The following is a 67,122-nucleotide window of genomic DNA, read 5'->3' on the forward strand; positions in this document are numbered from 1 at the left end:
CACAAACTGAGGTCCCCCCCAGGTGAAGAAAAGGAAACCATTCTAGAGAGTGTGGAAGGTCTGTGATGCTGAGATGGAGCCTAGTGAGGTGGAAGGAAGACCAACTAAAAAGCCAAGCACCTGATTAGGTCTCTAAGCCCTGTAAACCCAGCTTGTCTATTAATGTCTCAGTGCCCCTCTTTGCCAGTTGGATCATGTAAAATATAAAAATATAGTAAAACCTGTCCTACTATAAATGACATCGGAAAACACAGGCTCCAGGCCAGTATGTGTCTCCCACCTATAGCCAAACTTCCATAGAAATTTGTTTTTGCCTTTTTAGGTTTCATAATGATTTTCTTACCTATATTTCTTTTTTAAAATTAGAACTGTGTAGTTATATATAGTAGTGGGTTCATTTGGTCAAAAAAATACACACATGCAATTTGACTTCAGTTCATGATTGCCCCCTTCCCTCTCTCTTTTTTCTCCCATTCCCCCTAACATTTCCCAAATCTCTTTCATCTACCCTACTAGACTTCTTTTTTGCTCATCTATTAATTTATATTTGATTGCTTCTTTCTACCTATGCATAAAGGTGGCGTCCCCTGTGGTATATTTATATGTCCACCTAACAACTTTTTAAGAATTCATTCTGGGGCTGGGGTTGTGGCTTAGTCGAGAACACTTGCCTCAAATGCCTGAGTCCCTTTGATCAACCCTAAGCACCAGGTAAAAAATTTATATAAATATATTGTGTTCATCTATAACAACAACAAAAAACAATCATCTGCATTGCCTCCCCTTACCCATCTCTGCACTCTGCCTCTCAATCTTCTCCATTACTGCTCTTTCCTTTATCTGTATGATATCCTATCCTGCCCTCCTCATTTCCTTTGTTCTACTCTAGTTTCTGCATGAGAGTAAATATTCAAGTTTTGAGTTTTTGTGTTTGGCTTATTTCACATAGCATGATATTCTCATTGCTATCCATTTACCTGTAAATGCCATTATTTCATTCTTTTATGCCGTTGAAGAACCCTAGTGTGTGTGTGTGTGTGTGTGTGTGTGTGTGTGTGCGTGTGTGCGCGTGTGTGTGTTTACATACATATCATATATATGTGTCAGAATCATAAAATTTATTTATCTATTAAGGTGATTCCACCATTTAGTGAAATGTGCTTCTATAAACATTGAGGTGGCTGTCACTGAAGTATGCTGATTTTAGAAGTTTTGGCAAAATACCAAGGAGTGGGCAGATCCTCACAGGATGCTTACATCTCTAGTTTTTTGATGAATCTCTACAGTGGTTTCTGGACTTGTACTAGTCTGCAGTCCCATTAACAATATACAAGTGTATATTTTCCCCACAACCTTGCCTGCATTTTTTTATGTATATTCTTGAACATTGCAATTCTGGAGTCAGATAAAATTTTAATATTTCTTTCATTTGCTTTCCCTAATTGCTAGTGATATTGAACCTTTTCTCATTTGGCTATTTGTAATTTTTTTCTTAAGAAGTTTCAATTTCATTTTTTCTATTGCCCATTTATTGATTGGGTTATTTGGGATATTTTTGTATGAAGTGCTTTGAGTTATTTATATATTTAGAGTATTAATCCCTTATCAGATGAGTAGTTGGCCAAGATACTTTTACCATTCTGTAGGCTCTCTCTTCACACTCTTATTTCTTTCTTTTGCTGGGAAGAAGTTTTGTAATTTGATGGTGTCCCACTTATTTATTCATAGTTTCAGTTCACGTACTTTTGAGGAAGCTGGTGCCGGCAATTATATGTAGAATGTTGGCCCTACATTCTTTTCTAACAGTTGCAAGGTTTCTGGTCTAATTCCAAAGTGTTTGATCCATTTTCATTTGAGTTTTGTGCAGGGTGAGAAATAGGGTTTTAGTGTTATTTTTCTAGATAGTTATCTAGTTGTCCCAGAACCATTTATTAAAAATCCTCTTTCCTCCAATGTATATTTTTGCACCTTTGTTAAGTATCAGAGGGCTCTAAGTATTGGATTTGTCTCTGTCTTCTATTCTGTCCTATTGGTCTTTGGGTCTATTTTTGTGACAATATCATGCTGTTTTGTTACTAGATCTCTGCAGCATTACTTATTGTCTGGAGTTTTGTATTTAACAGTGGTACCAATAATAAAAAACAAACTGAAATAGAAAACTACTTCAAGAATTAGATAGTAGGAGACAACTATGTAGGCTAATATATTAACATCCCAACTTGAAGTGGTGGGAATTACAATATATATTTAGGAATACAGTATTTTTCTTCTGGCAGAGCTATTTTTGTTTAATACTTTTACTTTATTTATTTTTACCTGGTGCTGAGGATCCAATCAGTGCCTCACACATGCTAGGCAAGTGCTCCGCCACTGAGCTACAATACCAAATCTAGGAATACAGTATTTTTATTGAAAATTCTTTTTAAAAATATTATTATTTTTACATAATAGCATATTTTGGCATATTATACATACATAGAATAAGTATAACTTGTTGAAAATACGATCCCCCATTATTGTGGTTGTACATGAGGAAGAACTTCATTGTTTGTATATTCATACATGAAGATAGGAAAGATGTGTCTTATTCATTCTCCTGTCTTTCCTATTACATGTTCCCCCCTTCTCTTCATTCCCCTTTGTCTAGTCCAATGAACCTCTAATCTTTCACTCTCTAGTTGTAAGTTAGCATCCACATTCTGCCTTTGGGTTTGGGACTGCCTTATTTCACAAAGCATGATAGTCTCCACTTCCATCCATTTACTGGTGAATGATATAATTTCATTCTTTGTTATGGCTGAGTAGTATTCCATTTTGTATGTATACCAAATTCTTTATCTATTCATCTGATGTAGGGCACCTAAGTTGGTTCTATAGCTTAACTATTGTGAATTGAGCTGATATTAAATATTGAAGTGGCTATGTCACTGCGGTATGCTGATTTTAAGTTGTTTGGGTATAAAGTGAGTGGGATAATGGGGTCAAATAGCGGTTCCATTCCAAGTTTTGTAAAAAAGCTCCACACTGCTTTCCAGAATGGTTGCACCAATTTCCAATTCCACCAGCAATGTATTAAGTGAATCTCTTTCCCCACATCCTTGCCATCATTTACTGTTGCTTTTATTTTTAATATTTACCATTCTGAGTGGGGTGAGTGAATTCTCAGTGTAGTTTTGATTTACATCTCTCTAATTGCTAAGATTTTAAATACTGCAACCTCTAAATCAAACAAGTTCAGGCAGCTTCTCTCATTTCAGGTTTTTCTGTACTCAATCTGTGTTTCTCTGTGTTCTCCCCTCCCTTTGTGGGGACTCTTTGCTGCTTTCAGTACCCATGTGGCAGGTGAGTTGGCATCAATATATTCTTATATTTTGTTGTTGTACTCAAATTTCTGATTCCCTAGTCCAACTGAATGTACACTATTATATTTTGTGAAATTACTTTTTTATCAACCTCAGTAGGTGTCTATATTCCTGCTGCTGTGCTCATGATACAAGGTAATGCAGCTTTCCACAATCTCACCATCTTCTGGTCTTGCAATACAGCTTTTTATCCAGGATGATTGCTCATCAATTTTAACACTTTTCAGGTTGATGCCATCCCATTTGTGGATGTTTCATTTTATTTCTTGAACTTTAGGAGTGTACTTAAGGAATTCAGTTCCTGAGCCTCAATGTTAGAGTGTTAGGCCTACATGTTCTTCTGGTAGATGCAGGGTTTCTGGTCTACTTCTCAGGTCTTTGATATGCTTTCAGTTCAGTTTTAAGAGAGAGGGGCTAAATTTCATTTGACTACATATGGATTTCCAGTTTTTCCAGCCCCATTTGTTGAAGAGGCTATCCTCAGCACACTACAGTGATATAATCACATCAATGTTTTTAGCAGCACAATTCACAATAGCTAAGCTATGGAGTCAACACACACACACACACACACACACACACACACACACACACACACATGTATTACTCAGCCATAAAGATGAATAACTTTATAATAGTTGCCATTATATGGATGAATCTGGAGACTACCCTGCTAAGTGAATTAAGTCAGTCTCCCCAAATACAAATATCAAATGTATCAAATGTTTTCTCTGACATTTGGAAGCTAATCTACACTAAGGAGGGAAGAGTGGAAGAATACAAATTCCAGGTATTAGACAAAGGGAAATGAAAAAAAAAGAGTACGGTAAGGAAAGGAAATGAATGGTAAGAAAAGGAATGAAGCTGACATAATTTTGCTATGTACATATAGGAACACAATGCAAAGAATGTCACCTTTATGTACATCAAAAGCCTAGGGTCCTAATTAGATTAAGATATATTCCATGCTTCTATATGATCTCAAAATGGGCTCTACTCTCATGAAAAACTAAAAAGAAGTCATAAAAAACATAATAAAAATGACACTTTAATTTGCATGTCTAAGTTAACAATCCAGGGGGCTGGGTTTGTGGTTCAATGGTAGAGAACTTGCCTCGCATGTACAAGACCCTGGGTTTGATCCTCAGCACCACATAAAAATAAATAGGTGAAATAGAGGCATTATGTCCAACTACAACTAAAAAACAAATATTAAAAAAAGATAACAACCCAGGTTTGAGTTAGACTTGTTCCATATGAAAACCCCCAGAGAGAGATCCATGAGCTACTAACTTAGTAAAGACTCATTCGCAACACAAAGAGGTAATGAAGTCAAGGAATTCAGGTACAGAAGGCAAAAAAGTGTAGAAAGTATACAATTTAAGAGAAGGTAGCATGTGTCTGAAAGATGCTCTTCATAGGGTTGGGACTGGGCTTCCCTGCAGCAGTTATCAAGAATATTAGGAGAGCAGGCATGAGAACAGAGCAGATTTCAGAATGTAAATAGGAAATGTAGATGGAAGGGCAGGTTAGGGCTACAAGGCCATGGGAAGTACAGATAAGACCAAACAGAGGCTCCATCTCCTGTTGGAGACAAGCACAGGTGAAGAGAAATCACTGCAGAAGGAGGAGCTACAATCTTACAGAGTTAAAAGGAGTCAAGTGCATCCCAGAGCCAACATACCTGAAGCCTGAAGGCCAGGGAATCTGCATGCTAGTTTCCTCTTGCTCATCAGAATTTTTCTTGTAATTATCTTCTCTTTGCTGACACCTGTGGCATCATTGAGAACATGCTCTGTAAGTATGTGCAAATAAGACAGGATTTGTAAAATCCAATAGCACCCAGATATATTTGAAAACACTAGAAAATCAGAGTGGAGGTAGGTTGTGCTTTGGGAAAGGAAGAGATAATAAAAATCAAGCAAAATCAAAGGAGAAACACATTATTAAAGAAAGGAAAACTCATCCTAAGGAATTTGAAAATATGCATAATAACGATACACTGCATGTATACCCATTATATATGATAAAGCACATATATAAACAATGTGTAATACACAAGAGGGATCTCTATATTTATCTGATGGATAACTGGTCCTTTGGGCTCTTGACTCCACCTGTGCATGGGAAACTTGCATCTATGATATGTATGGGCTCACATGTCCACTCAAAGGCCCTTGGGCCTTCTCTGAGGAAGTTGAAAGAAGAAGAGGGTTCAGTAACAATCCCAATTCTCCCTTTGCTAACCACTCCTAAAAACCCATTTCTTATGTCCCTGCCAATTGACCCAACCTAGCGACCTAGGCACAGTGACAGAAATCATGTGTCCAATGGACATGTCATTTTTGTACATGTGCCTAGGTATTCTTGGGTGGGTGGTGCCCATACAGAAGTTCCTAAAATAAAGTAATCCAATTGACAAAGAGGGCTTTGAAGTAACTATGACTTCATGTTTTGTATCCAAATAAAATTAATCTTAGTCACTATTTCTGGAGAGAACATTCTACAGAGACACCAGGGCATGGGACAAAAAAAGGAATTTATTGATCTTGATCCACAGGCAGAAAAGATCATGAATAGAAATGGTGGACATCATATTTTTCTTTGGGGGGGGGGACAACAGGGATTTAACTCAGGGGACTTGATCACTGAACTACATCCCAGTCCTATTTTGTGTTTAATTTACAAATTGGGTTTCACTGAGTTTCTCAGCACCCTGCTGTTGCTGAGGCTGGCTTTGAATTCATCATTCTCCTGTCTCAGCCTCCAAAGCCACTGGGATTATAGGCCTGAGCCCCCATGCCAAGCACAGCAGACATACTTTAAAGACAGAATCAGTCAGATCCACCTGACCTCTGTACCTACTCTGAAACAAGATGGGTCTCCTGCCTCTGCATGCACATATCTCAGCCTACACAGTAGAGTTGAGTGCAGAGAATTTTGCTTTCCTAGGGAGAAAAGTGAGATTCATTTGAATTATGATAGGAGTACTCACTGGCTTCATCCATAGCAGAAGTGACTGTAGGCTCAGCTGATGGGAAGACAGAGCTTCTGACAAGTTCTTGTGTGTTAGATGAATTAGGATGATCCAAGGGTAGAAAATAAGTTTTCCCCAGCAGGAGGTCATCCTCTTTCTCCTCCTGCAGTTCACCATTGGGAATGCTGAGACAAGGAAGAATAACCGAAAAAATCAAGGTGGTTTAGAAGCTACAGCCTCCCAGTTGGTTATGATTCAAAGTTGAAGAGTGGAGTCCCCTAACAGGTGCCTCCCTTCAAAAATGATCTAGAAAACCATTTTCAACTCATGGACATAGTTTAGATGCCATAGTATGAGAGAGAGAGTGAGAGCCACCAGTGTCCAGTGTACTGGCCAGATAACAAGCTGATGAGAAAGGAGGCTCAAGTTCATCTATAAAGTACAACTACAGAAGGATCATACAATGAGAAGCAAAGCTGTAGTTGAACCTAGGGCATGACTGATACTGACACTTGCATATAGATGGCCAGCAAATACAGTCTGGTACATGATAGAGTGCCCCAAAAATGTGTGCCTTCTAGAACATTTTCTATCCATTTTTTTGACATAATACTTTTGGGGGGGCGGGGAAGGGGTAGAAAGGGAGCGCATTTCTGTTTTTCTTGCTATGACATACCTGTCTGTGATTATCAGGCCATAGTATAGAAAGATAGTATGCCTCTAATTCTAATTATTCAACTTAAAATAAACAAGTGAATTTGTTAAAAGGAAGAAATGCCCAAGACTGACTGTGCAGTTCTTCTCAGTCACGCCCACTGTACCAGCACCAGGAAGATAAAAGATAACCTTGCTAAAGGGCTCCATCACACTGGGCTTAGTCAACATCACCCCTGCCAACAGTAGTCTTTTTTACATTTGGTCATCAAATGTGTCTACTTTTGACCTCATGGTCTATTCTTTCAGGTTATCCTTAACCCCTTATTTTGCCCTTTCTTACAATCTCCAGATTATTTGTTGTTACCTGGAATTCAGTGAATTTTGGTCTTTTTCATCATCATTTTCATGGTTTTCTACAAACAATTCAAAAACATCCAGGAGTCATTACATAGTGCTATTTCACCCATTTCAACACAGAGCCCAAGTGGGTTCTTCAGTCACCTTGGCTAGACAGGAAAAAGAATCTGCAGGAAATCTTGAAAGTTATTATAATTTCGATCAGGAATGAGCAGAAAAAAAAAAGAGTCATGGAAAATGGAGTGGGCTAAGGGGTGAAGACAAAATGACTTCTGCCACGTATAGCCCAAATAAAGTTCAGTTGTCATAATCTTTCCCATCAGTTTTCACAATTTTTCTTTGTGTGTTGACTTAGTCCTGTTTGCCAAGGAGGGTCCAAGAAGGAGCCATGTGCTAGTGACTTATGAAGGCCATGTTCCCAGAATAAAGAGGCAGCAGAGTCAAGGAAGCAGGGTAGATCAAAAGCCTAGACAGTGTGTGATTCCAGGGAAGGTGGCATGTGTCTGAAAGATGCTCTTCATGGGATTAGGACCCCCAATTAAGCTGGGCTTTCCTGTGTCAGTTACAGGGAATATCAGGACAGCAGATGTAGGAACAGAGCAGATTTCTGAATGCAAACAGGAGGTGGAGATGGAACGGCCTCTCAGGGTGGGAGACCATAAAATAGAGACATAAGACCAGACAGTCTCCATCTGCTGTTGGAAAGAACCAATGGTGAAGAGAAATCACAGCAGAAGGAGCTACATCCTCATAGAGAGAGCTAAAGAGGTAAGTGCATCCCAGAGCCACAGAAGCTGTCACCACTCTACCCGAAGCTTGAAGTCCTGGGAATCTGCATGCCATTCTCCACTTGCAGAAGAGTTGTTTTCTTTTCATGATCTTCTGTTTCATGACACTCATGGTATCAGTGAGGACATGCAGCTCACATCCAGATGTTTTGACAGCCAAGCCTCCAAGGGCATCACCCTCAAGCTTGGGAAGGTTCTGCAGCTCAGTGCAAGTATCCATATTCAATTCTGAAAATAAAACAGGAACTATTATCCTGTGACACAACTATTGACCCCAAAGAGTCACCTAATCAAGAAAGCAGCCTTGCACAAGAAAGTCTAAGGATTGATGTGTAGCTTATAGAGACTGATACTTTCAGGGCTGGGGTTATAGATTGGAGTTAGAGCACTTGCCTCAAATGCATGAGGCCCTGGGTTCTATCCTCAGTACTACATAAAAATAAAGACATTGAGACTGATACTTTCATTTTGTTGATGATTCTGGCATATCCAGTATGATAAACTTGACAGGAGGCAAGTGTGCTTCCAATTCTTGAAAATATTCAAGAAATATGGAAGTTATAGACACCTATAACTCCCCAATATAAAAGGCAATAATACCACTAGAGATCTAGGCAGAGTTTTTAGTCAGGAAGAGATCATCAAAGTTAAGCAAAATCATAGTAGAAGGAAAACTATATGAAAGTAGAGAACTGGGGAAGAATCATCCCTGGAATATTTTAAATCTTACTCTGACTGACTTATTTTATATACAGGCATTATTACTAATAGAACTACTGTATATGCCTAACATATAATGGATATATCTGATGAACAGAAAATTATGAACATTCACATGTGGGATTGTATAATATCAATATTCTGGCCACTAGAAGTCAGAAATAATTTAGAAACCTGAGGGAAAAAAAAGAGATTTTTGAAAAGCAGATGCTCAAAAATTCCCTGTGAGACACCAGAACACAATCACCCAACTGAGCCTGTAGGCTTAGTCTTGACTGGGATTGTGGGAGCACCCAGTAGAGTCCAGCAGGAAGAAAAGATGGTGAACCTCCGCAAGTTTTCACACGTGCTGCTTCAAGAACTACACACCAGTGACACACACTGAGCCCAGGCCAGGGAGTGCTCCACATGAGGCACAGGTGTTTCTCCTCTTGCATGACCCTCAGAGGTTTGTAATGAGTGCAAGGGTGCCCACATATGTCAGATGAGTGTGGCACCTGACATGAGAACCAGAGGCTCCAGAAGCTGATATTGAGGGAGACAGAGAATCAAGATGAACACAACCCAGATTAAGGGGACTAGGAGGGACTGAAACCCAGTCTTCACATCTGAGCAGAATTGAGTCCTTGTGAGGACACTGGCGACATGGCTATGGAGACAGACGAATGGAGAGGATGGACTCAGTGTGGGATCAGCAAGTAGACATTTATGAACTTTCTGTGTGAAGGTGTCCCATTAATTTAAAGAGATGAGGAAAGGTGAAAAGTGAGCTGGATATGTCAGGACACAGAATTGTGGGCCCAGGATTTATACTATTACTGAAAAATTGCTCTATATCAAAAGAAAATATCTTTTGTGAAATTATATTTATCAAATAACCAGAAGTTATCTGAGGATTTGAGATTACAGAGTCAAAGCTTTCATTAAAAAGTTTTTATTTTTATTGAACTGGTACTATGGAAATTATTTTAATAAACCATGAAAGAGATGAAAGCACCTAAGATATGCATCCACTGTTTTCCAGGGTCAGTGTTGGCTACACAGCTATCGATAGCAGAGGAAAGACTCAGCCTGGCTCCACCATCACCACAGATTAACTGGTGATCCAACATTGTCCCCTGACAACTACTCATTTGGGCATTTACATCCAGGTGTGCATCTGAGGCTTGCATCTCTGACACACTGGGGCTCACATGCCCACTCAAAGGCCCATGGAGGCAGGCCTTCTTAGTGACACCTAAAAGGAGAAGAGGGTAACTATTCCAGTTCTTTCTTTCTTTAGTACCCCCACCCAGAATGTCCATTTCTTATGTCCAGGTCTGTTGGGGAAACCAGCTTGTATCTCAGGTACAGTGACAGAGATCATGAGTGTGGTGGATATGTCACCTTTGGTTTCTGTGCCTGGATGCTAAGAAGGCCAGAATCAATAAATGGGATGGCAAACTGCAAAGCGTCTTCAGAGTAAAGGAAACAATAACGTGATGAGAGAGCCTACAGAATGGGAAAAGATTTTTACCACATGCACCTCAGACAAGAGCATTCAATCCTCAGGATGTATTAAGAACTCAAAAAACGAAAAACCCAAAAGAAAAAAAAAACATTAAATAACCCAATAAATAAATGGGCAAAGCACGGAACATGCACCTCACAGCCGAAAAAATACTAATGGCCAAAAGATACATGAACAACTCTTTATTATCTCTAGCAATTAGAGAAATGCAAATTAAAACTATGCAGAGATTCCATCTCACTTGAATTAGAATGGCAATTATAAAGAATTCAAGTAACAATAAATGTTGGTGGGGAATGGGGTGAGAAAGGTACTCTCAAAAATTTGAGTAGGACTGAAAATTAGAGCAGCCACTATGGAAAGCAGTATGAAGATTCCTTAGAAAACTTGGAATGAAACCACCATTGGACATCATCAACAGATGAATGGATAAAGAAAATGTAATGTATATAGAGAATGGAATATTACTCAGCCATAAAGAAAAATAAAACAATGGCATTTGCAGGAAATGGATGGAACTGGAGATATCATGCTAAGTGAAATAAGCCAATCCCAAACACCAAAGGTTATGTGTTCTGACTTCTAGATGCTAACCAGAAACAAGGGAGGTTGAGGAAGGGAATAATAGAAATCTACTGCATTGGACAAAGGAAAATAAAAGGATGGGAGGAGAGGGAGAAACAGGAAAGACAATAGAATTAACTGGACTTAACTAGCCTTAACTAGCCTTGTATTTGAATACATAACCAGGGTAAATTCACATCATAAACAAAAAGAGCGGGATCATCCACAGGATAAGTTATACTCTACTAATGTGTAATTTGCAAAATACATTCTACTGTCATATGTTACTAAACAAGAACAACAACAACAAAGGCAGGTGTCCAGAAAAGAGTGTCCCTGAAGAAAAATCATCCACTTAAGATGGCTTTGAAGAAAATAATGAGTTTAAGGCTATTTTCCCAGGATTATTAAACTCCATCACTGTTTGTAGAGAGGACATTCTATTGAGACTCAGTGACGTGACTGAAATTAAAAGGTTTATTGATCTCTCTCCCCAGGGAGGAAAGATCATGGAAAGAATCTAGGATACCATGGAGAGGGGTGTCCAGTGGTTGTATAACATTCCTAGTTATGGGACCCTCTCTGCATTTCAGAAGCCTATGACTCCTTCTGGCCTATATACCACCTACAATCCATACACATATACAGTCTGTTGCCACCTGGAGGCTGTTAGCAATTATAAGCAATGCAGCAGAGGAGCTGGCTCCTTATTGTAAATCAACTGTATGAAACTGTGAAGAGATATCGGGTTCGTAATCCTTATATTTTCCACATACTACAGAGGCAAATTGGACATTCCTCCTGATATAATTGAGTTCTATGTCCCTAGGGAAATGAATAGATGTCCTCAGAAATTGAGCTGACTGGAGCTTTCCAGCAGCCTCATGTCTATCCAGGTCAGACTCAGGAAGAACTGGGTACAATAGGGCCTGCTGCCCACTACTGTGTTCTCCACACACTCTCCTTGAAAATCCCTCATTCTCACCATGATCTGCTTCAGTTTTCTCAAAATTTCTTCAATCTGACTGTTTGGCTCCATCACCCTGAGAGCACACCTCATCATACTCTCATCACTGGTGTCTAGATTCTTCCACTCTCCTCCTCACTACCTTCTCTTCTTGTGAACTTCCCCAAAGATCAACTGTCTCATCAGGTTAACGTTTGTTAAGATACAGCTGCACAGTGTTACCCATGCTGGCCTCATGCTCCTGGCCATGAGAGAACCTCCTGCTGGGACCACTGAGCCCAGCCTCACTAACCTCTAACTCAATGTCCTGCTCTTACCATGTTCCCACTCTGCTTGGGAAAACTGTATTCCTACATCCCCCTGAATAATTCCAACTCCCTATCCTGCATTTGAAGTCCTCATTCCTGGCCCCACAAGGTTATCCAACGTCACATCCCAACACTCTAATACACCATCCTTCCTTGTCAGGCTGTCTCCTCCCTGACTCTCACTCTGCTTCACTGTCTTCCAGCATTCATGTCTTTGTCTACAGGTGCTGCTCCCTGCCTGTCATGTACTGTGTGTCCCCAAGTCTCAGTTTATCCATTATTAATCATCTGTCATTGAAGACACTCGGTAACCTGCATGAGAGATCCTCTTGACCTGAAGGAGAAAGTATCTTAAACCAATATACCTGTTTGTGAAAGCAATGGTGAAACAGAGAAAAAAAGGAGATTAGACACTGAAGGATTGAAAATGGCCACTGACACAAGAATCTCTTCATGGACTCTTGGCAACGTGGACAGTTTCTTCACAAAGGTCTTGTACAGCATGCTTTCTACCAGCCACTCTGTCGTTACATAATTTTGGTGCGAAGGAGAACTCCTTTTATATGTCCAACCCCTGAAATCCTGGCCCATTCCTTTTCATGAAAACCTATTTAGTATCATTATATCAAATCAAATTTCCTCCCCTTCAATCTACTTCTTTCAGTTCCTTGAGGCTGGATCCCTCAATCATTGGGTACAATATTTATTTCCACTGTGTCTAAACCTCCAGCCCCTCCTACATATAGTATCTATTATGAAAAGTGGCCAAATCTGTGAAGTCCCTTGGGAAAGTCTCACTCTCCCTCAAGAATATTACATTTAAACTACCTTGAACTCAGACTGAAGGGCTTTGGGGTAGTTTGGTCTCAAAGTGGCTGTAATTCAATGTAGACTCACTCTCTCTAACACTTCCTTGAATGACTACAGAGCTACTACTACCCTCTAGGTCATCTGCAATAAATATTTTAAATTGGGTTAGAATTTTCTCCTGTTTTCGGTTGCCTGCTTTTATCAGGGAGGAACCTTGCTGACATTTTTCAAGGCTCACAGTAGAAGATCCTCTGCACCTATTGGAGCCATTTATCAAACTCTAAAAGTATTGTTGCATGCCATTAGTGGGCAAGATGCAAAAGTCCTCAACAAAATATCAAGTTGTCGCTTAGTTATATTCATGTTGTTTCTGCAGGGCTTTCTATGTACACAGAGGATAGGTCCGAGCAGAGAGGTCAGCACCACTACTGTACTTACAGCTGTGTCCTGTTCACAATATACACATTAGGGTCAGTGAACCCACACAGGATGAATATTAGTACAATTAGAATGCTCTTTTTCTTCATTTCAGATTCATGTATAAAGGTGAATGTGTCCATCTCTATTTGGAGGGAATGGATGAGGCACTGGCTCTTCCCAGGGACAAAGTATACTGATTAATAGCTCAAAAACCCATGTGAGAGGCCTTGTGAATTCTTTGTTCCAGAGAATCAATGTCTGTTTCTCTTTGAAATTGTCTCAAAAATATTTGTAACATACAGAATTAGAAATGGGTGAACACCCAACCCAGCCTCCTCTTTGAAAGATCAGGCTGCACAGCAGTAAAAATATGTTGGCTGAGGAGTCAGGCAGACATGGGCCCTGTGTTCCCACCACACACTAGTGGAGATTGGGGGGCAGTGACCATGCTGAATCTCAGTGTCCTCAGCACTACTGTAGAGACACCACCAACTGTGAATAGTGTCTCTTGAGGATTTAATGGAGTAGTCTGTATACAGAGATCCCTTGGTAGTGGTTACAGTTCACACATGTATTTTATTTCTGTTTCTGAAATGTTGTGACACTGAGATTAAACTTTTGCATCACTGCACCTCAGTGGAAATGGGAAAAAGAAAAAGATGGTCACACCTGAAAAGGCACTGACTAAAGCAAGGGTTGGAAAATAAATTTAGTCAGTTAATTTTACTATAAAACATTCTGATACAGTGAGACATCAGACTTCTGCTCTTCCTAAAAACTGATTTAATGAGTAAAGACTCCCAAGAATTTCAAAAGTTTATTTGAGGAAAAGTTGAACTCTACCTTGAGTGAGAGGCAAGAAGAATATATTTTTTTCTCTACATACTCTATAAAGCTTCTACCACTCATGGCTCGTGTTCAACAAGAGTGACATTCCTGGGAATTGTGGAGAGAAATGCTCTCTGCTGTATGAATAACTGGGTCAGTTCCCCATCATGTACACTGGCCATTGACAATTTACATGAGAACATAACTCTCAGATGGAACAGATGATTCAACATGTAATCTATGGAGGAAAGAATCATTTGTGCTCCTTTGGGTTGAAAACTACAGCAATGTATGGTGAAACAGAAACAGGAATGATTAATTGAAGGATAGCCTTCTCAGAGGAAGTTGAGAAAGTGCATGAACACTCAAGAACCATAAAAGACCTCCACAATGATTTTTGAATATTCTATCTCATGAAAAGAAGAGAGGAAATCATTAGAAAATAAATGCAATTTCCAAGGACACTGCAGGAGGAATGATTTAACCCCTTTAAAGACTGAGGTCTGACCAATCCCTCCCGGAAAAAGTTGTAGTGATGTCTGTGAGATGCTTCTAATCCCCTCCTCCTAACTCCAGTCTACCTGAAACTATGACTGGCACCTTGCAGACCAGGATTAAAAAAAAATAACAAAGCTTCAGATCCACCTGACCTCTACACCTGCTGAGAAACAAAATGGTCTCCTGGCTCTTCAGGCATATGTCTCAGCCTAGATAGTGGAGTTGAGTGCAGAGAATTTGTGATTTACCAGGGAGACAAGTTGCATTCATCTGAATTAGGATAAGAGTACTCACTGGTTCCATCCACAGTAGAGCTGACTTTAGGCTCATGTGATGGGAACACAGAGCTTATGACAAGTTCTTGTGTGTCACATGAATTAGGATGACCAGAGTACTGAAAATATTTTTCATCCAGCTGGAGGTCATTCTCTTCCTCTTCCTGAAATTCATTGTTGAGACTGCTGAGACAGCTGAGGCAGGGAAGAACAAAAGATGAAATCACAGTGATTTAGAAGTTACAGTCTCCCAGCTGGTCCTGATTGAAAGTTGAAGGGTGGAATCCAAAACAGGTGCCTCCCTTCAAAAATGATCCAGAAAACCATTTTCATCTCAAGGACATAGTTTAGGTGCCACGGTATGAGAGAGACCAAGGGCCACCAGTGCTCAGTGTAGTGATAACAAGATAACAAGCTAATGAGGAAGGAGGCTTAACTCACCTATAAGACACAGTCACAGAAGGATCACACAATGAGAAGCATAGCAGGGGCCAACCTTGTGCATAAAGCATGGTGAATTTTAGACACAAGTGTCTGATCAATAGTCTCCTGAATGCAAGAGTCTCAGAGACATTTTGCCTTCTTGCACATCCATATTATGACATGATATCATTTTTATTCTATCTATTTTTCTTGCTATGGAATACCTGTTGATGAGTTCAGGCTAACAGTACAGAAATGATTTTTGAGTCTCATCCTGAGTTTGACCTTTACAAAGGGAACATATGAATTATTTAAGATCTAGAAGTGCCCAAGGCTGCTCAGTTATTCTTGAGAAGACTTACTCTTACAATACTATAAAGAAGACAAGGAATTTTCCTAATGGGTTCCATCATCTTGGGTTGAATCAACAACTTCACTGCAATCAGCACTCCTACTGTGCCTTTAAGAAACTTTGACTACATTTGACCTCATGCTCTGTACTTTTAGGATTCCTGCACCCCTTTTATTTTATCCATTTTTTTTCTAGCCCCTGGTCATTCATTGTTACCTGAAATAAAGTGACTCTTCTTTATCATTGTCCTCATTGTCATGGTGTTCTGTAAACATATTCAGAAATGCAGAAGTCATTAAATAACTCCCCTTCACTCATTCCAATACAGACACCTCCCTCAGAAGAAGACATAATTTATGTATATATAATTCAGGGAGCAACTAAGGGACTTAACCTGGGAGAACTCACATGTTGAGTTTAAAGAAATGGTCTGAAATTCTATGCTGATCCATCATGCACAACGTCTTCTGACTGGGTGGATCATTATTATGGAATGCTCTTCATGTAATTGGACAAAGTCAAAATGCAATTTGGTCTCCTGATCCCTGGATACTCATCCAGGTTCTACTGGATTTCACTAACTGCAGCTTCCTTCCTTCCACAAAGCTCATTCCAACACTTAGTGGCTCTGGGCCCCCTCACAATTCTCAAATAGAACCAGTTTCATTCTCTATGAAGAGGATTAAAAGCCCTGAGCCTCATTTTTCTCAATACTAGGGATATTTTTTTTTTTTTTTTTAAAGATCGCAAAGTTAACTTTGGCAGTGTACTAGAAGGAAATTCCTCTTTCAGAACTCTTCTGGTATAAACCAATATTACTACCACCTGATTCTAGCATTTTAATAAAAGCAAAATTAACCATTTCAATGTTCTCTTTTATGTTTTTGGTACCGGCGATTGAAGTTAGCGGCACATGACCACTGCACTACATCCCCAGGCCTATTTTGTATTTTATTTAGTGATAGGGTCTGAGTTGTTAGTTGGCTTTAAACTCAAGATCCTCCTGCCTCAACCTCCTGAGCAGCTGGGATTATAGCCTTGTGCTTGTAATTAAAGAATTAAACTTGAGGAAGAACACAGTAGGAGAGATCAGTTGTCCTAGGTTGTAAGAATAAGGTCATGCAGAGCCCTGATATGCACACACATAAATGATACCTGTGAGTAGGTTACAGTCTCTACAACTTCCCTGATCTTGTTAGTTCTAGGTTTACCATCCTGAATTTGTCACTGGACCCTCTGAAGTATAATTAATAGAAGTGCATTTGTATTTTAATGGGATAGTCATGAGCTGCAGCTAGAGAAAGGGAAACTTCATGCTCACCCAAGAGATCAGCACTGAAGCAGGTGGGCTGGTGGATATCTGATGATTCAGAGTGACTGGGGCAAGTGTTACAGCCCTCATTCAATAAGTCCTGCAGGATTTCTTTCTCCTCTTGTGGGGCTTGTCTCAGACTGGAGGAATAAAGAGTACAATTAAACGAGAGGATTAAATATGAGTCCCAGTTGGTCTAAATAGAGGCCTAAGGGAGTGGTCACAGAAGGGCAAGAGGGTACTCCTTTAAAAGAGAAAGAAAATGATCCTCCTAGGATGTGGGCAGGGTGCACATTTCTTTATGACAGGAGATAGGAAGAGGGGCTCAATCTACTGACTAGAAAAGAGCTGAGGACAGACACTCCACTCTCCCTGTGTGATACAACCATGAGCCACAGCATACACAAAAAATGAACTTTATGTGTGTGTTTTTGAGCACATTTGTATATGTGTGTGTGTGTGTGTGTGTGTGTATTCCCCCCACCCAAGGCTATGACATCCCTGCCAAAAAGTCTTAACAACCAGAAAGAAACCCGATTTATATCTCATACTCAATGGACCCATACAAGACAGGAGATGTAGATTCTGTGAGGTAAAAAAAAAAATTACTTAGTTTGATTATTTCTAGTTGGATACAGACAAGAACCACAGAGAAAAGAAAAACACCTCCTTAAAAGATGGACTTCTTCCATGGTTGAGGAATGCAGTCATACCAGCAGCTTGTGTTTGCCTTTGCATGTGAATAGTGTGGACACTTTGTACCTCTTGGTTTGCTCATCTGGGGACCCTCTTCATATTTAACCCATCCTCTTCCAGACTCTTAACACTCATTGTTACCTGAAAGCCAGTAATTTCTGTTCTTTTCCACTCTCCTCCTCTGCACCACTCCCTGAAATCAAATTCAGAAATGTCCAGTCAGTCAATGAGTAGTTTCTACATCACTCACTACAAACACAGGGGAAGACTGAACTCAATGGAGAATCATTAGTCCCAGACCTTTACCAACACGGCCGTTATATGTCTGTGGATCTGATATGGTACAAACTGGATCCTGATATAAAAGATTTGAGCTATTCTTGAGGATGAAAAGGCATTTTCATGTCTCCAGTAGACATCAGTAACTGGGAAATAACCTATGCCTACCCTACACTTCCCTGTAAACTAGAAGTTGCTATACTTTGTGTTTCATTATTCCACTGTTAGTAAACTGAAGGCAAAATAACAATATCTTTACTTCTAGAAATGATGGATTTCCTTTTGATGAAAGAAAAGAAAAGAAAAAGTTTTGGAGAAGATCTTTTTCTCAGAGGGGAAACAGATAATCATACCTCACTTTAGTGACCATAAACCTATCTGCAACTTACGATATTTCTGGAACTCATTGGCCAGGGTATACACGGTAGATTGACATAAGATGAATTTTTCTTCCAGATCACGGAAATTCAGTTTGTGTTCTTGTAATTCGGCTTGTAGTCCCCGTATAATTTCTTTCAATTTCATCTGAGGCTCTCCGTCAAGGTTCATTTCAGCCCCTCCATCAGGGGAAGGGCTGAAGAATACTGCCATGTTTGTACAGTAAATGTACAGCCAGGCCCTGCAAAGAGGAAACCCAAACATGTTATGGGTTAAAAACAAGTGAATCCAAGAGCTGGATGCAGTGGCAAACGCCTATAATCTCAGAGGCTCAGAAGGTGAGACAGAAGGATCTAGAGTTAGAAGTCAGCTTGAGCAATGACAAGGGGCTAAGCCACTCAGTGAGACCCTGTCGCTTAATAAAATACAAAAAAGGGCTGCATATGTGGCTCAGTGTTTGAGTGCTTCTGACCCAAATATTTTTAAAAAAATAAAATAACCCAAGTAGAATTCATTGGGATTAAGGGAAGACAGCAGCTGTCACGATTCACTTACTGTTGAGAACTAAGTACTCAGCAGTCCACAACACTTCAAACTCCTTCACCTTTCAAACAAGGATTCACACACCTGAGTCTATAGCACGGACTCAAGAGAGAAATGAGGAGGTAGGGCTGAGTGCGCTAGGTAACAGTCTAACAGAATCAGAAGGTGGGAGATGTCACGGAATGTGGGAGCCTCTGCCTTCCAATGGCCTCATGATGGCTGACCCACTGGTTTCCTCAGAAGGTCACTACAGATGTAGACCACCACTCATTGGGCAGTCTCAGTACTTGTGTACCCTCATGGCAACGTTACCAACTTTTCTTTGTTCCCTTCTCCAAACACCATATTTCACATTACTCCTACAGGTATATCTTGAGAATCCTCGAAGTAAAAATGGTTTCACAACAAGTTAAAATTACCTACAGGACTACCCAGTGGTCACCTCATTATTTCCTTAATAATAAGTGGATCATAAGGCTTTTCCTCAAGGGAACAATGCAAAACTGTCAATGTAACATAGTCATAATGTTTTTCTCTGAATATGCAGCCATTATTTCAAAATCCACTAAAAATACACAACAAAGAGTAAACCATGAGTGTTTGAAATTGTTTTCTGTACTCTCTTAATATTATTTTGTTATACTCCATTTTTATTGTGGCCTCTTTTCTCTCACTGGGACATCTGTTGGTGTATAGGACTCTGAAGGAATTCCTCACTTATTACAAAAGTTCCAATTGGCTCAGGCAATAGGAACATGGAAAGGAGAATAGAAACATGGACGACAGCCATGCTAAGTCTCTGTGAACCCTCAACTGTGGGATGCTCATTGGGAAGAAAATTTCCAGATCCCTCTTACTAAGTCCAAAGCAGATAATGTCCAGTGCTGACTCTGCTCTTCATGGCAATCTTCCCTTCACTAGGTCAGGCTACTGGTGTCTGTAATCAATGTTCTCACCTACTGAGAACCATGGCTGAATCTGAAGCAGATACGTTAAGCTCTTTTCAGTAAGGATTGGATACTCTTCCTATCATGCTGCAGGGAAATGAGCCCAGTGCTTTATCTGTAGGACCTCAGCAAATGCATTCATTTGCTTTAACCCACTTATAATGTAAGTTCTCTAGATACATGGAGATTTTACATTTTACACACGTCACAGGGTAAACTGAGGAGCAAAGCAGGGGAGTTAGTTTATTCTGCTTCTATGAACACAAGAGTCATGGACTCTCATCCACTTGAATGTCAGAAAGCCTGGCTTTTAGCCCCACCTTCCTGCCTTTGGACTGCAAACCTGAAAATTACTTCAATTATTTACCTGCATTTGAAATGCAGTTTCAGTAAAAACAAGAGTTGAACTTTGAGGAATGACAATATTAGTTTGTTTTGAAGTGGATAGAAAATGCAGAGGTCTAGAGAAAACATCACGATAATCTTCGCAAGGAAGAACTTATGTGTCTTACTTATCCTGCCTCTTTCTCCAGCTGGCCAGAACATACTCAGTATCTGTTGATGTCATCAAAATCATCTTCAGATCTTGAGAATATGGATTTCTATGAGCCAAACTGGAGAGCAGGTGTTGGTCTGAGAAGTCATCCATCATTGTGCTGGGACCTGTTGGAAACAACCAGTAGGGGGATCAACCTGACTACCAACATTTTTTGATACAGCACTGGCTACACTCACCAATGAGTCCACTATCAATTCTTTCACTTGCTGTTTACAAGACTGACAGTTCTGTAAAAGCTAAGATTATGTTCGACCCATCTCTGTGTTCACAGTTTCCAGTGGGGCCCAAGCACTGAAGCACCTGGCAGGATACACTCAGTGAATGCATAAAAGTGGTTGCATACCACAGTTATTACAATGAAGTCCTTTACAGTGTCATCTAAAGCCTTCTAGTTAGTGTCCCCTTCATTGAGTCCACAGTGCCACATACAGAGTCCTGCACATAACTCTGCATGTGAAGAAGAGAAAACTACCCTAAGGACACTTTGTTTCCCACCTATAATCCACATTGCACTCTAGGGTTTGTAATCTGTGCTTCTGTCAGTTTTAATTTTTTAAAAATTTTTAATTTGTATAAAAGTTAAAGGTTGACTGAAGAAAAGACTTACACATTGACTTATGCTTGTTCTAAAAGGTAGGTCTTAGAAAAGCATCCATGTGCCAGTGATTTACAAAGACCATGCCTCCCAGGAGAAAGAGGGAGTGGAGCTGAGGGAGCTGGGAAGAAAAGGCAAAACAGCCTGCAATGTGTGTGATTCAGGGACAGCATCATGTGTTTAAAGGATAATTTTCATAATATTTGGACACTGAGTTGGCTCTGCATCAGTGTGGCAGTTACAAAGAAGAGCAGGACAGCAGCTTTGGATACAGAAAAGTGTTCAGAGTGAAAACCACAGGAGTGAGTCAATCTTATGCATAACTAAAGTTGAATTTTACACTCTCCTATCAAGTGAATATAGCTTCCTGCATGTGGAAAGTCCCAGAGAACTTGTGCCTTCTAGTCCTCTTCCTGTCAATATTTTCACATCATATGATATACTGGTGTTGTTTGTGTAGCTGCTGTTTTTGCTATGGCAGAACTGTCCAGGATCTTGGGATAACACTGCAGAAAGAAGTTATTCATGTCATTCTCATTTTAGTTCTTTCAAAGGAACAACTGACTTTTTTTAAGGGAGAAAGTCCCCAAGTCTTCTCAGACAGATGACAAAAATGCTCACCAGAAAACAGGCCATCCAGAGTGGTTTAGCAAAGTAAACCAGTGACACCAGCAGACGGTTTTTACCTTTGCAGCTATTTTGGCCTGTTTGTGTGCTCCTTTTTGTCTGATAATTACCCTCCCATGATGATTCCCTGGGGGCCAGTGATTCAAGTGATGCTTTTCTTCATCATGATGCTCTTCACTATTTCCTACAAACAAATTTATTAAAGCCCCTTTAGATATTAAGCAGTTCTACCTCATTCGTTAAAAACACAGTAGCCTATCATGGCACAGAGAAATTATTGGTATGAATTTAGAAAGATCTCATTCATTACTTTAAAGAAATGGCCTGCCCAGGTATTCTTATCCATGAAACAGAGTAGTCCCTGTAAAATAGATCTCATGAGCAGCATGCTAGTTGTTTAACTGGGCAGAGGGAAAAATGTCTTTTTCTCCCCACATGAACAGAAACTAGAGAAAATTGGTAAACTTTGGGAAGCTCCAGCTGTACCTACCTGCTGTTACATGGTTGCTTCCCAGGCACAGTGATTTACCTCCCAATATGACTTTCATAGAAAACATACTCATTCCTCTTCAGGGACCCTATCCCATGACACTCCATGCATCTGCGAACTACACAGGACCCTCCAGGCCTGCTTTTATCACTTAACAAGGGAAAATTCTCTCCTTTTCACCTCTTTAGTATTGCAGTGTACCCTACATCCCACCCTCAGATTTTACTACTTCAACTCCCTAAAACAAACCCTGGGAGTGACTTTCGAAAATACACTCATAAACATTCTCCATTTGAATGCTACAGTTATCATGCAATGTGCATTAAGCAATATTTCTAAGAGGAAACATAAACCAGAAAGGATAAATCTCCCTTGGCCCACAATTAAATCAGCCTGCAAATTCCTTAAAAGTTTTCTTTCTTAGGCCACGCTCTTTTCAATTTCACAAACTTGCACCTGTAACACGATCTTTCCTGAAACTATGCTAGGTAGTTGCTGCCTGCTATCTAAAAGGCACATGCCTGGTCTAGACAGGAACAGTGTTGGGATAGTATGACCTCTACCTACTGGAAGAATCTACTGTCCTTCCACTGAGCCAGTCCTCATCATTCAAGACTACACACAAAATGCAGATACCAGGAGAGCAGGTACAAATATCACTTGCCTAATGGAATCTCTCATAAACTGGGCACTTTGGAGCAGCTTCCTGTGAGCAGGTCCTCTGGGCACCTTACAAAATGCTCTGGCAGCTTGCACTCCTCAGCCAGTTGCTTTTCCTCTCTCTCTTTTTTTTTTAAATAATTGTAGATGGATGGTTTTATTTGTTTATTTCTTTATGCCTTTGTTTGTTTTTTTATGCAGTGCTAAGGACTGAACTAAGTGCCTCACTCATGTTAGTCAAGCACTCTGCCACTGAGCTACAGCCCCATTCCATAACCTTTTTTTGTAAGCAGTGTACTCACTAGCCACATCCAGAGTAGAGTAAACCACATGTTTCTCAGAGAGGGAGGCTGGACTCTTGCTTGGGAGGCCAATGGAGTGAGACAAGTCATGACAGCTGGAATGAGTCAAAAGCACCTCATTCAAGTTGACTTTCATGGGAATTTGAGAAAGGGTGGAGTGTGAGAGAGGGCTTCAGATGCTCAGTTCATTGGTTAGGTAACATTGCTGGTGAGGAAGGACACTCATCTATCCCTATGTGGTTCAGGCATGTCATACCACAATGACAGCAATAACAGACGGTACAACCCCAGAGTCTTTTCTTCCACATTCCTTGAACAAGTTCTAATAAATCAAAGTTCCTCAGGCATTATTGATTCCAAAAGATGTTGGGCATTCAGGCCTTGTTCTTTAATATTTTGATTTTATATGACTTTGGTGTGGTTTGGTCACATTTCTTGCTATGGAATTCAACAAAACAAACAAACTCAGGCCTAACCCACAGAAAATGGGTTTTCTAACTGCCTTTTGCATAGGAGAGCACAGTGGTTCACTGTGAGTGAAGGAAACTTGACTTTAACACCAGGGAAAGACTGTCTCTAGGTTGCTAAGGTAAAAACTAATGGAAGGTAGAAACCAAGAAAAGAAACAAGGGGCCCCCTTCCTGGTTACCAGAATGGATGGAATAAGTACATTCTGTACTTTTGCTCTTCCTTGGGACTTGCAATCTCAAGATATCACCATTACATTCATTATCCATGACTTTCACATTTACCTGGAGTGCACTGGCTCTTTTGCTTCAGATTGCTTTAAGTTTCTGCAAATATACTCAGACAAAAAGAATAACAACAAAAACTTATCCTTATGTCCTGTTACCAACCCGGTACCAATTTATTCACAGGGTGAGTGTATTCTTTATGTGATGAAAGGAAACTCTGAGGAGTACACTCAAGGAACTCTTGGGGTGTATCTTCTGAGAAATGGAAAGGTGTCCTTTCCTTAGTCACTGGTCAGATATCCCTTGTTTGGTCAATTAATAGCATCATACTCTATTTTTTGAATCTGGTGATCAGCTGAAACTATTCATTATCCCAATGATCAAGAAAAACTTAAAGACTGGCTTGTAGAACACTTTCTTCAAGACTCAGACCTTACTCCAGAAGCTAGTTTCTTTGTAGATTTGAGATTATTTACAGGGACTGAAATAATGTGTGGGATCTATAGACCTTCCTTGAGGAAAGATCTTTTGTGCTACTGAGCAAACAGAATAATTTCTATTAAAGGGAGTGGAGTGTGTCAGGGTCCAGTCCAGGCCTTAAGGAATAATTCTAACACATTCATGAGGGATCATACAAACAATATCTCCCATGATACAATCAAGAGCACTAACTTATTTGTACACTCACCAATCCTCAAAGTAGACTTACTGTTCAGGATCAAAAATTAGCAAGGACATTATAGGAGAGATCACCTGTTACAGCTTGGAGGAACGAGACCATGCAGATCTCTGCTCCACACATGAATCAGTGGTGCCTGTGGGACTGTTGCAGTCTCCACAACCACCCCACTCTGGTTATTCTTGTGTTCACCATCCTGAATTTTCACTGAACCCCAACAGAAATCTGACTGATATCAGTATAATTCTCTTTTAATGAACTACTCCCAAGCTGAATCAAGAGAAGTGACTTCATACTCACTAAGAGGTCAACACTGGAGCAGGGAAGTTGGTGGATATCAGGCAGTTCACAGTAAATGGAGGATGTCTTATGGGTCTCATTAATGAGTCCTTCAGGGCTTCTTCCACTTCCTCCTTTTCCTCCTGTCCCTCTTTTTCAGCCTGGTGTGATGAAGTGTATGGTTAAATCAAGAAAGTCAGATGCAAGAGTCCCAGGTGGTTCTCAAAGAGGCCTAAGGGAGTGGTCACAGAAGGTCAGGGGAACTACCTTCTAAAAGAAAGAAACTGGTCCACCTAGGATAATGGCAGAGTGCTGCTGCTTTCATGGCAGAACATAAAAGAAGATGCACTGACTAGAAAATGAGCTGAGGATGATGGATTCTCAATGCTCCCTATTTGATACAAGCATGGCCCACAGCTCCCACAGAGAACACAACAGTGGCTCCAACTTTTCTATAAATTACACTGATTTTTACATACTTCAGAAGTCAATGCACTTGAGACACTGCAGAATCCAAGAGGTTTTGTGCATTCTAGGATTCTTTCTCTATATATTGTGAATAGATATCATTTTTTTCTGGTTCCTTGGTATGAAATCCCTGCCAATATGCTACAGCCAACCATGCATAAACTAGATATACATTTCATCCTCAATTTATCCACAGAGAGTATAGACATAGATTCTGAGTTTAAAAACTTTAGTAAAGCTGATTATTTCTACCCTCATAAAGCCCAGCATAGGAGAGTTCCCCCCTCAAAAAAATCTTCTCAAATAAATGGGTGAATTTAGTGTGTTACTTTAAAGCTGAAGAGGATAACTTGGGCTGTAGCCATAAAAAAGACTTGGTGAAACTAATAAGAGCAAAAAAATTACAGCAAATTGTTGGAAATTGGCTCGTAAATTAGAAGTAATAATGCAATACCTTTCTTCCATCAATCACCCGATCAATGTACCTATATTTATACATAGGTTCGAGTGTATACATACATATACACAAATACACAGGTATTACATTTTATATCATATTGTGTACTTGGTTTTCAAACATGAATTAAAGCCAAATTTTGTTTTATAGATTTTGTTGTTAAAAATGGAAGTGTATTCTTTATTTCTCATTTGAAAAAAACAAATAGAACTTAAATCATATTAGATAACACATTATCCTTTACTTACACTTATCCTTATCCTTTACTTACACTTATCCTTGTCCTTTACACCAAGTGAACTATTAGGTAGTAACCAAAACATCTCTATTACACTTAACTAATTTTTCAACAATTATCTGTAAGAAAGACATTACACCAAACATAGCTACAAAAAGGAAGTTATATAAGCGTAATCTTGAATAATTACATTAAGAATGAGATTTATTTATGTATACAGTTATTCAAAACAATTGTTTAATATTTTTTTCATTTTATATATGGTTGTCTTTGATGTGTACAGAATGGTTCCTGGAATTTTACTAATGTGAACTGATGCTCAAATCCCTTAAACCATATGGAATAGTATTTCCATATAATACACACACACACTTCCTGGTACTTTCAGTCATCTATGGATTCTTAATAAATCAAATACAATATAAATGGTATCTAAATAGTTTTCATACTGTATTGTTTGAGGAATGACAAATAAGCCTGTACATATTTTGTACAGCTGCAGCCATGAGAGGCTTGACTACATACATAGTAAATGATCTGCAGTTGATTGCAGCCACAGATGTAGAAACTGCAGATACAAAGGACTCAAATTGCTTTAAGACAATTTGGTTTCTGGCAGTTATATAATCTCTCATATTTCTTTGAAGGACTCACAGACATATACTACACAGTATTCACACCAAACTAGAATGCACTGAATGCAAAGATTATTGTTTTATGAAGAACTAAAAATTCAGTTTGTCAACAAAACATTGTTCTATGTGTGAATGCATATTTTATCTATGAAAGTACACAGCACCACTTTTATTAAAACATGCTGCAAACTAATTAATCTACTTTAGTGCTCCATACCAATCTTATCAAAGTCTTTTTTTAACACTATCTTCTTTCCTTGGTAAAGTGACTAGATCAATTGGATTCAGTGTTCCAAATAATCAATTAACATTATGACAAATCAAATTTTTACAGTAATGTGAAAAGAATAAAGTGTGGACTGTATCCATTCTTGTATTTTTCTTTTTTTGGTCTTGTCTTGACAATGAGTCTCTGAATATTATTTAATGACATTAGCAATCATGTTATATCTAGAATGAAATAGTCTGGGCTTAAGCCAATTCATGAAGGTTAAAAAGACAATTTTAAAATAACAACTTGAATAAAATGGATACTAAGATAATTAAAAAATTGTGTAGGCAGATCTTAGAAAACTTATGGAATATTCATGAACTATATGCAATTATAGTTTATAAAACCAATTTACATGGCATAAAATTCAGGCCATGATAAACAGTAGGTAATATGATTGCTCCCCAAGGGAGAAATAGGAATGAAGTTTAGCATCAGAATAATTGACTGAAACAGACTCATAATACTATTTCCATTGTGAAAATAGAATTGAACTATTTTATTGGGGGAGATTAATTAAGCATTGTGAAGTATATAGAGCACCTGTACTTAGTTTTAATTAAGTATTATTGATTTGAAGTTTACCTGGTGAACTTCCAAGTACAAACTCCAGGAAAATGAGGAATTTAGCAATACAATCTTAAACAACTTAGTGTACACAATGTGGGAGAAATGGTGAAATAAAATCTAATGGGCTAATTGAGAATTTTGGTTATTGCACTGATAAAATATATAGAAATTTTTTGGCTCAATTTAAAATAATTTGGCAAATAGTAGAGCAGAGGTCAAAACAAATTGCTTTACAAGTCCTCAATCAATGCTTGTGACTCTGAGCCAATAGAAATCAGGGACATAAATGCTAAATAAATGTCAAAGATGACTTTTTAAGTTTGCCAGAAATTGTAATTGTAGGTCAAGAGTTTGGAACATTTTTCTTCTGCCACACACAATTAATTAGATATCCTTAACAGTTTGCTATAAATGCTTTGGGCAGGGTATTATGCATAGGAGTAAAAAGAGGAGAATTAATGATGGTAAGTGATTTATATTTCAGACAGAAAACCTGTCACTTCTGTTGTTACTAAGAGATAAATAGCATAAAGTTTTTAAATTATGAATTTAGAATACACCTTAAGTTGCCAAACAGTAAGAAGAGTTTAGGCTTAACTGTTGCCCATTTTAGGAAACTGCCAAAATCCTTTGCTCCCTCTGAAATAAATATTTTTATAGTCCTATAAAAGTAAAAATGTGTAACTTGATGATTGATCAAATAGAACGTTAATCTGGTTTAATTTTACTGCTTTACATACTAAAATGAAAACAAATAATTGTCATTCAGTCAGAGATATGCTCCTTTTTTAAATAATTGTTTTACTGTGTAAATAGATGTGTATATGTGTGACAATATGTATATGTGTGTGTATATATATATGCATGCATGTAGGCATATATAAATATGTACCTATATTATCACACTAGTAATATATTCACTTATAGATATTGTATCTGTGATGGCTCTGCACTGGCTCTGATCTGTCTTTCATCTTTCATTCACTGTTGTATTGAGATGTTCAGGATATCTGGGCAGGATTAGTCCAATGTTTGTCAGGAAGAGAGTCAAAGTAAACTCCCTGAATCACAAAGAACACAATCCTATGATCCTAGCTATTTTATCTTAATGCTGGAATGAAATCAGAGAAGAAACTTTACATATATTTATCAAGTACATGATATTTTGCCTTCAGTCCTTTATTGAATTAATTACAGCTTGTCTAACAATTTTATCTTTTGTTTAAACTATGAAATTTAGAAAGCCAAATTATTTTTCAGTAAAAATTACTGGAAATTTCCATTATATTTAGAAAAGAAAAAAATGTAGCTACCTGGAAATCCTTTCAGAGTCTGTACATTATTCTAATAGCTTTTTTCAACTCTTAACATTCTAAGTTTTATGTCAGAAATTTGATAAAAGTGAGAAAAAAGTTTGGGCTCCAATCATTCAGGTCAATTTAATGTTCAGAATTCATTAGTAACATAGATTGTATATCCATGTATTTGAAAGACTGAAAGCTCTTGAGAAAGATTTCACCTGTGATAACTTTAAATGCTTTAGAAATGAGGTCACTTTCAATCTTAATTTAAGAATTTCTAGTTGATAACAATACTGAGAAGCAATAATATGGAAAGAACAAAGAAGGAGCAGAATCAGAAAGTGGGAATTAAAATTTCTTTATATGATCATTCCAATTATATCTGTCAATTGAAAAGTGGTTTAATAAATTAATGACAAAGATTTCCTTTATATGGCATGAAATCCTAACTTTCTTAGTTCGAGGGGTACAACCTGGACTTGATTCAAATTATTCTTTCCCATCTAAGTCTTTCTGATGTGGAGGTTTGAAAAAAAAATGCAATCATTGAGTTACTGCTGATATGCATAGCTACTAATCTGTGGAGAAATATACAATTTGTTCCTTTAGATGATGCAAAATTGATTTAGGGAATAATAAAACTTAGCAGCAGAGGCAAGCCTGGATGAGGGGTGAAAACAGACAGTAGAGAAGAGAGCTTTAGGGCCGAGTTTTCTTCTATTAGATGCAGGGTCTCTGGTTTATTTCCTAGGTGCTTGATCCATTTTGAATTGTGTTTTGTGCATGGTGAGAGATAGGGGTTTAATTTCCCTTTGTTGCATATGGAGTTAGGAAAGCTCAAATCCCAAATTTAGTAATATAAAAGGTATACATTGCATGGCTCAATGTAACAAAAATACTCAACATATAAGTTTGAATAAATAACTGATTCACTTATCCAAAATTTATTTCCGAAAAATGACCAAATTTTTTTTCTTTTTCAGTTAGCATTTGACCTTTTTATAGTTTACATATACTTTATTTTCATTTCATTCTCACAAAAGTCTTACAAAATAAGTACAACAGGTAGTTGAAAGTTGAGTTTACCAAAAAAACAATCAAGATCCAGATAATTTAAATCCCTATAGTCACAACTAGTAAAGTGAGGAGTTCTATATTCAAACCTAGAGTTTCTAATAATGGGACCAGTCGGTCTCAGAGTATGGCACTCAACTAACAGAATCTGGGAATTTTTTTCCAGTATGAGTGCATTTGATCTTTAAGAACCATTTTAAATGACATTTCTAAATTAAGTATTAAAGTAAAAGAAGTCTTAAGGTAAGTAAATTGGATATGCCTGAAAATTTACCCACTATGCACTTAAAGCAGGTACTCCCAAATCAAAAACAAACAACTTAACATAAAAATATTTTGAATAAAACTGTTAATTATTACTTCTATGGTTATTAAAGCTTTATTTCAAACTAGACCACTTAACATTAAATTTGTCTTTCCAAAGGAGGCCAATTTAATAAACAAAATAGTAACAAAATATTAAGCTTTTACATAAAAAGTAAGAGTAAGACACAATTAGAAACAAAGAATATACCACAGCCTTGTCTTGTTTGTAGTGTCTGGAGCTTCCAAAGCATATCATCAGTCATTATAACTTAGAAATGCAAAAATAAAAAGTTACTTGGATTTTGTTTCTTCAAAGCATGCTTTGTTAAAGCTACAGATTACCTTTTCAATACATTGGTGTTACAATAGTAGATGTGAATGATTAATTAAAAGTTCAGTGCCTGATTACGAAGAAAGAAAAACACAGCTTTAAAAAAAATTGAAAAAAGACACTATGGGGTTAGAAACGATGGTAGAGGGGCTGGGGTTGTAGCACAGTGGTAGAGCACTGGCCTCACATGTGTGAAGCTCTGGGTTCAATCCTCAACACCACATATAAATAAATAAATTAAAGAAAGATATTGTGTCCAAGTATAACCCCCCCCAAAAAATAAATATTTACAAAAAAAAAAAGAAACAATGGTAGAATGATTTGGCCATTACTAATGCATGGGCCAACATGATTACAGATTTGTGTAAATCTGCTTCCTGGACAACCAGATGAAGGAGAAATTACACTTCACTGATTTGGGATGTGTCAAAGCGCATTCCACTGTCATGTGTAACTGATCAGAACAAATGAAGAATATATTTGAACAAATTAAAAAGCAGAAAGCAAGCTTACCAAAGTTCTGGGGCTGGTGTAAGTAGCAGATGATCCTCTGCTGTCTGCATGTGTGGAAATTCTGGCTGGTGCATGGGTCTTGGTCACAGGTGCTCGTGTCTTCATGCCAACAGCAATCCTTGTGTGCATGCAGGCATGTGTGTAAACACAGACAGCAGCTTCCACTTCGAGGGTCCTGAGGGCCACAGGGCACCTCGCTGGGAGATGTACATCAACCAATGTCATTCAGAGCTCTGCCAGATATATGTTCCCCATGATAAACAAAAACTAAATAATTTACAACTAGAATGCCCACACCACACAACATTCTCAACAAAATATTTCATAAGGATGAATTAAAAAAAACTGGAAAGGGAGGATCTACACTAAATAAATAGTCAATCAAACTAGAAACTAAGTCACATTAATAACCACATATAATTCAAAATGAGTGGGAACCCAGATCATACCTCAATAATAAACTTAAATATTAACAGCCTGAACTCATCAATCAGAATATGCAGATTGGCAGATTCATTTCATGGGGAAAGACATCCACAGGCTGCGGGTGAAAGGATGGGAAAAAACATCACATTAATTGTGTAAACAAGCTGGGGTTTCCATGCTCACCTCAGATAAAGTAGACTTCAAGCCAAATTTAATTGGAAGAGACAAAAAGGATATTTCATACTTCTTAAGAGAAGTATTTATGAGGAGGACATAACAATTATAAACATTTGTGTCCCAAACAATGGACCTCTGCATGTATCAAACAAATCCTTCTCTATTTCAATAGTAAAATAGACCATAACACAATAATACTAGGTGACTTTAACACACCTCTCTCACTACTAGACAGCCCTTCTAAACAAAAACTAATGAAAAAACTATAGAGGAACTTGGGTTGTGGCTCCATGGTAGAGCACTTGCCTAACATGTATGAGGCACTGGGATCAATTCTCAGCACAGCATATAATATAAAATAAATAAAATAAAATTCTAAGAAGTAAAAATAAATATTTTTTAAAAAGAAACCACACAATACTACAATCAATAATTTATACTTAATAGAAATATATAGAATATTTCATCCATTAACGAGTAAATACACTTTCTTTTCAGCAGCACTTGTCTTCTTCTCTAAAATAGGCCATAACTTACACTGAAAAGCAATTGTTAGTAAATACAAAAAAAGCAAAGAAATTACCCTGCATTCTATCATATTAAAATGGAAGAAATCAGAAATCAACGCTCAAGTAAAAAACAGAAGCTACTCTACCAAAGGGAGACTACATTATACATTATTTAATGAGGAACAGATAGTCAAATAAATCAAGGATGAAATAAAAAAATTGTTAAAGGTAAATGAGAACACTGATAAAATATATCAAAATCTCTGGGACACTAGGTAGGCAGTACTAAGAGGAAAGTTTACTGCACTGTGCACGAATAAAGGACCTAACAGTACATCTCAAAACCTGAGAAAAAGAAGAACAAATCAATACCAAAAGCAATAGAAGATAGAAACTAATTAAAATCAGGAAAGGCAGCAGAATACAACAGACACTATAAACATGGATGTATAACCAACGTGATCCTGCAATCTGTTCACATGGTAAAAATAAGAATTCATAATCCACTTGAATCAAATGTATGAAATATGATATGTCAAGATCATTGTAGTGTTTTGAGCAACCAATAAAAAATAAAAATCAGAGCTGAAATCAATGAACTCTAAAGGAAAAAAATTGAAAAATTGACAAAACACAAAGTTGGTTCTTTGAAACAATGAATAAAATACATAAACCCTTGGCCATGCTAACGAAGAGAAAAAGAAAACTAAGATTACTAAAAAAGAAGATGAAGCAGGTAATATCACAACGGACATATCTAAAATGCAGAAGGAAATTAGAAACTACTTTGACAATTTGTACACCAAATAAAAGGAAAATATAGAATACATAAATAAATTCCTAGAGTCATAAGACCTACTCAAACTGAATGAGGAGGTCATACACAATTTAAATAGATTAATTGCAAGTAATGAAATAGAAAACACCATCTAAAGCCTACCAACCAGTCTGGGGTTGTGTGGTAGACTGCTTGCCTGGCATGTGTGAGGCACTAGGTTTGATTATCAGCATCACATAAAAAATAAACTAAAGGCATTGTGCCTATCTAAAACTAATAAAAATATATTTTAAAAAGCCTACCAACCAAGAAAAGTCCAGGACCAGACAGATTCTCTGCTAAATTCAATGAGACTTTCAAAGAAGAATTAACACCATACTTCTCATAGTATTCCATGAAACAGGAAAAGAGGGAAGCCTTCTAAACTCATTCTATGAGACTAGCATCACCCTGATACCAAAACCAGACAAAGACTCTTTAAGAAAACTTCAGACTAAAATCTCTGATGAACATACATGTAAAAATTCTCAATAAAAATCTGACAAATTGCATACAAAAAAATATTAAAAACATAGTTCACCATGATCAAGTGGGGTTCATCCCAAGGATCCAAGGTTGGTTTAATATGCAGAAATCAATAAATGTAAATCATCATATGAATAGACTTGAAAACAAGAATCATAGGATTTCAATAGATGCAAAAAACAGCATTTGACAAAATACGGCACACTCTCATGTTCAAAACACGAGAAAAATTAGGAATAGTAGAAACATACCTCAACATTGTAAAAGCTATCTATGCTAAACCCAAGGCCAGCATCATTCTAAATGGAGAAAAATTGAAAGCATCCCCTCTCAACACTAAACAAGACAAGGATGTCATCTTTCACCACTTCTATTCAACATCATCCTTGAAACTCTAGCCAGAGCAATTACAAGAAAGAACTTAAAGGAATACAAGTAGGTATAGAAGAACCCAAACTATCCCTATTTGCTGATAACATGATTCTGTATCTAAAAAATCCAAAAAACTCCACCAGAAAACTTCTGAAACTACCAGATGAATTCAGCAAAGTCAGAGGATGTAAAATCACCACCCATAAATCAAACGCATTCTAGTACATCAGTGATGAATCCACTAAATGAGAAATTACGAAAACTACCCCATTCACAACAGTCTCAAAATAAAATAAAATAAAATACCTTGGAATCAATCAAACAGAAGAGGTGAAATGCCTCTATAATGAAAAGTAAAGAACATTAAAGAAAGTCAAGAACTCTAAGAAGATGGAAAGATCTCCCATGATCCTGGATAGGCAGAATTATTATTGTCCAATATGCTCTACTACCAAAAGCATTATATAGATTTAATGCAATTTCTATTAAAATCACAATGACATTCTTCATAGAAATATAAAAAGCAATCATGAAATTTATTTGGAAAAATAAGAGACCCAGAATAGGCAAAGCAATATTTAGCATGAAAAGTAAAGCAGGAGGCATCACCATACCAGACGTAAAACCATACCACAGAGCTATAGTAACAAAAACAACATGGTACTGGCACCAAAACAGACTTGTAGGTACAGAAGAGAGGATGTTGGGGTTTTTAGCTTCTTCAATGCACTCCATCCCACAGAGAGGCTTAGGAGAACAGGCCCCAAACTGGAAGGATCAAGAAAGGTGAGGGTCCGCCAGCCGCCCACCCAGCCCTCCCCACTGGAGGACAATCAGAAGCACCAGGAAGACCAGTCGAAGCAGGATCTTCTTTATTGAGGAAGTACACACAGCTAATATAATGTGCAGGAGCCAATCAGGATAGAGGTCAGAGGGGTGGAGCAAGTTCACATGTCATGCCCTACCAAGAGGACACAGAGACAAACCCACATAAATACATTATCTCACACTAGACAAAGGTGCCAAAAACTTTCATTGGAGGAAAAAATAGCCTATTCAACCAATAGTGCTGGCAAAAATGGGAATTCACATGCAGGAAAATGAAATTAAACCTCTCTCTCAAACCATGCCCCAAAATCAACCCAAAGTGCATCTAAGACTTAGCCACTAGAACAGAGACCCTGTACCTAACAGAAGAAAAAGTAGAAACCAATCTTCACCATGTCAGCCTAGGATCAGACTTCCGTAACAAGACCTCTGAAGTGCAAGAAGTAAAATTAAGGATCAATAAATGGGATGGATTAAAATAAAAAAGATTCTTATCAGCAAAGGAAACAATCAATAATGTTGAGAAGAGAGCCTAGAGACTGGGAGAAAATCTTTATCACATGTACCTCTCAGGAAGCATTGATCTCTAGGATACAGAAAGAACTAAAAAAAAACTTAACACCAAGAACACATATAACACAATCAATAAAGGAACTAAGAAAATGAATATACACTTCACAGAAGAAGAAATGCAATTGATCAACAAATGTAAGAAAAAGTGTTCAACATCTCTAGCAATTAAAGAAATGCAAATCAAAACTACACTAAGATTCCATTTGGGGGAAAAGTACATTGCTGTTGGGACTGCAAACTGTATGACCACTATGGAAAGCAGTATGTAAAGTATTCTGAAAACATGGAATGGAACCACCATTTGACCCAGCTATCCCACTCCACCCTTTATACCCAAAGGACATAAAATCAGCATACTGCAGTAATGCAGCCACATCAACGTTTACAGAAGCTCAATTCACAATAGCTAGATGTCCTTCAATAGATGAATGAACAAAGAAAATCTGAGATAGATATTCAATGGAATATTACTCAGCTTTAAAGAAGAATGAAATTATGGCAGTTGCCAGTTAATGGATGGAGTTGGAGAATATCATAATAAGAGAAGGAAGACAATCCCCAAAAACCAAAGGCAAAATAGTTTCTGGAATATGTGCATTTTAATTCATAATAAGGGGCAGGCAGGGAACCAGAGAAGAATAGAGTTACCTTGTATTTGGCAGAGGGAAGTGAAGGGAGGGGAGGGAACATGAGGATAGGAAGGATAACAGAAGAAAACATACATTATTACTTTATGTATATATATATGACTGCAAGACCAATGTGATTCTACAACATGCATACTCAGAAAATGAGAAATTATATCCCATCTATAAATGATAACCAAAGGGCATGAATGCATTCCACTGTCATGTATAACTAATTAAAACAAATTAAAAATTTTTTAAAAAAAGAGACTCTGTGGAAAAGCAAACTCTCCTGCTGCCCCAGAGTTTTGCAAAATCTGTCACATTCCATTAATGGAAATGGATGTAACTTGCAGCATGTGCTCTGTGGTACTCTGGACCTCTTCTGTGGAGACAGTCACCATTTGACCCAGCTATCCCACTCCTCCATTTATACCCAAAGGACATAAAATCAGCATACTGCAGTAACGCAGCCACATCAACGTTTATAGAAGCTCAATTCACAATAGCTAGATGTCCTTCAATAGATGAATGGATAAAGAAAATCTGAGAATCTTGAATGCTGAGAGGCCCAGCTAACACTGCTGAAGTGACTGCTGAGGTGGCTGCTCTGGCTGATGAAGGATGCCAGCTTCTGTAGATGTGGATGGTGCCCTGATTTTGACCTATACCCTCAATGTAGGACCAGCTCTCGCTCAGCTAGCATTTAGGAACACAGAGTGGTGACCCTTTGGGTCTGTCACTGTCTGCAAAGTATGCATTGACTAAGGAGCAAGGTACAGTCTTTTTCCAGGTGAGGTGCACAGAATGAAAATGGCATGATATTGGCAGCAAAACACATACAGAGACCAACGGTACCAAAGAGAGGACACAGAGACAATCTGACAAAAATACAGTTATCGCACACTAGAAAAAGGCACCCAAAATATACATTGGAGAAAAGGCAGCCTCATAAACATGTAGTGCTAGGAAAACTGGAAATCCATACCTACCAAAAAGATATAAAAAGCCTCACTCTCATCATGCATAAAAATCAACTCAAAGCGGATCATAGGTGGAGGCACTAAGTCAGAGACCCTGGGCCTGATCCTAGTACATGTAGGCCCATATTTCCACCATGTCGGCTTAGGAACGCACTTTGTTATCGGGATTCCTAAAGTACAAGAAGTGAAACCAAGAATGGATAAATGGGATGGATTCAAACTACGAAGCTTCTTCACAGCAAAGGATACAATCAAGAACGTGAAGAGAGAGCCTACACAACGGGAAAAAAATCTTTACCACATGTACCTCAGATCAAGCATTATTCTCCAGAACACATTAAGAACTCAAGAAACCTAACATTCCTCCATATATCTGGTTTGGTGCCAGTACTGTTTCTGATTCATTCACTATACTCTTACCCCTTGCCTTCCTATTCCGTTCACTCACTTTTAGGACTCTCCATAAAGCTTTCTATAGTGCTTACACAAATGTGCAGTCCCACCAGCATTGTATGTGAGTACCTTTTCCTCCACATCCTCACCACCATTTACTGTTGCTTATATCCTTGATAACTGCCATTCTGACTGGAGTGAGATGGAATCTCAGTATCATTTTGATTTGCACTTCTATAATGGATACAGATATTGTACATTTTAAAATTCATATGTTGATCTATTGGGTTTCTTCTTCTGTGAAGTGTCTTTTCATTCCTTTCCAATTTGTTGATTTTTTGTTTTGGGTGTAGCTGACTTTCAAATGTAGAATTTTCTGTTACTAAAAACAAATTAACAGCTTTCTCACCACACATCCAAAACTAGTTATGATAAAGATATAGGGATTTGCTAAGGGGATCCATTCTAGATCTGAATAAGGTTATTGTCCGTAGAATTATTTCTCAAAGGCATATTAAAAACAATTTAACTTTAAAAATGAGTAACTAAAATAATAAGAAAACCCACTTGCAGGTGCCCTCTGCTCTTTTTTGTAATACAAAGAACTTTGAACTTCTCAATGCAAGAAATTTGAAACAAATAACAGTATCAGAGTTTATATTTTCTTCACGGACTGGAATTGTCAGAGAAATACCTGGATTTTTAATAGAAAAAAATAAAGTTAAAGATTAGGCAGGGGAGTGGGTGTTCTTGGAACAAGTTTTCAGCAGGTAATTCTACCTCACTTACCCTTAAGACATATAAGAAGGAACCACTCTACATTTTCTAATCCCTATGTGCTTTCTAATACATATGATTTTGTTTCTCATCCTTCCTTCCTCTCCAGATTATTTCTATCTTCTGAAAAACAGCAAAACGAATGAAATGAAAATGTTCTCTGTGGTTTACATAGATAGCAGAAAAGGAAAAAGGGTCATATCTATGTGGCATTTTGCAGCCAACAGAGGGAAAGTCAAACCCCCATAAAAGGTGGGGTGAAGGGCTGCTAAGAAGTCAACAGGCAGAATTCTATCAGATTTAGTCACTAACAACCTCTGATATTACCTCACATGAGATAAAATATTGCATGTGCCCCGGTGCAGGAAGGGATTCAAGTACTAAGGGACTAAAAGACTGACCTGATACCTCTAGAGCTCTCCAATGTCATAAACCCTTTCAAAGCAAACAAGTTTTCCAAGACTTCATCCAGGCAGCCATTGACAAAACAGAGCCAACAGGCTCCACCCAATCACAGAGATTCTTTTCTTGTTCATGGTCTTCAAGGATCTTCACCTGGCTAGGGCAATGTCACTTTTCCTAAAGAAAGAACAAGAGGCAGAAAGCACAAATCTGTCAACAGTTCTTAAGAATGACAGCTGCCATGACACTCAAATAAATGCTGTAACAAGAGCTGACTGGGGAAGCCAGATTCAGTTGCTCTCTTTAGAAGAAATCCTCTGCACAGGATGGGGAAGCCCTGTGTCTGCAAGACCCAGAGCTGAGGAGCACACTGGTGTCATCTTCCTCTCTTTCCAGAAGCACCCATCTGATCCTTCAGCTGCAATATGGAAGTTACTCTGACTTTTTGCTGTAATAACAGATAGATAAACTACAAAATATAAACAAAGACCCAGGCTTTGTGAACTTAGGGTATGAGATGGCTTGAGGTTCTCATCAACACAGTGGAAGTGGATGGTCACAGAGAGTTCCTAGGGTTTCAATGTCGGCTGAATCATGAGGAACATTTTGGGTTCGTGTAATTTCATTATTGAGATAACCTACTCCCTATGTGAAAATCTGTCAGAAAAGTTAAATTCCAGCAGTTGTAAACTCAAAAGCTCCAGGAACTAGCAAGGTGGATTATATAAAAGTTTTCAGGCAGGACAGAGAACAAAAGATAAAACTGCTGTGACTAATTTGCAAAAGTATTCAATTACAAAGTAAAAAAAAAAAAAAAAAAACCTGGGCACAATGTCACATGCTTGTTATCACAGCTACTAAAGAAGCTAATGCAGGAAGATCACGAATTTAAGCCCAGCTTTGGCAAATTAAACACATTAACCCCTACTCAATAAAGTCCAATAAAATAATATATAAAGGGATGGGGATGTAGCTCAGTAAGAGAGTGCTTGCCTAATATGTGCAAGATCTTGAGTTCACTCCCAGTAAGTATCACAAATGAACAAAAAAGGAAAACAAGAACTGCTCTTTCAAACAAGACACACAGGCAAATTTCAGTGCAGAGCCATCTACGATCTCTGACCTGTGTCCTTGAAGATTTATTTGAAAATATTTTATTGTGTGACCTTACCTTTAGTATTGAAAGGAAATGACAATTCTCAGAGGTGACTGGGCAAGATGCTGAAAACACTTCTTGCTATACTTGAATGTACACTCTCCTTGGTATATCTTCTCAGGCTCTTGGGTTCTCTGGGTTTTACATTTATTAAGTAAATTTAATGCCTCAGAAATATAATTACATCATAGTCAAATGTAGTTTTTCATTCTTGGAAAGTAAAAACTCAAATTGCTTTCAATTCAGTGGAGGGCACTGACTTAATCCTAACCTTAGCCCAAAGGTTTAAGTTTATGTATGCAAGTAGAGTTCTCTATGCATTTTCCCTTATGGTCACATCTTTTACTCAAGCTTCATATCTGACTCAGTAGATGCTGCCAGCTAGTATTCTATTGTAACCCAGTAAACCAAAGATATATTAGATACCACACATAATCTGTTCACTATCCTGTCCTTCAATCATGTTTTTTGGGTTGGGGTTGAAGATGCTAAGAACTATCAAAGGCATGATTTGATTACTGTTAATGTTACTGGGTTGCTGCTGTTATAGGACTTACCCTTTTGTAGAGGAATAAAACAGAATTAATGAAAGCATCATGATTGCATAACCTAAGCAAGGAATGAAAAACGAGTTGAGCTAGACTTCATTCTGGAAGTTAATGCTGACTCACTAGAAAATATTGAACTAGTTTCCTAAATGTTCTGTGTCTTAGTTTGCTCATTGTTAAATATCCTCTTTTCCCCAAGGCTTTAACAATCACAGGTCCTAGATTTTCAAAATGCTCCAAAAGGCCCTCAAACATTTAACAATACTTTTTTGTTTGTTTGTTTGTTTTGGTACTGAGGATGGAACCCAGGGGAGCTCAATCACTGACTCACATCCCCAGTGTTTTTTGTTTGTTTGTTTTTTGGTTTTTGTTTTTTTTTTTTTTTTTTTTTTTTTTTGAGGAGACTCATAGTATTTCCATAACTACTCTACTAATTTACATAAGCATAAGCATATTAATAATTTAAGGAATATTTGTCTACATCTGATAATTTACTTCCTTCAAGGCTGAAGACATTAAGGTCAGAAAAACTAAGATATTTTCTACAGACCGAATTCTTTTACTATGTCCTGTTCCAGGAACCTGGAGTGGTGCCCAGAAGTCTTCAGTCTTTACCCTACTTTTAGTACAGTTAGTCTTGGAGGCAGATCAACCCTGACGAGATTGCCTTCTCTCAGCAGAAGCAATATAGGCCCATGGGAAATGAATGGGACATCCCAGAATCACAGATCTAATAGATAAGTATCCTATGAAGCAAATGGAAATTGCCCCTTGAATAGCTGGCAATTTCTTCAACACCAATAACGTGGTATGATAAGAATTCAAGAAAATCATAAAATACACCACAGTTTGACCAAGACTACTTATTACACGTACTTCTTGTTTCCCACCCCAGTTCTTCCTTTGAATGTAAAACTCACATCAGTTTCCTGAAAGACAGAATTGAGACACTTGACATCACTTGTCTTCCGAATATAGGTTCAATGATTATTAAAGTTTATTTCCTTCTTTCCCCATTGTATTCTCCATTTGTTTTTTGGGGCAAGTGGTCAATTCTGATTTTGGGGGATCCACAGAGTTAGGCCTCTAGCCTAGGACTTAGGTAACAGGAAAATGATGGGCAAAATCAATGAAGCTATATGATGTGACACTGTTCTACTGTCTTAGCATTGATTTTAGCATTGCACTGCCTTAGCAGTGATCACTACCTGATTTTTATCTATTGCCTATCTTTTCCTTTTAAAGTATAAGCTCCATGATATTAGAAGCCTCTATCTGCAGTAGCATAAGGAGTGGTTGGCACATAAAGTAGGTGGCTCAATCAGTATTCATGAAGATTCAAGACACAATATTAGCTTCTTAAAAACATTCTTTGTTGGAGTTTCTATGAAAAAACAACCCAAACTCAACTTTTTTGTAGTTCAGAATGAATTTACTGAAGGGGGGGGGCACACTTCTAAAATGGAAGCACCAGGATTAACTTGCATGGAAATAATATTCTGATGATGTTACTTAATAATACAACTTCTGTTCTCTGTTTTGCTGATTACCATTCTAAGTTCCAGCATACATGACCTACTAATAAAGTTGTTGTGTTATATAAGAAAATATGTATAAACTCCTTAGGGTAGCACATAGAAATACAAAGTCTTTCTTTTTTGTATTTCTATTTTGTTATTATTATAATATTAATGCTTCTATTTTGTTATTATTTTAATATTTGTGTTAGTGGTATACTACATCATGAAATCACTCAAAACTGATGTTGAGTCCCCCTTAACACATCGGTTCCATCTACTCCCCATAGTTTCCTTGAAACATCCTTGGGGGCATTCAGTCTTTGCTCATTTCAACTCACTAACATTCAGAGGCTTTCACTTGGCCTACAGCTAACAGGGAAAGGTCAGGGGATTTCAGGGTCTAACCCAATTCATCACTAGAGTGAACAGAATTGAGCTGGACTCCTGAGAACAGAGTAGCCATTCCAGGACTCCACCCAAGAATTCCCGGACTCACCTGGAGGATGACACCCAGCTGCAGCTCCCAGCAGAAGTCCTCTCAGCAGGAGCCCCCCAGCTGCGTGGCACTCCCAGGATCCTGCGCTGCGCTCCCAGGGTCCTGCATGGCGCTGCCACCGTCCTCTGCAGCACACAGGAGAGGCTGTGTACCCAGGGTGCGCAGGGCGGAGGCTCTGGCGGCCACAGGGCGGGCGACCTGTTGGGCTTCTTACCAGCTCTCCAGGTGAGCAGCAGACCCTCAGGGGAATGGACGCGGGCACAGGAGCGGGACTCACTGCAGTAGGGCTTGGAAAGTGAGAAGTCACCTGGAGAAGGACGGCCCAGAAGCCAACTCCTGGGAACTGCCCTTTGGGGCCGGTCTGGAGGGTTGTGTTCCCCACAGGCGCCTGGGCCTTCCGGGGTCCTGGAGAGTGCGGAGCACGTGCGTGTGCGTGGGGGGCGGAGCTAGGCGTGGGCCACATCCGGGGTAGGCAGGCGGGTGGGCGGGGAAACTTGCAAATTTGGGCGGGAAGCACAAGGCTTCAGAACCAGCAGGATGTGGTGCCCGAGGATGTGCGATGGCACTTTTAAGTTCCCATCCTTTGGAGGCCTCGCCTGCGTGGTTTTATCAGTTGCTTCAGTCAAACTCTGAAAACTCATCTCCCCCACAGAAGGTAGTGGTGCAGCAACTGAGTGACAGAATCGCGCTTAATAATATCTTTGGAGCTGGGGTTGTGGCTCAGTGGTAGAGCGCTTGCCTGGCATGTGTGAGGCACTGGGTTCCATTCTCAGCACCAAGATACAGGCCCATTTAAAAAAAAAAAATCTTTAAAAAAATAATAATATAGTCATTTATTTATCGTTTTATTGAAATGCTAGTGAGAGCATACTGTTGGGTGTTGGACACAAAACAAATATGGGCCCTGTCCACCGAGTTTCTAGACTAGTAAGCCAGTGCTTTTCAAAGTATAGAATCAAGCATTCATTAAGCTCATACTTAGGTGGTAAATACCAGGGAAGTGTGAGGTTTTCTTGTTCTCTGAAGGAAACAAAAGTTGTGGTTCTGTGTTTCCCTTAGAAGAGTGATGGACGCAGAGGAATGGAGAGGGTGCATATATGAAGAGTACAAGTCTGGAAGAGTGGATATCCAATGTAAGTATGAATTTATGTACTAGCCTTTGTGTGTTCAGCATATCTCGACTGATGTTGATATGTTTAATTGCTTGCTTGTCAACAGTGTGTTCACATTGATATTCAGCTGCAGATAATCTATCAGGAAAAACCTACAGGTGGACATGAGTTATTTTAGGGAAAATACGTAGACAGTAGGTTTCAAGTTTGAGAGGATGGGATCAGATGAGCAAAAGCAGAAGTGGGGGTGTTTATAATCTGGTATGAAAGTAGCCATTTTAAATTTTGTGAATGCACAAGTAAATATGCATATACAATATATGCAAATATATTTTTGATAATTGAATATATAGGTCTTATTACCCATGTATATTCACAATTTTACGTATGCTTTATATTAATGTAGATTCAGGTATATGGTTATATTTAGGTTTAGTGTTAAATTTTCTGTAGGGTAAGGGTTAGGGTTAGTGAAAAAAAATGCATATGGAAAACTAAGAATACTCATTAGAATAACCCATGAATACATGTATGAAAATATAAATAAATATGTTTTGAACTAGGGAAGGTTTTATTTTTTATTATTTTAAAAAAAATTTAGTTGTTGATAGACCTTTATTTTATTTATTTATATACAGTGTCGAGAATCAAACCCAGTGCCTCACACATGCCAGTAAAGTGCACTACCATTGAGCCACAGCCACAGCCCTGAACTGAGAAAGGATTTAATGTGACACATATGAATACAGATTTTTTAAAATAGTGCTTCTCTGTCTTCAACACACACACTTGTGCTGCCACTCCCTTGTCAGCACAGCCTGTGCAAGGCACCTGAGGCTGCTAGGGCTGCTATGTAACCTGAAGGCTGCAGGAGGAAGGGGACCCAATAGGAGTCTGGATGCCCAAGCCTCTGGGGACCAAGTTGGCGGTCACTTCTGAAAGCTCCCTCTCTTAGCTCTTGTTTGCTCATTCTTGTTGCCTAGCTGGCCTGAGTGACTATCTATTGCCCCAGTTCCTACACTCCATGGTGACGATTCTGGGAGAGATGGACTGCAGTGTGCTCAAAAAGCCTATGAAGCTGTGTGAGAACCGCTAAGGCAGAGGCTGTAGCTGTGGCGGCGGCAGAGGCAAAGAAGTTGGGAGATTGCTGAGGGCCATTGCCAAGTAGGAATGACGCATCAAAATTTCCTTGCCAGCGTACCCCATGTTGCTTAGAGGAAGGACTCGTGGAAATGCACTTACTTTGGACATTCGCTGTGACATTGCATGTGTGTTTGAGAAAGGTGACCCTGCTCAAGGACCAGGGTGGATTCAGGTTTAGGGTGTATCCTGCTGGTTTTAGGAAGTATCCTGCTCCTTGGGTTGAGGGCGTTCCCGGTTTAGGACAATTTGGGTTTAGGGCGTTCCCCATTTAAGACAAGTTAAGGGTGTTCCCAGTTTAAGACAATCTGGGTTTAGGGCAGTTCCAGGTTTAAGGTTATTCCTGCTGGGAATAGGGCGTATCCTGCTGCCTGAGTTCCCTTTGAGATCTTGTGGAATTCAGAAAGTATTTGGGATGTGAATTGTGCAGCAGAACTTGGATTTCTCCAGAACGTGTTTGTACAGGGCCGGTGTGAGTTCGCGAATAAAGGATTGCTGTTTGAATCTACAAGGTGTGAGTGGCTCGTGATCTTGTGCCCAGCCGGACTGCAGCAGGAGATGGTGGTTGCCCTGGGTTGCATGTGAGGGGTGGAGACTGCAGTGCCTGGCAGCAGCTAGGCTGACAGCAGTGGCAGCCCCTGAACCCTGGGGCTGGGGAGCGCCAGCAAGCACTTGCTGCTCAACTTTTTGCACACCTTTCCTATTAGACAGAGGTTCTGTCCACCTTCTTCCATACAACACCCAGGAAAATAGGCAGGCCAAGGGCTCCAAGATCCTGGAATCCATCCTGCACGCTCAAGGGGAAGTGCGCCCTCTTGTGCTCTTGTCTCTATTTGGCTGCCATCCTCTACTTTGAGTGGAGCCCAGGCGCCAGGGGCTCAGGGAGGACCTCACCTTGACTCTAATAGTGCAGACACTCCATCCTAAGTCCCAGTGAAGAGACATCTGCTTGCTCAAAGGTGGCTGTGAGAATTTTTCTTCTGCTTACCCAGAATTCTGTTCCAAAACCAGAGCCCCGGCAGACTTCTCCCCAGTGCCATGGAGTCATTTCACCTGCATTGCAGCTCCACTGGAGCCGCTCTGCACAGGCGGCAGGGTCCCTTGGAGATTCTTCAATTTCCTACTTCCAGGTTGCCTTCCACGCTGCCTGGAGAGACATGCTGCACGCCCTAGGGATCACAATCCTATTGAATATCTCCTCTGAATGCCCAAACCACATGCAAGGATGCTACCAGTACAAACGCATCTGGCGAAAGATAACCACAAGTCCAACATGGGCTCCTGATTCATGGAAGCCATGGAGTAGGACTGTGCAGTGAAGGACTACCACAGTCCAGGGATAGTGCACTGCTAGGAGGACATCCTGTGCTCTGCTACCATCTGCTTGGCTTGGCAGATGATAAAGGAGCAGCTGAGGCTGGAGAAGGCCTTGAGCTGCATGGAGCAGCTGTCCCAGGTGCTGGCCACATCCTGCCCCTCCAGGCCCGCCAGCCCTTCAGGCCCCTTAGGGGTACTGCAAGCCCACTCCCACCCTTACCTCACAGTTTGTCTTCAGCTTTCCTATCTTTCTGGGTGTGCAATTGGCCCCCAGCAGACTGCAGGACCAGCACAACCCCAACATTACCTCCCCCAGCACTCAGAGCCACTCATCTAACCCCTGAAACTAAGGTTGCTGCCAGGGATGCCTCTGTGGGACTGAACAATATATAAATTTGTATCAAGGGTATATAATGAGTCTAATGTCTACTATGGCAGATGTCTTTTTCTCCATTTATCATACCTTCTACTACTGCATAGATTGATAATATATAAGTGCAGTTTCCCAGTCGCATCTGGAGTAAGGATTGCAGTTGGCATTGATTCTTCAATGAGATGAATTCATGTGAGACAAACCTACATGTGCATATGGACGATTCAGGGTAATAGTGGCATGTAGGGAATTTATGTTCTTGTGAAGAAAGTGAGTATCCTGATCAAGCTCTGAAGTTGGGTTTCTGGCAGCAAGGTGTTAAATGGCCTAAGTTGGGGAGTAGTGTCCACTGGAATATTTCTGTGCTGTGTTTGGACCTTTCTCCTTACTCCATTTTTTTTCTAGCTGTGCAGCATCCAAACAGAGGTCTCTATCCTTCCTAGAAATTTTATAAAGTTTGGAAATATCTGAAATATATCCCTTAATGTAATATAATTACATTAGATTATATAATTACATGTAATTATATGTAATTAATTATGTAATATAATTCTCCTCTCTACATATAAGACCTGACTGATACCTTATTTGTGAAGATTGAGTTGATTGACCTAAAACACAACATTGCTGTGTTAATGAGCTTTGATGAAAAATACCTGAAAGAATAACTTTTAGAGGAGAGATTTATTTTGGTTCACAATTTCAGAGTGTTCAGATCATCATTGGCTGGCTCCAAGGCAGAAATATTATGGTGGAAGGATGTGATGGTGGAAAGCTGCTCAGCACATGGGAGCTGGGGAGCAGAGAAGAGGGGAAGGGACCAGGACATATAGAGCTCAAGGTCATGCTCCCTCTGACCTTCTTCCTCTCATCATGACTCACCTGCTTATAGTTACCAACCAATAGTTCATTAAAATTTTTAATTCATCAAATGGATCAATCCAGTTGTTGTAATCCAACTGTTTCACCTCTGAACATGGTTGCCTTATTTAACACTCGAATTCTTTAGGGGACATTTCTAGATCCTTACTATAACAATTGACTTGCCCATGGTTAATATTCAGTATATTTTTTCTATTATTATCACTAGTGCTACACATAGAGCAACTACCACAAGATGTGAAGGAAGAAAGAATCCATTAGTAATAGCAACAACAAACCAAATACTTAGACAAAAACCATTAGAAAGCTGTGCAAGATCTATTGGAAGGATAATTTAAAATGCTGTAATGCACAAAAAAGAGACTTGAATTGATTTTTTTTAGACTTAATGTCCTTCATTTTCACTTCTGCCTACAAGATTCATAAGGGACTATAATTTCAACAGAAATAACATGATTCCTTCAATTTTAGAACAAGACAAGCTGATTTTAAAAAATCAGATTGACAAAGATTTGAAGAAAAAGCAAATTTACTTACTAATGAAAATATAAGACAAATTCATATTTAAAAGAATTGATACACAAAAGTGAATGAGAATGACAAACACACAATCAAAACCTTTGGTGGACTACCAATTTATAGGATGAAACCTAAAATAAGGTTTCATCAAGGACAATTGTGTTTTTCCCCTTTTTTAAACAGCTTTTTAGTAGTAGATGGACACAATACCTTTATTTTACTTATTTATTTTTATGTTCCTGAGGATCAAACCAGGGCCTCACACATGTCAGGCAAGCTCTCCATCATAGAGTCACAACCCCAGCCCCAAAGAATAATTACTTTTAGTTTAGTCAGTATAGAGTGATATTCTTGATAGTGACTGTAGTGACTTTCACAATTGGTTTATTTAGAACACTGTGTGTGTATATGTGTGTGTGTGTGTGTGTGTGTGTGTGTGTGTGTGTGTGTGTGTAAAATTTTCTAAGTAGATTACACTATTCTTTGCCTAAAGAAAATAGCAGTCACTGATATTGTCAAGAGTAGAGCAAAGGGAAGTATCCTAAAGATGCACTGTTTAGAATAGAACCTGATGTTACAGAATACATAGGGGTAGCTTTTTCATTTTTACACATCTCTTTGATTTGGTTTTACTTTCACCTTGGGTGTCTTTTTTACTTTCAGCATGGGGTGTCTTTTTGGTTTTCTGATCTTTACATATTGAAGATATCTTTCTATCCTTACCCTGAAAATACAAGGATTGCAGATAACAGCAAGAGAAAGAAACCAATAAAAGAATGAAGGGCACTGCTCTCTCTTGGACAGGTCCTCTCATTTCTCCTGCAGGCCCACTGTGGACACTTCCTAAAATGCCTGCTCCCCAGAGAAAGGAGGACACAGTCAATAGAACAGTGGCAGGTTTTTCTTATTGAAAATGCCTTGACAGTTGCCCTTCTCAGGCCAACTGTTAATTTAGAGCTCTGAATTCAACTCATCCCCAACACATATCAAGTCTACTACAAGAAGCACCACTCCCCACCTTCCCAAATCTGGAAATCCACAGGCTGTCCAGGACTCATGATACTCTGCCCCAGCACAGAACAGTTTTCTGCTTTCCAGTAACATGACCAGGTATGTCAGGATTGACCTAGACATTGACACACTACATACTTCCATATAAAGTATTTTCAGTTTTACTCATAGGAATTCAATAGGCATGATTTCAATGAACATTCAGGTAGTGGAACATGGGGAGCTTCCTGGAGAGTGGCATTCCTGGAGAGAGCACGAAGCTCTGCACCTCTTCTCCCTTACCTGTTCTCTCTTTTCATCTGTCAATCTATTCTGTAATATTTTTTGTTGATAGACCAATGAAATTACAAACACAAGTGTATCCCTGAGCTGCTCTAGAAAATTAAATAAACCTAAGGAGGGGATTAGGAACCCCAATTTATAGCCTACCAGCTATATGTATGTGTGTGTATAATAAAATATTGATTTATATTATATATATTTCTTTTATAAAATGTTTATTTATTTTATAAATAAACATTTTATAAAATAATATGTAAATATGCACAAATACACACACACACACACACACACCCCACATATATAGAAGCACAGGTCCTCTTTGGTGAAGTACAAATTTATAGGAGTACCCCCTAAAATAAGGTTTTATGCTTGCATTTGGCATCCAAAGTGGACTGCAGATTCACCTTCAAAGTGTGGAATCTAATCCTATTCTCTAGGAAGTGTCAGGATACCCCCCAGAGGTATCTACTGGAGAACTGACTGACTGTTAGAGGATCAAATATCCACACACATTTTGGTAAACAAATGTAGTTCTGTGTTTACTATAAGAAAAGAGAAAATACACTTTTTTTATATTTTAGAGATGTTGGTCTATATACATAGAGACTCTGCCTCTGCCAATTCAGATCTTAGGGACCAGCCATGAAAATAGTAACATAAATAAACAGCAACAGTGAAATGTGCAGTTGGTGATTTCTCAATTTGACACATGGGGAAAAGAACAGTTGGAGCCTTGGCAAGTTCATATTTCCCTTTTACATGGGTTTGAAATGCTTTCTGGGGTAGTAAAAATTGCCTTGGGTAACATAGTTTTCCTACACAATAATTTGTTACTATTTTCTCCAATATCTTGCAATTTTGTCAACATCATGTGAAACTTTTTTAAGAGATTAGAAATAACATACTTTAACTCATGCTTCTATTTTATGCACCTCTTTTAAAAAATTTCTGTCAAATCCACAGTTATATTATTAGTAATTTTATAACATAATAAGATCTTACTTTGTATTTTTCATTATGTACTACTATTGTGAATTTCTATGTAATTTTGTGCAGAATCTGCACTTTCTGTTTTTACTCTGGTTATGAAACACTTTAAATTTAAACACTTTAAATTTCCATTGGGGTATGCCTTAGTGTGTGTGTGTGTGTGTGTGTGTGTGTGTGTGTGTGTGTGTGTACATGTATGTGTGGTTTAAACTTTTCTTTAATTTTTTGTATGTCTTTGGATCTGAAGACAAGCCAGGACATTTTTCTTATGTTTATGTTATTTTTTCATATCTGTGCTCCTCCAATGTGTTCTTTGTTTTTTTGTTTGTTTTCTAGAAATCAGATTGGGACTCATTTATCTTAGCATCTCTTTTATATTTCTTTATCTTCTTGTTATAGATGCTGTTACCCCCTTGTTCTCTATTTAGAGAAAGACTTCAGCTTGGTCTCTCAGTGTGCTAATTCATTGTTTCTGCATTAGAAATAAAAGCTGCTCTAACCTTGGAGAAGAAAACTAAGATGAAAAAAAATTCTGGCCTTGAATTTTTATGTTGGCAATGATTTCTTATATTTGAGACAAAGAGGACAAACTATTAATGTAAAAAATAAATAAATTAAATATTCTTGGAATCTTAAATTTCTGCTGTTTGAAAGATTTCATCAAGAAAAAGAAAATGAAAAGATAAGTCACATATAATATTTACAATAGTAATAATAATAATATATTTTATAGATTAACAGTATTCAGATATCTGACAAGATTTATGGTTATTGGAAATTGTCAAACTTGGCAATAGTCAGACAAACAACTTAAAGAAGGATCAAATATTTCACAAGATACTATACAAAGAAGAGAATGTAAACATAAATGAACAACTGAAAATTTGCTCAAGAGCATGAGCCATTAGGAAAACAAGAATGAAGACCAACTCACATCCATCATAATGTCTAAAATTCAAATGACAATGCCAAGTATTGGCAAGGATTTAGAACAACTGCAGCTCCATCCTGTGTTGTTGAGAGGGGTTCATGTTACAATCACTTTGAAAAACAGTTTGGTGGCTGCTTATGAAGATGAGCATACACTTATTATATGACCTGTCAATGCTGTCACCAGACATAAAAGCACAAAACTAGAAAAGTACATGTTCCCATGAACTTCAGAACTGCTATGCTCAGAGTAGTGCCCAAATGGAAGCAATCCAAATGTCCAGGAACAAGTGCCTGGATAAAACAAGTTATCATAATCCTTGAAATGGAATAGTACTCAGCAATAAAAACATAAACTACTGATATGAGTAATAGCATGAAGTATTATGCTGATCAAAAGGAGTCAGATAGTAAAGAATGTATGACAAACTATTCCATTTATATTTAGCTGCACAGGCACTTTCCTTCCTCTAAGGTGTTCTTGCTAGGTATTTTGGTCACAGTGACCCAAAGCTGACTAAAACAATTCTATTCCTTTAATTTGAAAAATATGATGATATTGGCATATAAACAAATAATAATATATCAAGTCAATGGAGAAAATGGTAACTTTAAAAAAAATAATCTCTTCTGGCCCAATTAGGTGTCCACCTGGAAAGAAATAATGCTGGAGCACTGACTCATCAGACAAAAAAAAAAATTCTAAATTAATGTAATGTAAGCCCAAAATGTAAAAAAAAAATTAACTTAAACACTAATTTTATGATAATTTTAAGAAGTATTTGTATAACATTGGCCTTGGAGAGAAGTTTTCAACTAACATTGGAAACTTAGCAGATGTAAAGAGAAGAATAACGTATTTGATAACATTAAAGTCTTCCAATTCTTCTCTGTGCAGGGTCTCTTCCTTTGTCAACACTTTTGCGTGTTTGTTCATTAACTTTTAATCCTATGACCCTGTCAATATCACAAAATTATAATAACAATTTGAAGAAGATTTTTTAGGATTTTTTTTCAAATGAAAGCAGTTTCTTATTTTCATTTCCACAATTATTGCTCTCAGCTTCTCCTTATTTTTCCTTATTTTGTGGACTAAGATGTCCAGCATTAGAGTAAGTGAACATGGAGAGAAATCTTCACCTTGTTCCTGAAGTTAGGTGGGAAACATTCAGCATTTCTCTACTGACACATTGTGACACATTGTGTCAGGTGAGAAAAATATATTCTCATTCCTAGTTTACCAAAAAAAAAAAAAAATAGGAATGAGTTTCGATTTTGTCAAATACTTTTTAAAAATTTATTTAAATTATTGTATATACTTTTTGTTCTGTTAATGAACTAAATTACATTCATTAATTTTCAAATGTTGAGCAAACTTTACATTCCCAAACTACACTTGGGATGTATTATTCCTGTTGCATATATCTGGATTTGGCTTGCTTTTGTAGAGGCTTTTTTTTTTTTTGCATGTGTTTATTAAAAATAGTTGTGCATATTTTTTGTTGTTGTTATCATATCTTTTGGTATCAGATATGTTCCATTTGGTTTTGGTATCAAGGTTATGTCTACCTAAGAAATGAGTTGAGAGATTTTTTTTTCTCCTTTTATTTATTTATCTCTAACTTGTGAATATTTGTATCACTTTTTCCTTAAATAAATGAAAGAATTCAATCTGTGAAATCTCTGAGAGTTAGAATTTTATTTGTGTCAAATTTTCAAATTATGGGTTGGGGTTGTGGCTCAGTGGTAGAGTACTCACCTATCACATGTGAGGTGCTAGGGACAATCCTCAGCACCACATAAAATAAATAAATAAAATAAAGGTATAACTAAAAAAAAACCAAAGTATTTAATTTTCTTTTCAAATTATAGATGCATTTTTCATAGAGGGATAATCTTGCTGTCTTCAGAAATCTATTTTTCAAGAGATTTGTCTACTTCACCTAAGTTATTATATTTCTGGACACAATGTTGTTCATTATAGTCCATGATTATCTTACTTTTATTGTTTATAGAATCTATGGATATCACCTAAAGATAATCTGTATTTTCTGTCATTTTTCTCAATTACTCTTGCTTGGTATTTATCAGTTTATTAATCTTTTCAAAATCTTGATTTTTTTCTGTAGTTTAACTGTTTTCTAATGGATTGTTTTCTGCTCTTTATGATTTCTTTGTCCTGCTTACTTTGGATTTTATTTGCTTGTCTTTTTCTAGATTCTTCAGATAGAAAAGAAGATCATATCTTTTAAACTGTCTTCTCTGATATTGACATGAAATTTTATATTTTCCTGTCAGTACCACTTTGGGTGCAACTTTTAGCATACATTCCTTTCATTGTCATTAAGTTTGAAGAATTTCCACTTTCTTTTGTGATTTTTTTCTTTGATTTGTATTATTTAAGAAGATATTATTTGTCTTTCTCGTATATGGGAATTTAATAGATATATTATTAATTATAACATAATTTTGTGGTCAGTAATCACAATTAGTGTTTTAAAAATTTGTTGAGTTTATTAGGGGATGGAAATGGTAACAGCCCTGATTTTGATCATTACACATTTTATAAACTATCATTTTGTGCCCCATGAATAACCATAAAATATTATCTGTTTAACTTAAACATGCAAATTTGGTGATTCTTCCCTGCTTGTTTGGTTGGATTCTTAAACTTTCTCCCTGATTATACACCAAGGGGAGGAAATCTAGTTCAAGTGTTATAACAATCTGAAACTTGCAAGACAAAGGCTATAGAACAGTGCATGACAGTTGTACCATATTCCATGAACAAAATGTGCATGTGCGTATGCAGATTCAGGGCTATTTCTCAAAGGACCAGATGTGGGTTTTCTGGGCATATCCTTCCTTGTCCATCCTGGTAGTATTTCAGGGCCATTTGTTTCTTTTCCTCACAACACAGATTATAAGAAATGAAAATTCACAAAAAAAAAAAGATGCTGGCTAACATAAGGAATAGGAAGATGAGGATTTTGCTATTTGAATCAAAGAAAAAGTTGTTCATATTAAAATTTTAAATAGTTATTTGACCAGCATTGATTCACAAATTAATAGTTCAGTTGGCAGGAGATCAGGGCTCAATGGGTGGCAGGGAAATAAATTTTAAGGTGTTAATGAAATAAGACAAAATATTTGATTGGTACAATTGCAAAGCTTTTAGTTGCAAGTTAATTGTTGGTGTCTAGTGAGTAATCTTAAGAGTTTCCTTTTTCTGTTTCCATTGAGTTGTGGTTTGTTTTACTTCAATAGGAAGCCACAGTACTGGAGGGGTTTCAGTCTAATAACCTCCAAATTAATTTTTAAAAACAGTTTGAAGCATGAGGTTTTTTTTCCCTAAGTTCAGAACTAGATTAGAAGACTTGTTGGTGAAGGAGCCAGCGATAGAGAAAAATGCAGAATTGTAATTTCAGGGCAGAGAGCACGGATGGTTGGACTTAGTTCTGGAAGGGCTGCCATTGTATTGAGGGGGAAGATGAATATATTTATTAGAATCATGGAGGCATTTGGAAGGCAATGGAGCCCCTGGAAGATTTCTAAGGACACAGCACACCATCCTTTCTTCATTCTTTATCTTTTTCCTCTCCTCTCTTTCTCTTTTCTCTCTCCTTCTTCTCCTCCTTCTCCATGTTCTTCTACTTCACTATTAGAAATAGAGTATTATTTCATAACCCTAACCCTAACCCAAACCTTATGATGAATTCTCTGTCAATTCTGAAGGTCTTAGGTCAGCAGGTCAAGAGATACTATTATGCATGTTAAGTGCTACAATAGGTACCTGTTCTCGTTTCTTTTCTGTCTCCCTTTATGGACTTTCACTCTATTTTCCTCACAGGATTCTCCATGGATTTTATTTGAATTAGAAAAAATTGGAAGAAAGTGGTAGTCATATATGACTGAGGTTTTCCCATTTCCTTTCCTTTTTCTTTTTCTCTTTTAATTTCCTGGTGCTGGGGATTGAACCCTGGACCTTGTGTTTGCAAGGTAAGCACTCTATGAACTGAACTATATGCACCAGCCACCCCCCCCCCTGGCTTTTTAAAATTTCTTACAGAATAAGAAACAGCTCTGTTTCTGGCACACACAGGGAAATAATATACTTATATAAAAAATTACATACTGGAGAATTTGCCTCAAGAATATTTTGCTGTCACCTTTTATTTAATTATTTCAGTTGTATATGGACTCAATGCCTTTGTTTTTATGTGGTGCAAGGATCAATCCCAGTGCCTCACACTTGCAAGGCAAATGCTCTATGACTGAGCTACAACTCCAGCTTTTGCTGTCACCTTTTAAAAAATTAATTCAAACAGCTATTTGGAATTATTTCTATAATCATAAAAGGGGAATATAATAGCTTTCAAAAGTTTTCTCGGGGGGATCCATCATGGCGGCCGGCGAGGAAGCAGCGATTCCAATGTCTCCACTTTAACGGGACCAGAACGACCCATTGCAACAGCCGCAGCCTACCTAAGGAGGAACTTCTAACAAAATTCCCTTAAGAGGAGAGCAGCCGAGAACTGGTAGGTTTATTGGAAGTGACAGTTTGTCCCAGAGAAGTGGATCTTGGCTGGCCACGCGGGCACAGAGGTACAGTCCTGCAGCCATCAGCCGCTCCTGCAAGCGGCTCTCACGGGAAGCCCATCTCTGGCTCAGCAAGCAGCTGCCCCACCCACCTGCCTGGCTCTAGACCACACGGCCTCCACAGGCGGCTCCACAGCGGGTGCAGGTGTTTAGTCCCGCAGCCAGCACCCGCTACTACAAGCGGCTGGCACCTAGAGCTGCACAGCCCGCCCCGCCCGAACCGGCAGGTACCCTTCACCATCCGGGCTCACACGGGAGGCCCATCTCTCGCTCAGCGAGCGGCTGCCCCACACGCCTGGCTCTTAACCATGCGGCCGCAGCTACCTGGCTCCACAGGCAGCTCCACGGGCGGGTGCAAGAGTTTAGTCCCGCAGCCAGCACCCGCTTCTGCAAGTGGCTGGCACCCGGAGCTGCGCAGCCCACCCCGCCCAAACCGGCAGGTGCCCTCCACCATCCGGGCTCTCACAGGAGGTCCATCTCTCACTCTGCGAGCGGCTGCCCCACCCGCCTGGCTCTTAACCACGCGGCAGTATGAAAAGACAAGGAAAGAAAGGACCACAAGCAATGCAGGTCAACTCAACTTTAGAAGAGGCAATAGCTGCATCAGATGAAATGTCAGATAAAGAGTTCAGGATATACATGCTTCAGATGATCTGGAGTCTCAAGGAAGACATGAAATAGCAAAATCAGACAATGAAAAATCACATTGATAAGGAACTATGTAAACAAATACAGGAAGCAAAAGATCAATTACACAGGGAGATAGAGGTAATAAAAAACAAACAAATAGAAATCCTAGAAATGCAGGAAGCAATAAACCAACTTAAAAACTCAATTGAGAATACTACCAGCAGAGTAGATCACTTAGAAGATAGAACATCAGACAATGAAGACAAAGTATTTCAACTTGAAAAGAACATAGACAGCTCAGCAAGACTGCTAAGAAACCATGAGCAGAACATCCAAGAATTATGGGATAATATCAAAAGACCAAATTTAAGGGTCATTGGGATACAGGAAGGCACAGAGCTCCAAACCAAAGGAATAAATAATCTATTCAATGAAATAATACGAGAAAACTTCCCAGACTTGAGGAATGAGACAGAATCCCAAATCCTAGAAGCCTACAGGACTCCGAATGTGCAAAACCATAAGAGATCCACACCTAGACATATTATAATGAAGATGTCCAACATACAGAATAAGGAAAGAATTTTAAAAGCTACAAGAGAAAGGAAGCAGATTACATTTAGTGGTAAACCAATCAGGATAACAGCGGATCTCTCAACACAGACTCTGAAAGCTAGAAGATCCTGGAATAACATATTTCAAACACTGAAAGAAAATGGGTTCCAACCAAGAATCGTGTATCTGGCGAAATTAAGCTTCAGGATGGAAGATGAAATTAAAACCTTCCACGACAAACAAAAGTTAAAAGAATTCACACCTTCTCTTCAAAAAATCCTTGGCAAAACATTACAGGAAGAGGAAGTGGAAAATAACATTGAAAACCAACATTGGGAGGTAGGACAGTAAATGGGGGAAAGTAATCAAAGAGGAAAACAAATCAGGTTTAGTATCATCAATAAACAAATATGGCTGGAAGAACAAACTATATCTCAATAGTAACCCTAAATGTTAATGGCTTAAACTCACCAATTAAGAGACACAGGCTAGTTGAATGGATCACAAAACAAGACCCAACAATATGCTGCCTGCAGGAGACACATTTGATAGGAAAAGATATACATAGACTGAAAGTGAAAGGTTGGGAAAAATCATACCACTCATATGGACTGCGGAAACAAGCAGGAGTGTCCATACTCATATCTAATAAAATAGATTTCAAGCCAAAGTTAATCAAAAGGGATAAAGAGGGACACTACATACTGCTCAAGGGAACCATACACCAACAAGACATAACAATCATAAATATATATGCCCCAAATAATGGTGCAGCTATGTTCATCAAGCAAATGCTTCTCAAGTTCAAGAGTCTAATAGACCACCATACAATAATCATGGGAGACTTCAACACACCTCTCTCACCACTGGACAGATCTTCCAAACAAAAGTTAAACAAGGAAACTATAGACTCAACAACACAATCAACAACCTAGACTTAATTGACATATATAGAATATACCATCCAACATCAAGTAGTTACACTTTTTTCTCAGCAGCACATGGATCCTTCTCAAAAATAGATCAAATATTATGTCACAGGGCAACTCTTAGACAATATAAAGGAGTAGAGATAATACCATGCATCTTGTCTGATCATAATGGAATGAAACTGAAAATCAATGATAAAAGAAGGAAGGAAAAATCAGGCATCACTTGGAGAATGAACAATAGGCTACTGAATGATCAATGGGTTTTAGAAGACATTAAGGAGGAAATTAAAAACTTCTTAGAGTTAAACGAAAACAAAGACACAACATATCGGAATCTATGGGACACATTGAAAGCAGTTCTAAGAGGAAAATTTATTGCTTGGAGTTCATTCCTTAAAAAAAGAAAAAACCAACAAATAAATGATCTCATACTTCATCTCAAAATCCTAGAAAAAGAAGAGCAAAACAACAGCAAAAGGAGTAGAAGGCAAGAAATAATTAAAATCAGAGCTGAAATTAATGAAATCGAAACAAAAGAAACAATTGAAAAAATAGACAAAACTAAAAGTTGGTTCTTTGAAAAAATAAATAAAATCGACAGACCCTTAGCCATGCTAACGAAGAGAAGAAGAGAGAGAACCCAAATTACTAACATACGGGATGAAAAAGGCAATATCACAACAGAAACTTCAGAAATACAGAAGATAATCAGAAATTATTTTGAATCCTTATACTCCAATAAAATAGAAGATAATGAAGGTATAGATAAATTTCTTAAGTCATATGATCTGCCCAGATTGAGTCAGGAGGATATAGACAACCTAAACAGACCAATAACAATAGAGGAAATAGAAGAAACCATCAAAAGACTACCAACTAAGAAAAGCCCAGGACCGGATGGGTATACAGCAGAGTTTTACAAAACCTTTAAAGAGGAACTAACACCAATACTTTTCAAGCTATTTCAGGAAATAGAAAAAGAGGGAGAACTTCCAAATACATTCTACGAGGCCAACATCACACTAATCCCTAAACCAGACAAAGACACTTCAAAGAAAGAAAACTACAGACCAATATCTCTAATGAACCTAGATGTAAAAATCCTCAATAAAATTCTGGCGAACCGGATTCAAAAACATATCAAAAAAATTATACACCATGATCAAGTAGGATTTATCCCTGGGATTCAAGGCTGGTCCAATATATGGAAATCAATAAATGTTATTCACCACATGAATAGACTTAAAAATAAGAACCATATGATCATCTCAATAGATGCAGAAAAAGCATTTGACAAAGTACAGCATCCCTTTATGTTCAAAACTCTAGAAAAATTAGGGATAACAGGATCATACCTCAACATTGTAAAAGCAATCTATGATAAGCCACAGGCCAACATCATTCTGAATGGAGAAAAATTGAAGGCATTCCCTCTAAGATCTGGAACAAGACAGGGATGCCCTCTCTCACCACTTCTGTTCAACATAGTTCTCGAAACACTGGCCAGAGCAATTAGACGAAAGAAATTAAAGGCATAAAAATAGGAAAAGAAGAACTTAAATTATCACTATTTGCTGATGACATGATTATATACCTAACAGACCCAAAAGGGTCTACAAAGAAACTATTAGAGCTAATAAATGAATTCAGCAAAGTGTCAGGGTATAAAATCAACACACATAAATCAAATGCATTCCTGTATATCAGTGACAAATCCTCTGATACGGAAATGAGCACAACTACTCCATTCACAATATCCCCCCCAAAAATAAAATACTTGGGAATCAACCTAACAAAAGAGGTGAAAGATTTATACAATGAAAACTACAGAACCCTAAAGAAAGATATAGAAGAAGACCTTAGAAGATGGAAAAATATACCCTGTTCATGGATAGGCAGAACTAACATCATCAAAATGGCGATATTACCAAAAGTTCTCTATAAGTTCAATGCAATGCCAATCAAAATCCCAACAGCATTTCTTGGAGAAATAGATAAAACAATCATGAAATTCATATGGAATAATAAAAGACCCAGAATAGCAAAAACAATGCTAAGCAGGAAGAGAGAATCAGGCAGTATAGTGATACCAGACCTCAAATTATACTACAGAGCAATAGTAACAAAAACATCGTGGTACTGATACCAGAACAGGCGGGTGGACCAATGGTACAGAATAGAGAACACAGTAACCAATCCACAAAACTACAACTATCTTATATTTGATAAAGGGGCTAAAAGCATGCAATGGAGGAAGGACAGCATCTTCAACAAATGGTGCTGGGAAAGCTGGAAATCCATTTGCATCAAAATGAAACTGAATCCCTTTCTCTCACCATGCACAAAAGTTAACTCAAAATGGATCAAGGAGCTTGATATTAAATCAGAGACACGGCGTCTGATAGAAGAAAAGTTGGCTATGATCTACATACTGTGGGGTCGGGCTCCAAATTCCTCAATAGGACACCCATAGAGCAAGAGTTAACAGCTAGAATCAACAAATGGGACTTACTCAAACTAAAAAGTTTTTTCTCAGCAAAAGAAACAATAAGAGAGATAAACAGGGAGCCTACATCCTGGGAACAAATCTTTAATCCACACACTTCAGATACAGTCCTAATATCCAGAGTATACAAAAAACTCAAAAAATTAGACAATAAGACAACAAATAACCCAATCAACAAATGGGCCAAGGACCTGAACAGACACTTCTCAGAGGAGGACATACAATCAATCAAGAAGTACATGAAAAAATGCTCACCATCGCTAGCAGTCAGAGAAATGCAAATCAAAACTACCCTAATATACCATCTCACTCCAGTAAGATTGGCAGCCATCACGAAGTCCAACAACAACAAGTGCTGGAGAGGATGCGGGGAAAAGGGTACACTTGTTCATAGTTGGTGGGACTGCAAAATGGTGCAGCCAATTTGGAAAGCAGTATGGAGATTTCTTGGAAAGCTGGGAATGGAACCACCATTTGACCCAGCTATTCCCCTTCTCGGTCTATTCCCTAAAGACTTAAAAAGAGCATGTTACAGGGACACTGCTGCATCGATGTTCATAGCAGCACAATTCATGATAGCAAGATTGTGGAACCAACCTAGATGCCCTTCAATAGATGAATGGATTAAAAAAATGTGGCATTTATACACAATGGAGTATTACTCTGCATTAAGAAACGACAAAATCATAGAATTTGGAGGGAAATGGTTGGCATTAGAGCAGATTATGCTAAGTGAAGCTAGCTAATCCTTAAAAAATAAATGCCAAATGACTTCTTTGATATAAGGGGAGTAACTAAGGACAGAGTAGGGACGAAGAGCAGGAGAAGAAGATTAACATTAAATAGGGATGAGAGGGAGGAGGGAAAGGGAGAGAGAAGGGAAACTGCAGGGAAAGGGAAGTTGATCCTCAGGGTTATATAAAATTACATACAAGAGGAAGTGAGGGGTAAGGGAAGAAGTACACAAGTGGAATAAATGTTTTACAGTAGAGGTGGTCGGGAGAGAAGAGGGAAGGGGAGGGGAGGGGTGGGGGAATAGTAGATGATAGGTTAGAGAGCAGAATTCATCAGACACTAGAATGGCAATGTGTAAATCAATGGAAATGTAACTGATGTAACTGATGTGATTCAGCAATCTGTATACGGGGTAATAATGGAAGTTCATAACCCTTCTGAATCAAATTGTGAAACATGATATATTAAGAAAGATGTAATGTTTTGAACGACCAACAATAAAAAAAAAGTTTTCTCCAAAAATAGCTGGGGAATATATCCACCAGTTTCAGAATACAAGAAGGAATATGTTGTTGTTCTCATCATCAAGTTGCTTCCTAGTAAGCTGACTTACTAAGTAGAAATATTTGAGTTGCCCTGTGACCATTGATTATTTTATTAAGGCTACCAGCCCTGGAAGATCAGAAGTAAAGGAAGGAAATTTGCAGGCGGCTGCAATAAACTCAGAGCCAGAAAAGAAGACATGTACCTATTGTAGCACTTAAAATACATAATAGTATCTCTTGACCAGCAAAATATGTCCTTTCCTGTGAAATTGCATAGGTACATCCTTACCATTGGTGGCTGTATCTTTAGATTCAGTTAAATCTGCCAGCAAATTCCTCTGTATTTCAAACCCGAAATCACTCATACAAACACTTAAAACACTCAAGTGTAAAACACAGGTTGACTTCTTATCTCTCCAAGGAAGTGGCCATGTCTCTACACTGGGAGGTCTATTGAAGGTTTTTTGTTGTTGCTGCTGGTAATGGTAGTAGTTTCATGATAATGATTATAGTTTTTGTTTTGTCACTGTTTGTGTTAATTTTTAACTATTTCTAGGAAATAGCTGTAGACTAATAGCTTCATTAGTCTACATAAAAGGACACAAAAAAATTTTCTGAAGGATTATTTAAATTTTTTTTTATAAATTTATGAAATGATCAATATGTAAGTGAACACGGCTTACCCATCGATTGACCAGGGATGATCCACGCATTTTCCCCAGCCACTGCAGCTCTTCATGCTGTGCACTCATGTACTGGACAAATGCATAACTTCTGTGAACTGAGCATCCAACTATTTTCCCATACTTTGAAAAATGGCTTTAATGTAAAATTTCTTGACAATGGCTGAGTTTAAATTGCCAATGAAAACACCGGAATTGATGGACCTGAGGTCATTATTGTCGGTGATACTGTTAGCCTGTGTGTTGCCAGTCATGGTTAGCTCACCTAGTTTTAATCCTTAAACAAAGAAACAAAAGAACACAGTCATAAAGGAAACAAGTAGATACACAGGTATCACTGGCTTTTTTAGCTTTTCAATATTATACTCAGGATAGATCAAATCCCAAATTTAGTAATATAAAAGGTATACATTGCACGGCTCAATGTAACAAAAATACTCAACATACAAGTTCGAATAAATACCTGATTCACTTATCCAAAATTTATTCCCGAAAAATGACCAAATGTTTTTTTTTCTTTTTTCAGTTAGCCCATCTTTTAATCACTTATTCTATATTTAATTTACTTTAAATTATTTTCATAGCTAGAAAATAATAAAGCTCTATGGTACCTTCTTTTGCAATTTCCAATCATTATCAAATGCAGAAAATGGAGAATAGAATACAAAGCAAGGTGCACATGTACAAACAACTTGACAATTCACTTGAAAACTTACCCAGGCTTTCTGTTTTACTTTGATATGTAAATTAATACAGGATTTTTTCCTTCTTTCCTACTGGAAGATACATTGCTATGTAGGTAAAATAGACATAACAGAGAATAGAAAGGAGTGGAGGAAAAGAGGGAGAAGAAAATTTCATTAATTTGAAATTACATGTGGAAATTGTCATCTATTTCATTTATTTTTTCTTCCAAACAAGTAATAATACTTCCATTGTTATGGATATTTACCAGCTAAAAATATATATCCTCACAACTTGCAGAGAAGCAGTACAGTGTTTCAAAGCTTGAGAAAACATAGACAGTTTTTCTTCTACATTTGCCATCATGTAATTAGTATTATGAATAGGTGGTCAAACATAAAGATGGTGGAATGAGATGGACATCATTACCCTAAGTACATATATGAAGACACAAGTGGTATAATTCTACTTTCTATACAACCAGAGAAATGAAAAATTGTGATATATATGTGGAATATGAATCATAATGCATTCTGCTGTTATATAAAAATTAAAATATGTTTTTTAAAGAATGTAAAAAAAAGAAAAAGAAAATACACTGTAAAAAAGAAAATACACATACACTGTTAGGCTGTACTCAAGCCTCTTTGTTTTCAAGTAGAAATTTATATGACATAATCCTACCTGAAATTGTCAATGGTGCCAATCATTTATTACAGTCTTCCTTTAACTTGGATGTTTACAAAGAGTTTCCTCTTTCTATAAATTTAAGGCCTAAAGGAATGGTTCAATGATATACAGACAGATAATTATTAGAGTCCTTATGGGCAAGGAGAGTACACAATTTATCCAGCATTTTTCTTCTATCACAACTTTTAGTCTCCTTTCAGAGCCACTTCAGTCTATAACATAGATACCTCCACTTTAGATCCACATTGGTTTACTGATAAACAAAAGATGTCTTGTATCCTAAGAAATATGGGAGGTATTGCCCTTTATCAGGATGCCAAAGCAAATTTAGCCCATATTTGCTATAAGAATTTCAGGAATAAACTGCCTTTTTGTGTGAATGAAAAACAACTTCCATAACAGAAAAAAAAAATCTGATGAAATATGGAACATAGCAATGTAACCTCCAATTTCTCCCTGAGAACATGCATTTCTCCATTGTCTATTATATGTATATATGTTATCAATTTCAATATCAAAACCCTATTATCAGACACAAACAGTTAAATCCATTAAAGGCTGTGGAAGCAAAAAAAAGTTATTAAAATCAGAAGTTCACTTAGAAAGTTTAGCATGAAAAAGAATAATTTTGAGAATAAGATATTTAATTAGAATTAATGCTGTATATGTTATTTAATTAAACCAATAGTATATGTCAATTACAAAACAACATATGTAGTCAGTGTTCATAATAATCAGAAAATTAACACACTTTGTAACTGTTGAAATTTTATTCTCAACCCCACTTTTTATTCCTTTAATACAAAGCTTCTATGTTGCCTGAGGACTCCTAATATTTTTAAAGATTGTTTTCTGAGCTTGGGAGAAGACTTAATTGTGTTTAGTCAAACTCAATTAAACTTCTATTTTGAACATTAGCTAATTGATATACTTAATCAGCAACGAATACATATTTATATGAGAATTCTTAAAATATCACAGCTACCAAATTAATAATTGCATTTGATATTTAAGAACCATTTTAAATGACATTTCTAAATTAAGCATTAATGTAGAAGAAGTCTTAAAAGCATGTAAATTGGATATGCCTGAAAACTTACCCACTATACATTTAAAACAGGAACTCCCAAATCAAAAGCAAACAACATAAAAGTGTTTTGAATAAAACTGCCAATTATTACTTTTGTGGTTATTAAAGCTTTAAGTCAAACTAGACCCCTCAACATTGTTTGTCTATAATGAAGGCCTATTTACTAAACAAAATATTAAGCCATTTACATAAAAATTAAGAGTAAGACACTATTAGAAACAAAAAATATACCAAAGCCTTGTATTGTTTCAATTTAGCTACATTTAAATGGCTTCTTTATAAACTAATCAAGCTAGGACTAAAGAAAAAAGGTCACAATTTTTTAAAATTTTGAGATTTGAGCTATTGTAATCCTCAAGAAAAATGATACAAGAATTAACTGAAACAACAACAAAAATCAAAGTATGTGTATATAACAATGTTAGCTGTGTTACATAGTGTTAGTTCCATTTCTTACCAGTAGAGGTCAAAGTCAGTAAGATAATCCATGGATATCATATTACTTTATTTTTGCTGATATTTGATAATTTTTTTAAATAACATAGTCATTTTCTAGACTAAATATTTTCTATGGTTGACATTTTATTTTCTGGACAGTGATATATGGGTTAAAATGCAAACACAAAAAATGTTAGATTAGATTGTACTCATGGTTTACACAGCCCAGTGTTCTGCATTAGACAGTGGTCCTTGGTCAGATTTAACAGGATACTCTGGTACTCTAGAGTTCTCACTTTAAATGCAACATGTGATCTTTGACACCATCCTTTTATCATATGAGGGTGACAAACTCCCAACTGTAGATTGTGTAATTGTAATCAATGACTACTAGGTACCCTAAAGTCTATATGCATCTAATCTTGCCAGTTTCTGTTAGCATTGATGAGAAAGAATGATTTTTTTGTGGTTTCTTGTGTTATCACTCCAACATTCTCTGAAAGTCAAGCGTCAAGTCTATTATTATTGTACTAATACTTCATTATTAGTCTACTGGTTGGCTTGTAACTTCGTATTACATGAATTTTCAATTAGTTGAGGAAGGACTTCCACTTCAGTCATGATAAAATAACAGGAACTAAACTTAACCCACCTGACTCAAACACCTAGAAAACCAGGAAAACACAGAAGAAGCAACTGTTTTTCAGACATTAAACCACAAGCAGTACAAAGCCAAGACATGAAAGAATACAAATTAAGTCCTAGGGTAGCCCCAGCTTTCTGCCTAGAAAGCATATTTTAGATCACAGAAAATAAAGAGGGGTTGGAGGATGTTTTGCAAATACAGTGACCTGAGTTGAAGAGCTTAAAACCAGAGCTCAGAGTGTCTAAGAAAGGAGGACTTTGGAAGGTTGTGTGTGTGTGTGTGTGTGTGTGTGTGTGTGTGTGTGTGTTACTGAGGATTGAACCCAGGGCCTTGTGCATGTTAGGTAAGCACTCTACTAACTGATCTATAGACTCAGCCCTGTGAGGCAGTTTTCATGAGAGAAAAGAACTACGGAGAAAAGGAACTCCAGAAATCTGCTTCAGGTTGTCCCTTGAATCAATGCTGATCTCTATGACATGCACACAATGGGGTAAAATGCATGTGTCTGCTTAAAAAGCTGTTGGAAAGCTCTGAACTATTAATCACAAGATCCACAGTGGGTCTATCAGCAATTTTGGAGAGTGCTAACAGATTATTGAGAGCATCAAATTTAGACATCAGACGTGGACCTTAGTTAATGGGGATAAATGATACGGAGGCCAATCCTTGTAAAGCATGAAAACCAGATGATAAAACTGAAGAAATCAAAATTACTATTAGAGAAAAGCATGATATTTATTTATTTATTTATTTATTTATTTATTTATTTGAGAGATAGAGAGAGAGAGAGAGAGAGAGAGAGAGAGAGAGAGAGAGAGAGAATTTTTTAATATTTATTTTTTAGTTTTCGGCGGACACAACATCTTTGTTTGTATGTGGTCCTGAAGATCGAACCTGGCACGCACACATACCAGGCTAGCGCACTACCGCTTGAGCCACATCCCCAGCCCAATGATATTTATTTTTAAAAATAGCAACAGGAAACACACCATCTCAGCATCTGATCAAACCTCCTAGTCATCTGAAAAATATGACCATGACCAAGAAGGAAATGAAAGATACTCAAATCAATCAAATAGAACTTTTAAAGAGAAAAATTTAGGTAAGAAAAGATGGCCGCTGCGTACAGGGGTTGCTGAAGTGCTGAGCATGGGGCTCTGAGCAGCGGCTTTAATCGAGATTTCATGCAGCGTGTTAGAGCCCCTATCACCATTAATCTGTAGTGGACCACCTTGCCAAGCAGCAGAAAAAACAAAGAGATTGAAAGAGAGACGCTTTTCTGCTCAGACCCGCGGGCACTCTGCGCCCATCTGCTGCCTCTTTCACTTCGCTACCAGCAGAGAAGCTGAATAGGTAAACAACAGCGGATTGTAAGTAAGTACCTGACAAAGAAAGCTCAGTACACCACCTTTTTTTTTTTTTCTTTTTTTTTCTGAATATTTTCTATACAAGGAGAGTTAGTGGATTGGGATTGTTGGCTGGGCTGTGGTTTCGGGCCGAAAATCCACTCCGCGGGAGCCGCCATTTGCTTCCTGCATGCTGTCTTAATGGCTCTGTCTACAAGGTCCTGCTGCTGCACCTAGAGACGGGAACTGGGCTGCGTGCCGAGTCCTATCCTCTGAAGGCAGGACCACGACCCCGAACGCAGCGGTTGCTTGTTCCCTGCTGCACCTTTGGGCAGAAACTGTTCTGGAGTTGTTTTGTTTGGCAGTCCCCTGGAAGG

At 37.9% G+C, this 67,122-nt stretch overlaps 1 protein-coding gene, 1 long non-coding RNA gene and 1 pseudogene across 2 annotated transcripts; 1 reads left to right on the forward strand and 2 right to left on the reverse strand.

Moving 5' to 3' along the window:
• Positions 1 to 7,383: 7,383 nt before the first annotated feature.
• LOC144368297 (uncharacterized) lies at positions 7,384 to 16,199 on the reverse strand. The gene is made up of 2 exons (XR_013428097.1): positions 15,061 to 16,199; positions 7,384 to 8,369 (listed from the first exon to the last, which is right to left on the reverse strand). It is a non-coding gene; the product is annotated as an uncharacterized LOC144368297 (long non-coding RNA).
• An 864-nt stretch (positions 16,200 to 17,063) lies between these two features.
• LOC144368641 (uncharacterized) lies at positions 17,064 to 38,574 on the reverse strand. The gene is made up of 8 exons (XM_078027808.1): positions 38,390 to 38,574; positions 31,471 to 31,562; positions 31,022 to 31,218; positions 24,879 to 25,018; positions 20,484 to 20,634; positions 18,493 to 18,722; positions 17,966 to 18,017; positions 17,064 to 17,268 (listed from the first exon to the last, which is right to left on the reverse strand). The coding sequence occupies exons 5-8, from the start codon at positions 20,621 to 20,623 to the stop codon at positions 17,064 to 17,066; spliced, it is 627 nt and encodes a 208-aa protein (XP_077883934.1). The 5' UTR covers positions 20,624 to 20,634; positions 24,879 to 25,018; positions 31,022 to 31,218; positions 31,471 to 31,562; positions 38,390 to 38,574.
• A 6,945-nt stretch (positions 38,575 to 45,519) lies between these two features.
• Positions 45,520 to 46,023, forward strand: LOC144368642 (dual specificity protein phosphatase 4 pseudogene; annotated as a pseudogene).
• Positions 46,024 to 67,122: the final 21,099 nt, after the last annotated feature.

Source organism: Ictidomys tridecemlineatus, chromosome 11, assembly GCF_052094955.1.
Source record: "Ictidomys tridecemlineatus isolate mIctTri1 chromosome 11, mIctTri1.hap1, whole genome shotgun sequence".
Taxonomy (NCBI): domain Eukaryota; kingdom Metazoa; phylum Chordata; class Mammalia; order Rodentia; family Sciuridae; genus Ictidomys; species Ictidomys tridecemlineatus.

Coding starts and splice junctions, on each gene's coding strand:
- LOC144368641 (XM_078027808.1), bottom strand. CDS start 20,623: ATGATGGATGACTTCTCAGACCAACACCTGCTCTCCAGTTTGGCTCAT. Junction 18,723..20,483: donor TGGAGAAAGAGGCAGGATAA/GTAAGACACATA, acceptor TCCTCTTTGCAG/GGCCTGGCTGTACATTTACT. Junction 18,018..18,492: donor CAATGAGTTCCAGAAATATC/GTAAGTTGCAGA, acceptor ATTTGATTTCAG/GGAGTGGTGCAGAGGAGGAG.